A 70,741-nucleotide genomic window follows, 5' to 3' on the forward strand; every position below is an offset into this window, starting at 1 on the left:
GAGTTATCATTTGGATATGAAAATGAAGTATGGTCTATACATGCATATGACTGGCTTAGTATAACAAAAAGGAAATAGTTGGTTTATTCACTTCATTATGATGTATCTTATATATCACCATATTTAGGTTTAAAATTTTTACTTATTGCGCATCACAAAAATAGATTCCATACCAATAACTAAAGTAATTTATTGTTTGCTTACTTATAATTTTTCGAACATTGTTTACAAGTTAGCTTATTAATATATTGACTTTAAAACATTAATAATATTTAGTACGCAAATCATTAACAAATGAAGTGTAAGTTTCTAGAAAATGTAAAGCGGTGAAACTCGTTCTCATTTGATTTATGCTGAACTGGCACTAATTCGCTTTCAATATTACAGTTGAGACTAATGTGTTATTTAATTGTATACGCGAGAATTTATGAAAAGTTTATCATATATATAGAAATATCATTTTTCCTCACTACAAGAAAAAAAGTTTATTTGTGACGAAATTTTTTTTTTATAAATTTTGTCACAAATGATAATTTTTGACATAAATAATCAAATTTCGTCACAAATAAACTTGCAACGCAAGAATTTGTGACAAAATTTACTTGTGACATAGAAATTTGTGACGAAATTTTATAAAACTTTGTCACTAATAAAAAAGTTTCTTGCAGTGCCTATATTTTATTTTTTTTGGTAAGCTTTTTTCCTATACTTTATTGCAGTAGAAAAGTATCACATAGTACAAAACAAACAAGGCACACTTGCCGTCACAAAGTGGATGTTAAGACTTTGGGTCTCCCTTTTCCCCATTTCCCAGCTGGAACAACGTTAGATGGGGCATTCAAGTATCTATAAACAGAAAATAAAAATAATCGTACATATATATTTTTGCTAAGATGAATAATTGTACTTGTAGCTTTTTTCAAATGAAAAAAGTTTTCGCATTAAATTGAATTATCGTTTTAAAGCACAGAGGAACATGTCTCAACAAAAGCCGCCCTAGCGAAAAAGGATATCCGACAATTAATGTCTTCTGCAGATTCCAGAACCAGCAAATTCTTTAGTTTCTGGTTGCTCACCATTATCCAACATCATCTATACGCACTTTGACGACTTAAAATTAAAATATTGTTACAGTACACCTAAAAGCCTAATGAATAATTTAACAATGTCTTTGAAATTAAGTTTGCAATTGACAATAGATAATAAGAATTAAATGAATAAAGATAATGCTTTTCAAATAACTTAATTCAAGTGAAATAAGAATTACTTAATATTATTATGTTTAATACAAAATAAATCATAATATAATAGTTTTTTCTCTGAAATCATAACTTAATAGTGTCGATAGCATAATTAATGATGATAAATCTTATTTTATAGCTAGCATAATAACCGGCATTACGTGTATGTACATTTATATATTTTTTAATAATAACAATAATGTTTGAAGTAAATATTATAACAATAGTATTAAGTTAAAAAATATTTGACGGTAGTTATAATTTTGGAATAAAAGTATTTATCATTTTATTCTTTCTATTTTAAGTTTTAAATATTTAAATTTCAATAAAATTTATATACAGTTATAACTTTTAATAGTTTTAAAATTTATAATTTATATACAATTATAACTTGTAATTATTTTTTAAAAAAAATTAGACAACATAAGAAACAAGGATCCTTCATAATAATATAAATTAGCAGGAAATAGTTCTAATTTCATAAACCAACCAACTCTATAATAATTTATATCTTTTATAAAAACATAATAAGAAGGATATTAATTTACTCTTTATAGAGTAAATACTCTTTTTGATCCTTAACAAAAAAACACGGTCTCCACTTTAGTCCCTTACAAAAATAAATTAGTCAGTTAGTCCCTGACAAATTCAAGGTGGACCCATTTTAGTCCTTTTGAGAAACTAATATGGGTCTTTTTTGAATTTGTGAGGACCATGTTTTCAATGAAATGGGTCCGCTTTAAATTTGTTAGGGACTAACTGACTAATTTATTTTTGTAAGGGACTAAAGTGGGGACCGTATTTTTTGTCAGGGAATAAAAATGGTATTTACTCTTTATATATTATAATTTGATTCAATATATGTATTGTTATTTATTTGTTAAGAAAAGACTAATTCTTAACTTCGTTTTAAAATTTATATCGAACTTGTGATCTTAACTAATTAAAATGTGATTTGGTTATGTCTTAATATAATTATTTTTTAAATTTTATTTGATTCAATGATGAATTAAATTTGAACTATATCATATTTTTTTAATACAACGACAACATTAATTAAAATTTAAATCGATAACCTCGTACAAACTAGTCAAATTTTATCATAACCCACTTTCAATGACTTATTATAGTTCAAAAACTTTGCGAAAATCTCAAGTTGGATTATTAATACAAGACTTTTTTAACTACACGGTCCCAAAAAGGCGTTGGTACAAGCAAACGCCAATTAAAGGGAATAAATCTTTGGTGTTATATATTGTTGCATCTAGATTCAGTGTATTCCATCAATAGGAGTATTACATATTAAAGAAGAGAGAAAAGATTTGGCATAGGAAAGAAAACTTTGACTGAGATGTAATATTTTTATTAATAGTATGTACTGAATTTTTAGTGCAACAGTAGCACCAAAAATTTATTCCAATTAAAGGATATCAAACAGCAACTAATTACAAAACCCGATACAACTGATAGATAGTTTGGTCTCTTAAATATATTGACAATGGGTTCAATTCATGGTCATATGTATGAAAAAAAAAATTGTTGGTAGAAACAAAACTTATTACGATAATCTCCTCTACCAGTTGGCTCCCAACAAGGTCTCAACCTTTTCTCTCTTTTTTTTTTTTGGATACACTCAACCTTTTCTCTTTTCACATGAATTAACTCTTATACGGAAGTTACCATTCTACGGGTAAATAAATTTTCTTTCCAAACTCGATTCGTATTATTTGTGTGGAGGTTACGGGAGAGGGGGGATTTCAGACTTGACAGATCGATCGAGATTCCTTCCTTCTATCAATTAATTCATGCACAACAAAGTAGGGGTGCGCATGAGTGTGGTCGGGTCTGGTTTTTGCGCCGACTTGACCCAATTTAATTTTTATAGGTCAGGTATTTTAACCCGATTCGCTTTAATTTGATCCAAATCAGGTCTGGTTTGGTTTGGATTTTTTTGAACTAGTTCGGAACTGGATCAGATCTGACCTGACTTGATTTCTTAAGTGGGTCTGACTTGGTTTAAGTGAGTCTGACTTGGTTTCTGAAGTGGGTCAAATGTGACCTGACTCGTTTTTGACTTGGTTTCGTCACAAAATTTCGTTGAAATTTTTACGTTGCAAATGACGAAAATTTCGTCACAAAATTATTTTTTCGTCGGAATACTTGACGAAATTTTTTCTCTAATGAAAATTTTTACAAAAATAAATTTTCTATCGAACTTTAGTTTCAATTATTTCCTCCATCAAATGTTTTAAACAAAAAAAGAATTCTGTCAAAAATTTTGACGGAATATTTTTTGTTCAAAATTTCGATGAGAATGTATTCTGACGAAAATTTCGATGGAAATTATTTTGAGGGAAATGTTTCATTCGAAACTTTTGACGAAATTTAGATTCTCTAAAGAATTTGACAGAATATTTTTTCCGTCATAATTTTTTAACGAAATATTTTTTGTCAAACATTTTTACGAAATTTTTTGAACGAAATGTGTTTCGTTGAAAATATTGATGGAAATATTTTTTATCAAAAAACTTAACGAAAATATTTAGTTGAAAATTTTCGATGGAAATGTGTTTCAGTAAAAAGTTCGACGAAATTTTTTATTTTGTCAAAAAGTTTAACGAAAATGTTTCCGTCGAAAACCTTCGCCAAAATTTGAATTCTGTAAAAAATTTCGATGGAAATGTGTTTCGTCAAATTTTTTGATGAATATGTTATGAAATATTTTGACGAAATTTAGATTTCGTAAAAAAATTTGGAACAGTGACCAAAGTGCCACTGTTCACCACCTTTTTTACCTAAATGCCACACGAACAGTCTTATTTCCTAATCTGCCACGGGACAAGTTCGCTACGCGGTGTAGCGAACTCAGTTTGCTGACGTGTCACATTTCTAGTGGATAACAAGTACCAAATTAAAAAAAAAAGGTTTGAAAGTCGCTACATAGCCAAGTTCGCTACCCCGTGTAGCGAACTTGGTGTCCACTAGAAACGTGACACGTCAGCAAATCGAGTTCGCTACAACGGGTAGCGAACTCGCCCCCGTGGCAGATTAGGAAATAAGATTGTTCGCGTGGCATTTAGGTAAAAAAGTTGATGAACAGTGACATTTTGGTCACTGTTCCAAAAAATTTGACAAAAAAATTTTTCGTCAAACTTTTTTGCAGAAATAATTTTAGTCACACATTTGATGAAAAAAATTTTGGTCAAAATTTTTTGCAAAATTTTTTTACGGAAATAATTTCCGTAAAAAAATTTGACGTAATTGTTTTACGTTAAAACTTTTCTTTTAATGTAAGTGTGATTTTTTTTCTTTTTTTCTCACATAATAAGTGTGAGTCTAGTTTTGAGTCAATAAGTCATTATTAAAATAAATCAGGTCCAAAACTGACCCAAATAAAAGTGGGTCAGTATTTAAACCCAATTCAAAAATTATAAATATTTATGGGTCAGGTCAAAGACAGACTAAGTGAACCAATTTTTTTGCACCCTCACGCAACAAAGATTTCAATCCCTTTCCTCTTTGAAGTCCTTTTCTTTCCTTTTCACCCATCTTGGTCTGTCTTGTGTACAAAGTCCACGCCACTTTATATAAACAAAAATATATCGGTTTCTCACTATATAATTGTTAATTAAAAACATCATACCCCATCTTGGTCGTTAACATTTTATAATAATCAATTTGAATCATAACCCTCTCTCCTTTCACCTCATTCTTTCCTCTCCCCTTCCTTATATATAAATGATATATGATGCCACCTTTCTCTAAACAAGACGTACTCTATACCCGTCTAGAGCTCTTGATCCACCAGAATACATATTTCTTCATATATAGATATATATATAGCAATGGTTGTGCCTTCTCCAAGTTCCATCATGATAAGAACCAAGAAAACAAAGGCTATGGGAATCCCTACAATTGACCTATCCATGGAAACGTCAGAGTTGGCGGAACAAGTAGTGAAAGCCTGCGAGGAATACGGTTTCTTCAAGGTGGTAAACCACAGTGTGCCAAAGGAGGTTATTTCAAGATTGGAAGAGGAGGGAACTGAGTTTTTTGCCAAACCCACCATGGAGAAGCGTCAAGCTGGCCCAGCCTCTCCTTTTGGTTATGGCTTCAGAAATATTGGCCTAAATGGTGATATGGGTGACCTCGAATATCTCCTACTTCATACTAATCCTCTTTCCATCTCTGAGAGATCCAAAACCATCGCAAATGACTCTACCAAGTTCAGGTATCACTTCAATATTATAATCTTTCTCCTTAACAATTTACTAGTACTAATCTTAGTTTCCCTTCTATGCTGATCAGTTGCAAAATAAACATGATATTAATTAATGTATACTAGTGACATCATACATACATATACACATTTATTTATTAAATTAAAATACGATAACATGAGTTTAATTTTATATTTTATTCTCTTGTCTATACATGTTATGCTATTCTTCTTCTTTTTTAAAATTTTAATTTCAAATTCCCTTTCAATTTAAGAGACTAATATTTTTCATGTTATATGAAATAATTTTATCTCTAACATATATATAATTGTGTGTAGGACTCGTATTTTATTTTTCTCTTTCTTCTTTTCACATAATCTCACTTGAGATCTATATATTTTTATACATGTGTAAGAAATAAAATTATTTTATTAATCGATTAATTTTAATCTGTATAACTTTCGTTTAAGTTTTAAACATTTTATCTTTTATTATTATTATTATTTGTATTTTGTAGATTCGTTTCAGAGTTTAAAAAACTAATGATAGAATTTCCGTACTAGCAGTTGTTACTTATTTGTAAGCGAGCATAGGGTAGGGAACAGGGCCTTCTGTTTGTGTTTCTTAAGTGACAAGCAGGCTGGCGCGGTCTGCTTTGTGACTGTCAGGTGTTTGACAAATATTTGATTTCCTTCTTCTTCTTTTTTCTTGTGGATCTGAATTTGATTTCTTTATTCCCAGTCGTGAACTCGTGGTAATGACATTCGAATGAGTTGGAATGAAAATAAATAAATAAAAATTGAATCTGGGTGTATGACAGTGGGCCTATGCCCCACGAACAGAATAATTTATACACGGCAATTTTTTCTGATATCAAATGGTGGAAGAATTTATTTATTTTTTTTAGCAAATTTGAACATTATTGTTGATGCTTGGTGTCCTAAACAATAACATCTTCCCTTTATATTCTGAAATCAAACATGCTATTTAATTACCATGTATGCAATTGTTTTCATATATGTGTTTGTTTCGTCAGCACGATTAAGACTACTGCACCTTTGAATTCGTTGGATCCGTCTATGTGTAAGTCATGACAATCATCATGGTGATTTCTTCTATTTGCATAATAATTGTCGGGAACTATATCTCTCATGTATCGTAGGAATATCCTCTCATTTTTATTAAATAAAATATCCTCTCATTTTTTTAATATTATATACTTTATTTTTTTTAACATGATAAAAAATTTAATTTCTTCGACATGAAGAATATAATCCCCGTAGTTTTTATAGGTTCTGTACTTTTGTTTATCATTTGGGGAAAACATTAATTTTATTGTAAAAGTGAGTACTATTTTTGTTTTTGTTCTTCAATAATTTTTTTTAAATGCCATTAAATTAAATATTGAAATTTGAAATTTATTTATGTTATTTAACTTGCATCCTTTATGAATCAATTGAGCTGACTTTCTTTATGAATATTCTTTCAATTTAATAAGAATATTAGACTTGAAAAGATATGCTGCAACACGTGTACCACAAAACTAATGGGCTACACCAAACAACCTTTTAGGTATCTGGTCTCCATGTTAATATAATGAAATGATTCTTATACACCACTTTATATATATGGTTAATATTTTTTTTATGTTACATAAGAAAAATATTATCTCCTACACTTACATTTTTTAAATAGGTCTCATAAGAATTTTTCTCTCTCACTTTCAATTTTTTTTCTCTCTTATTCATTGTTTGAGTAGGAGATAGTACTTTTCTTATACAACATAAGAAAAGTAATACCCTATATATATATATATATATATATATATATATATATATATATATATATATATATAGTGGTGTATAAGAATCATTTCATTATATTAACACCAAAACAACCTTTTAGGTATCTGGTCTCCATGTTAATATAATGAAATGATCCTTATACACCACTTTTTATATATATATATATATATATATATATATTGAAAATTGTTTATCCTTTTAAATGACACAAATTATATCCTTTCACTCTCATAAAGAAGTGGGACCCACACCTTTATTTTTTTGTCAACTCTCTCTCCTTCTTTATCTATCTCTTTCTCTCTCTTAAAATGACACAACTTTACATCCTTTAAAATGACACACACTTTAGCATATATATATATATACATATATATATATAAAATTTAAGGGGAGAGTTATATTTACAAACTTTTTTTTGGGAAAAGTGTTTGTCATTTTAAATGACATAACTCTCTGTCCTTTTAAGAGAGAGACAGACACGGAAAAAAAAATTATTTAAATTTTAAATTAAAAAAAAACCACACACTTTCTCTCTCCCATGATTTCCATTTTCCTGTGTTTATCTCTCTCCTAAAATGACATAACTTATATCATTTAAAATGACAAACACTAAACCCTTTTTTTTTGTAATAATATTTACAAATTTTTTGTTTACAAACTACACTAATGTTCTCTCAGGAGTATATAATATAATTTACAAAAATTTATAAAAAAAATTTATAGATGGATCCTTTTTTTTTTAATATGTAACATCTAAAATAATATTTTAATGTGAGCGGATCTTATTTTACGCCAAACATGTACTGCATTTATGCATACATAATTTGTTAAGTGATATATTATTTGATTACATATCTTATATGCATTTATGATTACATAATTTGGGGGCTTGAATTGCAGCGGTGCTGTGAATGATTATATAGAAGAGGTTAAGGAACTAGCATGTGAGATTCTTGATATGGTGGCGGAGGGTTTGGGGGTCCAAGACAAGCTTGCACTAAGCAGGCTCATCAGAGATGTCCATAGTGATTCAGTTCTGAGGATCAATCACTACCCTCCGTTGAACCTCAAGGTGAAGAGCAACAAGAACAATAATAACATTGGTTTTGGGGAGCATTCTGACCCTCAGATCTTGACCATCCTGCGGTCCAACGAAATCGGTGGCCTTCAGATCTCCACACATGACGGCATGTGGTTACCTGTCCCCCCCGACCCCAATGAATTCTTTGTCATGGTTGGCGATGCCCTCCAGGTTTTTTTCCATCTTATTTACATTTCTAATTTCTAAATAAATAATAACGTGTTTTGCATAATATTTATTTATTTATTTTGATAAATGAATGAAGGTTTTGACAAATGGAAAGTTTATAAGCGCGAGACACAGGGCATTAACCAACCCATTGAAGGCGAGGATGTCAATGATGTACTTTGGAGCGCCACCACCGAATTGGTGGATAACTCCGTTGCCGAATATGGTGTCACAACCGCAAAATCCAAGTATGTACAAGCCCTTCACGTGGGCCCAGTACAAGCAAGCAGCATACTCTCTTCGACTCGGTGATTCTCGGCTTGATCTATTCAAGGCCCAACAAGATACCCATCTCGTAGCTGCCTCTACGTCGCAGATTCAGTGTTGATATTCTTGCCCTCCTTAATTTGTCAGGACTAAGGAGGAGTTAGTATTCGATAGATGTTTCTTCTTCTCTTTTTCTTTTTTTCGTTTTTTTTCGAAGTCCTTTTTGTTTTCGAAGATTTTGATAGTGTCTAAAAAGCTTACGTTAGGGATTGTTTACACTTGAGAAAAAAAAAAAAAAAAAAGGTCCACTTAGTGGTACTTTTGTTAAAGATAAGCAACCATTGAAGTCCAATCTTAATCCACAGGGATCCTGATATGATGTTTATTTTTCACAGAACCCCTAAGGTAAAACATTATGGTCAAATTCAAGATCACTTGATATTTTGTTAAGAAAGTAATGGAGCCATCATATGTGGAAAAAAAAGGCTGAAAATAACCTCTCTCTTTTTGGTACAGAAAAGAACTTTTATTTGTAATTGACATCGGAATTCGTAAGTTTCCCAACTTCTTTGGATATGCTTATTGATGGACATAATGATTAATCAAGGTTTGTTCACTTGATTTGTTTTGAGAAAGTTACAGATCTTGTGGTTAAATAGCACATTTTTTTGCTGTTCGTGTTTGCATTCAACATCACTCTTTCTCTTCTATTATTTTGTAATAACTTTTGTTGCTTTTTGGGGACTACAAATGGCGTGTTGTTTTGATCTCGGCCATTCATTAGTTATAATTAACAAAAGAGGGAAAATGATTTTTAAATAATTTAACTTATGTTCTTTTAACAATTTATAATTATGTACTAAGGATAATACATAGTTATAATATTAAAGTTATACTTTTTTTTCTTTGTTCAAACATTGTTTGCTGACGTGAAAAATAAAAAAAGTATAACTTTACTATTATAATTATGTATTACTCTTCAAATTACATAGTTATAACTTTTTTCACGGATTTTTATTTTATTTTTAGTTTTTGCCATGTTTATACTTTGTGTCCATTTTATTACACGTATTTATTTATTGTCTTTTCACTTGTAAAAATATTGATTAGTCCAACATCAATTGAGCTGGACCTAATAACACACAATTGAAGATAAAGAATATTGATGAGGAGAAGGAAAGATTGAGGAGTTGTTGCCAAGATTCGAGTTGTTGGTTTGAGTTGCGAGGTGGTTAGGCCGTGCTTTTGCTTATCTAGGTAGTATGAGAGCGACTGAGGGTATGTACAAAGACACCCGACTCTCAAGTATTCAAAGATAGATATCATATCTATCAATGACCTCTGTATTTATAGCTCTTGAGCGTCGTCTTTATCACCTTCGTTCATAAGACGATGTTCACGTTAATTGGTGGAGAAGGGTGGCCTCTCTCAGGCTATTCCTTAATGGGCAAGCCTATGTTTTGTAGTAGACTCACTGGGTATAGATAAATTTGATATTTCAACTGTGTGTTTATCTCATTCATTGCTAGCCTTTAAATAGGCGAACATACAATCCTAGTATACACGTTTCCGTATTCCTTTTCAGTGCGAAAGCTGGTTCATTTAACATGGCACCAGGTGGTGGCAGCAAGTCCAAAACAACTGATCCTAGTTCGCCATTTTACTTGGCTGGATCCGACAGTCCAGGTCTCTTGTTAACGATTGTCATGCAGCGTGGTGAGGCCAACTATGACAACTGGGCCAAGCTCATGAAAAACGCATTGAAAGCGAAAAACAAATTGGGTTTTGTGACCGGTTCAGTCAAGAAACCAGGAGAGGATGATGTCGAAGAGTGGCGCGCCTGGGAGATGTGCAATTCGATGCTCAATGGTTGGATTCACAACACCATTGATGCAAAACTTCAACCATTCATCAAGTGCTTTGATGACGTCAAGGACTTATGGAATGACCTAGAGGAAAGGTATGCAGTGCAAAACTTTCCAAGACAGTATCAACTGAAATCCAGTTTAGCCAATATCAAGCAACATGGAGATTGCGTTGGTGATTATTACACCAAACTCAGGGCTGTATGGGACGATCTGGAAGACAGCAAAACTCGCAAGTCTTGCGATTGTGGTGATAAGTGTGCCATTGCCAAAGCAATCGAGGAGGAGCAAGAGCATGATCGCGTTTTTCAATTTTTGATGGGGCTGGATGAATCTACATTTGGAAATCTGAGATCCCATATCCTCAACACTTCTCCTCTTCCTAGTGTCAACAAAGTGTACACAATTGTCACTCAAGAGGAGACCCATCGTAGTATTTCTCGCGTTCAAGATGAGAGGAGTCAGGTAGTGGGATACTCAGCCCAAATCGATTCCATGAAGCAGTCAGACACATCCATGCAGCAGCGGATGGTTCCTAACAAACCACAAGATAGAATACCTTGCCCTCATTGTGGCAGGACCAATCACGACCCTTCCAAATGCTGGAACGTTCATGGTTTTCCACCAAACAAGAGTGCTGGTCGCGGACGAGGAAGGGGGGGACGTTCGGCAGGACGTTATACGCATGCTCATGCGACGTTTGGAATGGATGCCTCACACCCAGTTGCTGCTAACTCTCTTCCTCCAGACGTCTCTCATTCTGCCTCTTCTCAAGTTGCTGCACACTCCGTTTTGACCCCAGAAATTGTGAACAAACTGTTAACATTGGTAGACCAGCCTCAGTCACATGAAAAATTATCTGGTAAGCGTATTCATTCTCAATGGCTCATTGATAGTGGGGCCTCACGTCATATGACAGGCACTTTGGCTTTATTAGCTGACATTACACCTATTCCCCCTCTATCTGTGACTCTACCAAATGGTTCTATTACTTATGCTGCAAAACAAGGCTCTGATACCAAGATAAACTTGATATTTCAACTGTGTGTTTATCTCATTCATTGGTAGCCTTTAAATAGGAGAACATACAATAAATGGTAACAACGTAACAGACTAAAACAAATAAATACTCTATCTAAACAGTCCTACGGTTACAAAGAATTCAAACAATATACGTTACAAAGAATTCAAACCTACGGTTACAAAGAATTGAATTCAAACAATATACGTTACAATGAATTCAAACCTACGGTTACAAAGAATTCAAACAATATACGTTACATATAATCTCCAACAGGTATAGTGGCAAGTTGGAGCTGCCATCCATCCACGGGTTCCTAGTGGAGATCAACTTGTCTAGGCTGCTGATTTGATCAATGATAGTTTCTTCTAAGTTTAGTCACGTTGGCTTAATGGCCACATATTTAACGAGATTCATGTCTCCTTTACGAGATGGTATGCCTTTGTGGTTATATTGCAGGGGTTCTCTGACTTTTTAGGCCTTTAGCAATTGGGTCTGTATTTTGCATGTAGGGAGCTACAAAGCATGGACACGGGAAAAAATTTGAAAGATGCATGTCGGATACGTGTCGAACAACGAAACGTTCCGACACGCGGTCAACTTTTTGGGACACTTTTCGCTTTACTATGCATTTTTTTATTTTTAAATTACATCTTATTCATACGTTAAGCTCCAACAAAAAATAATTAAAATTAATTGTAGTAACAATAATATATTAGCTTTCTAAAAGTTAGAGAACAAATTTTTTTTTTGGTTTGATTAAGTATGCTAGTAAGTACATTTTTATAATAATTTTAGTTCATTGGTGTTGGAATAAGAATATTCCCCATATTGTTACAGATTTGTTGTATATAGTTGTTAGGATTAATAGCCTATCTATTTTGTTAGTTTGTTAGATTCTTAGGATCAGATTTGTTATGGTTGTTACGAAGAATAACAACCGTGCCTTCAGCATTGTGTATTTAATGGCTAGCCAATTGTAAAGTTAAACAGAATGAATGCAATACAAAGTTACAATTTAACATGGTATCAGTGGTACGATCCAAACACTTCCGCATATCCTTTTTCTGAATTCATTGGCTAGCTTTGCCATGGTGATCGAAGGGGTTAGTGGCTCCAAACCTTCTGACCCAAATTCACCTTACTATCTTGCGGGATTCGATAATCCTGGAATTATTTTGACAACAGTAATGCTGAAAGGTGATACCAACTATGATAATTGGGCCAAATTGATGAAAAATGCGCTCAAATCCAAGAATAAGATGGGGTTCATCGATGGTTCCATAAAGAAACTAGCACAAACAGACCCAGTTGAATGGAGAGCGTGGGAGATGAACAACTCTATGATCAATGGGTGGATTCATAACACCATTGATCCGAAGCTTCAGCCTTTTATTAAGTGTTTCGATGAGGTAAAACTTCTGTGGGACGACTTGAAGGAAAGGTATGCTGTTGAAAATTTCTCAAAGCAGTACCAATTGAAAGTCAATCTTACCAACATCAGGCAACGTGGAAGCAGCATCGGAGAATACTACATGCAACTGCGCGCTGTGTGGGATGAACTTCAAAGCAGCCAAACCCACCGTTCATGTGTGTGTGCTGGTGACTGTGTATATGCGAAAGACGTCGAAGATGCAAGGGAGCATGATCAAGTGTACACTTTTCTTATGGGATTGGATGACTCTGTCTATGGGAATCTGCGTTCCCAAATCCTTAATACCTCTCCTTTACCCACATTGAATAAGGTTTATGCTATTGTCACCCAGGAGGAAACTCACCGTGCTATTGCTCGACAACAAACCCCAGCTCCTAATGCAGTGGGATTTGCGGCTCAAAGCCGTGACAACTATGTTGAACGTCCGCCATGCATTCATTGTGGAAAAACAAACCATGAGGCTTCTCGCTGTTGGCAGAAATTTGGCTATCCTCCTGATCGTGACAGGAACTTTGGAGGCGATCGTGGCAGGGGGAGAGGCCGCGGTGGTCGTTCTGGAATATAGATATTTTTCCAGAGACCGAAATTCATCACACGGAGCTTCGCAGACCAAGTCACTAGTTGCAAATGCAGCGCAACTATCTGAACCAATAGCTCAAGCGAATGCATTCTCAGTCTTAACGCCAGAGGTGGTAACTCAATTACTTTCCTTGGTTGACAAATCTCAGCCGACAACGGACAAGCTCACTGGTAAAAATGCTTTTTCTACTTGGCTCATTGATAGTGGGGCATCCAAACATATGACAGGAAGCCTGGAATTGCTCCATAATGTTACAGATATTTCACCATTGGCTGTTGGTTTACCTAATGGCAATGTTACTTACGCCGTTAAGAAAGGCTCCATTTTACTTGCTCCTTTGGTGTTATTATCTGACGTATTATTTGTCCCACATTTAACCTGCAATCTTATATCTGTGTCTCAGTTGTCGCAACATCATAATATCCAAGTTATATTTAATGATGAAAAATGCATTTTGCAGGACCGCAAGTTGAGGATGGAGATTGGATTGGGTGATCTTCAAGGTGGTGTGTATGTGTTTCGACCAAATCAAGCTGTTGCTCTTGCTGTTCGTTCTTCTGACTCACCAGAATTGTGGCATCAACGCTTCGGCCATGCATCTCATGACGCTATTTCTTTGCTTTCTAGTTACATTAATTTTCGTGTTGATCATTTAAGTAATAATGCTTGTGACGTTTGTTATCGCGCAAAGCAGACACGTTCAATATTTCCACTTCATGACCACAAAAGTAATAAAGTTTTTGATCTGATCCATTGTGATATATGGGGTCCTTACAGTGTTTCCTCTTTGAATGGTTCTCATTATTTTCTTACGATTGTTGATGACTACAGCCGTGTTACATGGGTTCATTTGATGCGTGACAAAAGCGAAACATTTTCTTATTTCTCTAAATTTGTTAACATGGTTAATACTCAGTTTGAAGCAAAAATTAAAATTGTTCGTTCTGATAATGGTACTGAGTTTAAATCCAAACAGATGTGTCAACTATTTTCTGACAGTAGTATGATTCATCAGACCTCTTGTGTCTATACACCGCAGCAAAACGGATGCGTCGAAAGAAAGCATAGACATATCCTCAATGTGTCTCGTGCCCTCTTATTTCAAGCAAATTTGCCTACACGGTTTTGGGGGGACTGTGTTATGACCGCAACACATATAATAAATAGAACTCCTACAAGGCTTCTTCAAGGCAAAACTCCTCATGAGTTGCTATTCGGGTGTGTTCCTCATTTTGATCATTTTAGGGTCTTTGGTTGTCTATGTTATGCTTCCGTGCAACCAAAGCCCCAAGATAAATTCAGCTCTCGTTCCAGGAAGTGCATCTTCATTGGATACCCGTATGGTGTTAAAGGATGGAAGGTATTTGATATTGAAACTGAAGAATGCTTTGTCTCACGTGATGTCAGTTTTCATGAAACCATTTTTCCATTTGCTGATCTTAATATCATTCCTCCTGCTCCGGTATTGCCTCGTTTTCTGCATGATGATGAAACTACAGTCCCTGCACGATGTGATACTCCATTACCAGTTGAACCTTCTTCGGATTCTTTACTTATTGTTGATCAGACACAGGTCCAAGGCATTGACTCTTCAGCCGAACCAGTTGAAATTCGTTCTGATGACTCTTCAGCCGAACCAGTTGCAACTCGTTCTGATCCAACACAGGTCCAAGGTGTCATTTCTTCAGCAAGTGACAATCCAGCTGCTGAGTCCCATCTATCGGGTGTGTCTCGATCCTCTAGAACAAGAAAGCCACCTTCATACCTCAGTGACTATAAGTGCAATACGGTGAAGTCCTTACCAACAGATACACTCACTTCTCAGATCGCCTCTTCCACTCTTCCCTCAGGTATGCAATATCCAATTGCTAATTATGTGACAACTAACAGATTTTGTCGAAAACATCGCGAGTTTGTTGCAGCGATTGATGCAGGTAAGGAACCAAGATCGTTTAAAGAGGCAGTGGCTCAAAGTGAATGGCGCAAAGCTATGGCAGATGAAATTCACGCCCTTGAAGAGAATAATACTTGGCGTATTACAGACCTGCCTCCAGGAAAACATGCTCTACCGTGCAAATGGGTATACAAAATTAAATATCTTTCCGATGGTACTGTGGAACGCTACAAGGCACGTTTAGTCATAGCAGGCAATCATCAAGTTGCGGGCGAAGATTTCACTGAGACATATGCTCCCGTTGCCAAAATGGTCAGTGTTCGTGTTTTTCTTTCAGTAGCGGCTGCTAAAGGGTGGCATCTTCATCAAATGGATGTCCACAATGCTTTTCTTAACGGTGACTTGCATGAAGAAGTTTATATGCGTATTCCTTAAGGCTTTGATAAAGCTCATGAACACAAGGTATGCCGCTTGCAACGTTCATTGTATGGCCTTCGTCAATCTCCTCGCAACTGGTTTGCTAAGTTGAGTGTTTCCCTCTTACAATATGGCTTTGTTCAATCTCAAGCCGATCATACTTTATTCACTTTTAGCAGTGGGACCACGTTCCTCGCCTTGTTAGTTTATGTGGATGATATTGTTTTAGCAGGAAACGATTCTGATACTTGTGCCTAAGTGAAAGCTTATCTTAACAGTTGTTTCAAAATTAAAGATTTGGGGCTTCTGATATATTTCTTAGGCATTGAAATTGCCCGTAACAAAGATGGAATTTTCTTGTGTCAACGGAAATATGCATTGGATATACTTCAGGATACCGGTTTGTCAAATTGTAAACCGGTCTCTTTCCCCATGGAACAAAATCATCGTTTGGCTCTGGATGATAGCCCTGCTTATATTGATCCAGCTCGATATAGGAGGATAGTTGGCAAATTGGACTACCTCACTATCACTCGACCTGATCTGACTTATATTGTTCATATACTTTCTCAATTTCTGCAAGCACCAAAAGAGGCTCATTATGAAGCTGCCATTCGAGTTCTCAGGTACATTAAGACAAATCCAGGACAAGGCATTCTTCTCTCCTCTCATAGTGATCTTCAGATACACGCTTTTTGTGATTCTGATTGGGCGAGTTGTCCTTTAACTCGACGCTCTATTTCTGGTTTTTTTATTATGCTTGGTTCCTCCCCTATATCGTGGAAGACGAAGAAACAATTAACTGTATCTCGCTCTTCCGCCGAAGCTGAGTATCGTTCTATGGCTGCTGCAACAGCTGAAATGGTCTGGTTGAAATCTTTCCTTGCTTCGTTACAAATACAGCACAATGCACCTATGGAACTATGCTGTGATAATCAATCAGCCATGCACATTGCGGCAAATCCGGTTTTTCATGAACGAACCAAGCACATCGAAATTGATTGTCATTTTGTGCGCGAACAATTACTGGCCAAAACTATTCGAACTACTTTTGTTCGTTCTCACATGCAGCTAGCAGATATCTTTACAAAGGCTCTTGGTCAAGCCTCCTTTCTTGCTTTTCTTCCCAAGTTGGGCATTTCGAATCTCCATGCTCAAACTTGAGAGGGAGTGTTGGAATAAGAATATTCCCTATATTGTTACAGATTTGCTGTATATAGTTGTTAGGATTAATAGCCTATCTATTTTGTTAGTTTGTTAGATTCTTAGGATCAGATTTGTTTTGGTTGTTACGAAGAATAACAACCGTGCCTTCAGCATTGTGTATTTAATGGCTAGCCAATTGTAAAGTTAAACAGAATGAATGCAATACAAAGTTACAATTTAATAATTGGGAAGGAGAGTTAGGAAACAATTGGAAAATGCAGTAAATTTTCTATGATTTTTTATAATTAAATAGTAAAGTTAGTTTAGGTTAGGTGTAAATAAAAAAATATGTTAGCGATCTTGGCCGGCTGGCGAGTTGAAAAAATCAGCTCGACCTGCCCCGTTTGGTAAGGGGGCGGGTCGGGTCACACCCATGTGTGTGATTAATATTTTTTAAAAATGTTAATTAATTTAAATTAATAAGTAAAAAATAAACTATTTTTAACGAAAAAAGTGTTTCTCCTATTAAAATATCTCAAACTATTCTAAAATGACGTTATTTTGATTCTAGAAAAAAAATATAAGATATTTAGTAATTTTACTTTCCTTTGGTATCATGTATTTTATTAAAATATTCTGTTTTTTTTTCTTAAACTCCAAAATAATATTATTTTGAAATTGTAAGAGATAATTTTATCTCAAAAAATGTTCTTTGTTTTTAACAAAAAAAAATATAAGTGACTTTTTAAAACCATATTAAGGCAAAAACAGTAATATTGTATCGGATTAAATCTTTGGTCAAACTATTTACCCAAGGACAAAAAGCCAATATAAGTTCTTAAAATATTTTTAATCCAACTGATTTTTGACTTCCATTCGAGTTTTAAATCGTGCTTCATTTGAAATGGGTGTGGGGTAGCTGTGACCTGACCATTATAGGACAGGAAAAGAAAAGAAAAGAAAGTTGACTATCCAATCACGTGTCCACAACTCAAGAACGAAGAATAAAATTGTTTTGGTTTCAAAGGTTGCGGCCCTTAGTGCCCAAGCTTCGACGAGAAAGACTTTGAATTTAAATCATATTATACTGAATACTTAACCCAGCCTCATACTGAATTAATTAATGTCAAACCTCTGTCACATTTTCATTCAGTTGTTCTTCTAGATAGCGCGAAACACAAATTTACAAGTCTGCAACTCGTAAGCTCCTCTTAGTGTCCTGATTAATTTTTCTATTTATTTCCTTAATATCAAACCCGACTTTTCGTTCCCCAAAATTTGCGAAACCCGATTAAAAAGAGGCATACCTCACACATAATGAATCTGAACCCTAAAGAAGCGAACTATATTGTTGGTAAAGGTAATTTAGATTTAGAAAAAAAAGCACTATACAGTCTCTTATTTCACATAATATCATGTGGCAGGATTATATATATGACTATAGCAATTAATTAATCAATCATCAGGAGCTCTACATTGCCATTTCAACTTAGCAATATAATGTCACATAAATTTAGAGGTTTTGGAACTTGCTAAAAGTGTTGTAAGAAAACATAACCACAATTAATCATCAGCTAGCTGCTGTTGCAAGAAGCATATATTTTCATCCGTCCACAAGTCCACACCACCGAAACCATAGCCTGGTATATCCGAGTAGTTTCTCATCTGCCATGGATTGTAACCTTTCTCTGCACTGTATCTAGATACGCATACGCTAGAATCAGAGAGAGAAGGGACATGAACATCAACCTCTGACAACAAACAGGGGTTTTCTTCAAAAGGGTCGCTGTGTGCTTCAGTGTTGGATCCAGTACTCACGGATGAGGCCTGAGCCTGGATCCGCTCCTGCATGCGTGGCATCCATACAAAACGTAACGTGTCTCTGAATTGTTTGCTGTTGATATCACATTTGAGTCGGTTAGCCTGTTTCACCACTCTGGTTCTCCAATAATTTTTTATCTCGTTGTCTGTTCTGCCCGGTAACTGCTCAGCTATTTTTGACCACCTTCAATGGTTCCATTAACATAATTATATGTTACAAACAAACATTATAATAAAATCTAGCACCGGTAAATATACTCCATAATAATAATAATACCTATTGCCCCAGCGGGAATGGAGGTCAAGAATCAAGAGCTGTTCTTGGAGGGTTATATTCCCACGTCGAACACTTGGATGCAAATAGTTCAACCATCTTAATCTGCAGCTTTTGCCTGTTCGTTTTAGACCTGTAGTTGAAAATATGAGTTACTAGGATTAAGCACAACAGTCAATAATCATGAGAAAGGACTCATATATATATATATATATATAGTGCATAATAAAAACATGAATGCTTGCTTGCCTGCAGAACGAGCGACAGAATTCCATTGTCCTTCGCCGTGGACAGTGATGTAGTTGAAGAGAACAGAATCCTCTTCCTCTGTCCATGGACCTTTGGTTATTAACATCTCTTCTTCACTTCGATATGCTCCTGATAAACTTCTCATCATGTGGACATACTCCGTCTCCATGTTACAATCAATAAACTTAATTGTAGACTAGAGTGGCTTTGCTTTTCTGTTTTTGGAGTGAGAGAAAGAGGTAGTTTTGGTGATATGATATGGCTGATGCTAGAGAAGGTGATTATATAAAGAGGTTCGAGATCAACGTAGCTGTCAATGAATTTAGGACGATCTATACTTCTAGATTCAAAGTATTTTTATAAACCTGTGCTTGGTGGGCTGCTAAATAGTTTTACAACTAAGAATTGTTACTTAATTATTGGATATTAAATTATTATTCGTACGCTTTGTTTGTTTTTTAACTTTGACCTTCGATATAGAGTTGACCCTTTGACTTCTTCCACGCTTGTAGAACAAGCGTAAAAAATAAAAAATAAAAATAAAAATTCTAATGATGATATAGACTCAAACAGCAGTGGGATGGCTGCGACTCTCGGTCAGCATTCTGATTCCAAAATGGAAAAATCAGAATGGGTCTTGTATCTGGACAACTTGGTTGCGACCAGAAATTTTATTCATGAGTTTAAGTAATTTATTTACTTTGGGTCTTACATACTTTGTTTTAGACGAAAGACCAACAAGTTTCTTTACTAAATAATTTTGTGCGTGTTTATTTTCTTTTTTAGACGAAATACTTAATTTTTTCAAAACCCTTATTGGAAGATATAAAAGTTTTTTAAAATAAAATAATCTATAAACACATTGGTTTTAGGGTATTTTAGTAATTTAATATTATTTAATTTGATACAAAAAATCAGTGTTTTAAAACCCGGCTCGGACCAGCCGGTTCGATCCGGGACTCGGTGACCCGGTGGGTTCCCCAGTCCGAGCGGGTAGTTAGACCGGTTATGCCTTCTTTTTTTTTTTGGTAAAATTTTTTTGTTGTTGATAAAAACTCTTGAATTAAATCATATTCATATTTTATGATGAATATGATTAAAAGTAAGTTGAAAATAATAAGGTATTTTAGATTAGTGTAGTTCGTTTATGTAATTTAGTTGTATCTTATAATGATCTCATGAAGTTAAGTGGTGATAAACATTGATGGTCTCATGTTCTCATCTCAACGGTCTAGAGCTAGAAGCGTAGAAGTATATAATATTTGCTATCATTGAAAACCAATTTATTTTTTGAAGTTCATAGATAGTTTTCTTATGTGAATTTTTATTAATACAAGTAATATTTTTATATTTTTCATATGTGAACAGTAAAACCGGTTCAACCCGGTTGAACCAATTATCCAGTGACCCAGTACCTCGACCGGTTCGATGACCGATCCGAGTTTTAAAACACTGCAAAAAATGATGAAGATTAACTGTCATGAGGAGAGAATCTAATTTGATTTTTAATTATATTTTTCAATTTTGAAATGTTAAAATATGATAAATATAAATAATATTAAAATATAATATAATATTATATAAATAGGATATGATTCTTTGACACGGGTGTCAACCCAAACAAAAAGTTTGACATCAAATCCTAACCGTTGATTTTCATAAATCTAACAGTTATAATTTATTGGGTTACATTTATTTATTAATTATTAATTATTAATTCTCAATAAATTATAACCGTTAGATTGATGAAAATCAAAGGTTAAAATTTGATATCAAATTTTTTGTTTTGACATCAATGTCGAATGATCATTTCCCTATATAAGTAAATACAAAAAAATAAAATTTAAAAAATACCTTTTAAATAATGAAGAATTGAATGTGTTAAACATAAACATATTCTTATTATATTAAGTAAATTAGTTTGTATTTTATGAAACTGTTTTCTCAGCATAAGCTAATAGTTTAATTAAGGAATATATATATATAATTAATTTTATTAAGTTATTTATATACTTAAAGAATAAGTTATTTGTTAAAATTATATTTTTAAATAAAAAATATAAAAAGCTAATATCTGTATAAAAGATAATTAACTCTAAGCATACCCAAAAAAAAAAAGATAATTATCGCTAGAAATTCCAAAACGTCATTTTGGGATTTGGAAATAATAAATCAGGATATTTCAAAAAAAAATTATATTGCAAGAGAAACAAAAACTCATCCCCCTCTCTGAAACCATTATTTTATAAGATATATATATATATATATTTTAAAAGAAAGTATGTGTTCGATTCTCCCCAATAAAGTGTAAGAAAGGTGTATCTTAAGTCTGTCACGTCCTGTTAATTTTCTATAGACTTCAATTCAAAAGCCTGGTTCCAATAACTAATTTCAGAGCCAAAGGCCCCTATAAGACCTCTGGTTTGTTTACGACCCTGGTTACAACGATATACGGACTGGCGAGCTTAGGAAGGACTAAGGATGGAGTATAATTTAATCTAGTTTAAAAAATATGTGGTATCCTCTTGATCAGTCAGCAGCAACTAATCATCTTGTCGTTTGTTTGTAGGAACTAATCATCTCATGTCTCATTATCATCTGATGCGATCTCGACAAATCAACGGTTATCTCATAAACAGGCCAGGAAATTTTGTTATGCTTTGTTTCTATTCTATTATGCATCGTATGAGATCGGGGTCACGAAATTCAAGTTCAACAGACCGGAATGCAGGGCTTTCTCTTTTTCGGGAGATTGCTTTGCGCTTTGACCACCCTGCTGAACAGAGTGATCTCTTCCATTTTTATAAGATTGCTTTGCTTTTCTAATACTAGGATTCAATGTTTTTTTTTCAGATCCCTTTTGAAGTGTATTCTTCCTTAATTAATGAAACGTTTGCATCGAGAACAAAATTATCTAAACCAACCATAATCAAAATCATAGTAATCCCAACACAAGTAAGCCAATCATGGTATTTAATTCATAATGAGAAAGCTACAAACTCCAGCAAATTGGTGCCTTCCATTTCATAAAGTTAAAAACATCTTCGCCATTATCATCAATTATTTATTTATTTTCTTGAATTGTCTGAACCAAATGGTAAATGCAATTTCAGATTAAGGATTCGATTAAAATGAAGAACAAAGCTTATGAGAAGGTTCCTAGAATACATCAGATTCAATACTAATCTACACATCTAAATTTCGGTAAAATTCTCCAACTGCAACCAACATGGTTGCAGGTCTCAGATTATTAGGACACATCATAATCTAAAACTAAATAATCAGACAATGTAGGCAGCATTCCGAACTCCACACACAGACCTCACCCATATAAAATTAGGATACGATTTTTTCAAAAAACAAATTCATAAACAGAAATAGTTTGATTGGTTATGACAAGATGCAAGGGAAAATAGCAAAGATTTAAATGGGAAAGAGATCACTCAGAGATGGCTAAATGTTTTATGGTTCGATTCTGCCAGCAATGTTCCTCAACTTGAAGTATCAGAAGAGGGAGCTTTTATATCCTCATTGTGAAAACTCTTTCCCAAGACAAACACATACCTCTACGAAACAATTAGAAGAAGATTGAAAGAAAACAGGATCACATACAAATGTTTTCCACGAAGCCAAACAGATGGTCAAACAAAATATAAAAATAAAAAACCAAAGGATGAAGAAAAATAAAAATAGAAGAGATCACTCAGTTCAGCGGGGTATCGACACGCAAAGCGATCTCCCTAAAGAGAGAAAGCCCTGCATTCCGGTCTGTTGAGCTTGAATTTCATGGAGTCATCACCGTGATCTCAAACGATTATTAACAAAATTCGGAATAAGAAATAGCGCAAACACAACAGAAACGAAAGACAACATGAATTACAAACGAAATCAGACGAACACCTAGCCCAATAAGGAAGCGTCGATGCTGCTTCAGAATCAGCCCACGAGGACGGTGCTCTCATATTCTGAATTTATAGGAAGCGTATTAGGGTTTCTGAGAGGACGAGAGCATCAGGGAAGACGACGTCGTTTTTAAAAAAAAAAAAAATCAAAAACATCAGCTTTGTCAGCTAGCAATCTATCAATCAACTTGTAATCTAAAGAATAAAACACTAGTTTGGTTCTGGAAATAATTTTTATATTCTACTCGTTTTATAATAATTTTTAAGTTCTTCAAATTTTATTAAGGGGAAGGATAGTGTGACAATCAAGTTGTGTTATTACCAAGTGACTACCAATCAATCTCATCGTTATATCGATTATGTTGATCCAACGATTATATTTATTTTCATCTTTGTATGGTCATGATTCTCCAAATTTAATACTTTATATTTATTTTCACCTTTGTATGATCATGATTTTTCATATTTAATGATTTCTAATATTTAAATCCTAAAATATTAGTTTTGGCTATTAGAAAAATTTACTAATTTCACATTATTTCTTAAATTCTTAAAAGCTAAATTAAATATATGAAATATTAGTGATAAGCAAATATTGAAAATTTATGGTTAAACAAATAGTGTCGCATCGTTTATAACTTTCGCTAAAGACAATCTACGTTTAAAATCTCAATATTCAAAATAAAATTGAAAAAAAAAAGAAAAAGGAATTCATTGTGTGATATTTCAAGATATTCCCATAACGTAATGATGAATAAAACACGTGTGTTATCATTTCAAGGCTTTTATTTTCTACCATTTCACTTTAGAGAAGAAAAAACTGTCATGAGATATTTTCTACTATTATGCACCGCACAGAACATTAAATTCATTGGAGCTCATGGAAAGAGCTGATTTTTTGATTTTATTTTTATTTATTTTTTTGTATTTTTTTCCATGAATGTATATAACCTTAATTATAAAGTCCGTCGCTATTTGATATTACAACTGATATAGTTTATACTCAATAGAATAACCAAAGACATTTGCTCCCGAAACACAAAACAATCTCTCAATGATTATTCATTATTCTATATACTCGAATTCTAAAACATGTGTGTCAAATTAGGATACAAACTTCTAGGTTTTATTATTCATTTATTTTTCAATGAGGAAACATATACTAGTTTACGACTTTAATTTATCCTCCGAACTTTATTCTTTTTAACGTTTCATAAGCTGTCTAATATTAGATATGTGCAACTTACAACTTACAAGCACAAAAACAACGTTGAAAAGCAAAGCAAAACAAGTCAACTTTCGAAATAGAACATAAAAACGTTCATTCTTTTGTTATTGGAAGGAACCCGGGTACCTTCTTATCTTAGAACACATTCTTCTTGCTTCCTTTCCAAAAACTATACTTTTCCATGTTAAAAAGCATAACTTTAACAAGCGTAGAAGCAACAAACGAAGGTCGTAGTGATTGGCTTCGATCTTTGGATTAGCCGCTAAATGAACTGGCTTAAGATTCTCCGTAGAATTAAATATATCCTTATTCTTTTTTGAAATAAGGTTAGTGTTAAGTTGTAATCTGAAACACTTACCTGCTGCTATGCCTAAAAATTAAGACAACACTTTTGAGTTTTAACGAATAGGTAGAGGCTTGTTCCTGTCCTAAGTTACCACCATGGGATCCTATTGTTATGTGAAAAAAAAAGAAAAAAAACGTACCCCTCTTTCTCTCTTTCTCATGGCGAAAACACAAAAGGAGCACAGACAAAAGCTAAAAATCAGCAAGAAGCTTACCATTAAAGGCTTTATTGGTTAAAGGGAAAGACAAAGCGCATGCAATGTTTAAGCATTTTGTACTTTGCTGCAATAACTAGAAAACTATTCCACTCGACCTTTACTTGATTTACCTATGATCTGTGTACATCAAAGTCACCAAATTAGCATACGCTAGCTCTGCTTTCTTTCATATAGTCCTGCGCCATGATGCGTCACGCAAGGAAACTGTCTTTTATAATTTCGTGTTCATCACAAAGTTCTCGCATAAGCCATATATTCTCATCGTTCCACAAAATCTCCAGTAAGTCCCCGTCACCACCATTCCCCTGTTCAAACATTTGGTTATTGAAACCTGGGCATAGACCCGAAACATTATTATTACTATTATGACCCAATTGTTCAGAAGACACACTCTGTAACTCCACGCCTGAAGAGTCCAAGTAAATATCATTTAGCCACTCTGTTCCAGAACCAGAACCTGAACCTGAACCGTGTAACCCGTGTTGGTGATGGACAGGGACTCCATCAGCACATGCACTTGGGTTTGGGCCCAGTTGCGAGGGGGAGATACGGGTCGGGCAGTAAGTTTCGGATGGTGGATGAATCCGCTCGATCAAACGGGGCATCCATACATAACGCAAGGCATCTTTGAACTCTTTGCTGTTGACGTCACACTTGAGTTGCTTTGCTTGCTTAATGACTCTAGTCCTCCAATAATTCTTGATTTCGTTATCTGTTCTCCCAGGCAAGTGCTGAGCAATTTTGGACCACCTATAATATATTTTATTATTCACATCTTTCCTTTATGCACGCAAAGGATTCACTAATAGTGTGGATTTTTGCCACTTTTTTATTCAAAGTCATCTGACTTACAAAATAAAAATAATATTATTAACAGGGAAAGAGGTTCCAACTTTCAATTACCTATTGCCCCACCGAGAATGGAGGTCTAGAATCATTATCTGTTCTTGGAGTGTGATGTTCCCACGCCGAACATCAGGACGCAAGTAGTTTAGCCATCTTAACCTGCAACTTTTCCCCGTTCTCTTCAGGCCTGCATGTTTAATTTTGAATTATTATTATTATTAAAAAAAAAATGAAATTATTTCTTCTGAGAATTGAACGATATGGATACTCTGTCACCAACACTTGAAAATTGTGTTCACACGACTAAGGTAACTTTGTAGAATTAGAACAGAGTACACGTGCCTGTACAGCGAGCGACGGAATTCCAGCGACGATCACCGTGGGTGGTGACGTGATTTACGAGAATGGTGTCTTCTTCAGCGCTCCATGGACCTTTCCTCAGGCCCATCTCGTCTTCACCCTGCTGTATAGACCGTCCTTTCTTTACCTTTACATCCATTACTCTTATTTATACAAACTCGATATTTAGCTTGTGACTGTGGGAGTGCGGGTTTGATTTTGGGAGAGGACGAGTTAGTGCTGTGATCTATTGACGAGAGAATACGAAATATGAATGAAGGAGACGAAGAAAATAGGGTGGATTTTTAGCTTGGGCGTCTGGAAATATATAGTGTTGGAAGTTAGATAAGAATAAGCACATTCCAAAAATAATCCAAAGGGTCACGTGCCAAGCAAATATACAAGTCGTATTAAAGGCTTTATTTGTAGGCCAAGTTTGACTCATTTTTTAAAATAAGAAAGCTTGACATGGCCTACAGGCCTGGTAGGCCTCTCACTGTAGATACTAAGCAAAAAAAATAATTGTATAGAGCAAAGAAAGTTCCATTCATACATGCACTAGTACTTCTCATAAGAAAAAAATGATAAACAAGAAAGAGTCAACATAATACCTCAGCTCTAGAATGTATATCATAGAGGAATAGAGTCAAAGAAATGGAGAAAATAAGTAAAATACAATTACCGGATGCTGAAATAAAGTCTACAAGAGAATGTCATTTATCTAAAAATCTTTAAACCACCATCAAGACAAGGGAAAGAAGAGTATTATTGAAAGATCTTCATTAGTAACATCATAATCCAGCAAGGTACCCATTACTCTATGGTATTAAGCTCCAACAGCATGTAAAATTTGGAGACATTAAACAAGTTTTCCTTTCATAAAATAAAATAGCGCAAAAAGTAAGAGATATTGGTATTTAGTACTTTGCGTCTTTGCCACATAAAATAAATAATATTTTAATATTTTATTTTAATAAATTAAATATGCCAGCCTACAAGGCTGTAAGCCGGGCTTGACAAAATTGATTTATGGCCTATTTGTTAAAGAAACTTTTTTATTAGCCTAAGTCTACTCTACTTTTCTGAAAGGTCGGGTCTGAGCCGGACTGAAAATAGGCCGGGCTGAGCCAGTCACCCATGATAGTCAGGTCATAATAAGTTAAGAAACAAATTATAATAATACTTTCAAAACGTTTACGAGAAATTAAGCATGCTTCCTTTAGCTAAAGATACATTAAATAAATAGAAAAGGGAGAAAGAGGCGAAGAGTAAAGAGATTTAGGGTATGTTTGAATTATGTTTCCAAAAATGATTTTTTAATTTTCAGAATAGAAAAACAAAAAAACTGTTTGATAATGTCTATTTTATAAAAATAGTTCTAAAAATTATATCTCTTTTATAATTTTTAAAATTAAATTTAGAGAACATATTTAAGTTGTTTCTGTTTTATGTTTTGAGTTTTATAAAATAGTTTAAAAAAGAAGAAGCAAAACACAATCAAACAAAAAGCACCGCTTTTGGACAGTGTTACATGGCTTAATTAACATAGTAACATAGTCATCAAATATTTAATTGCATATAGGCCTTAACCATAAAAAAAATGCAGGGAAAGATAATTTGATAGAAAATTATGGAAATAGTAAGTCTTTATTTTATGATCCTTACAATTTTCATTTTATTGTTTACTCTGGACTAAAATTAAATGCCAAAATGTGAAAGGCCTAATTCTTACCCCTCAATTCAATTTATGCTTGTAGCTCACAATATGTATCCCAACCATGATAGTTAAAATCGGAATTTTACCTAAAATCGAAAGGAGGATCAAAAATCATAAAACGTAAAATCCTAACGTAAAAAAAAATCATAAAAAATTGTAAAATCATAAAAGCGTTTGGAGTTTTGATGAAATCATTTTGATAAAAAAAATCGTAAAATCGTAGATTTAAATCAGGATTTTAACTACCATGATCTCAACCACAACAACATCATCACAACCACAGCTTACTTCAGAATGGTTCTGGGCTAACCATGATTGAAGAAACTCTCTTTGTTAGTGATTTAATGTAGTTCTATCCATGGGTCTTCCATGGAACAAGGTAAGAGGTGTAGCTGCAAGAACTAGCGGACCTACATGGTTGCCCATGTGTGCAAGTGCAAACTCAAAAAAAAAAAAAAATCGTTTGAAATAGCACATCTTGATATATGTGAATAGTTGGTGAGCCATCTCTACTACCGTAGGATTTGCTATGTGAATAGCTTGAAATAACATTTAATTTTTTTTTAATAACTTGATGAGTAAACTATCTTTTGGGTCCTCAACAAAAATTACGGGGCCCATTTTAATACCTTAGAAAAAAAGTTGACTTGTGGTCCCTTAAAAATTCAAAATAAAAACAGCTCATCGAAATCATGGTTCCTTTGCAATTCAAAGAAGACTCATGTTAGTCCTTCAAAAGAACTAACATAGGTCTATTTTGAATTTCAAAGAAGACTCCGAGTCGATTTTTTTCCCTAAGGGATAAATTGGGTCCTGTGATATTTATTAAGAATCATGTTAGTCCTTCAAAAGAACTAACATAGGTCTATTTTGAATTTCAAAGAAGACTCCGAGTCGATTTTTTTCCCTAAGGGATAAAATTGGGTCCTGTGATATTTATTAAGAATCCAAAAGGTACTTTACTCTAACTTGAAATAGTATTTAAAAAAATAAAATACGCGTGAAATAGTAAAGCTAGATATATGTGAATAATTTTCTTTTCTCTTCTTGTTTATATTTTTTATTTTTAATGTATTTAAAAAAAAATTCAGGAGCAAAATATAGACATGAATAAAATTTTCACTGTATGTAGGAGACTTTGATGCTCAATTCTGATTTTATGCAAACAAATTTAAGTATATATAAAAAAAAAATTGTATATTTTGTGTTTACAACAGTGATATTTATAATGAGGGATGACTGAATTTTGGGAAATGTCCGTGATTGTTCTCAACAAGTGATGAGGCAATGAAGTCTTTCCGTTGGCTATAGATAGAGGTGGCTTATTGATATGTTTTTTTAGAAGAGTTGCAGAAGAAGCCTCATAGAGGTATAAGGTAGCCTGGATTGACTGAGAAGCCCTTTTGAAGATACTTTTTTTATGATAAAAATGTGAGAATATGGCTATATTGGATCTCTTTAAGTATGAGACTTAACATATCACTCCAGCACAACCACCGTATAAGGAATCAATAAGAGATTAAATTTCGCAAATATCTCATCACCCACTCACAAAAAGATAGTGACACGAATATCAGTAAGTCCTAAGCATGATATAAATATTAATGCTTCCATGAAAGGTATACAACTCATTTTATAACATTTAAACCTGTTAGTGTCTCGCAGGCAAATTCCCATTTGTTTCTATGAGAACGGTGAAGGAGCACCACGATCAGCATCATTGGAAGAGTTTTTCAACCATTTTTAGTCCAGACAAAACTTACCAACAGATCGTCTTCAACCGTACGTGGTTAGCTAGTTATTCAGAGCTGATCATTGTTTAAAAACATAGTACTTTCTTTGTTCAATCTCGCATGTTCTCAATATTCCATTCATTTCTGTTGAAATGTTCCTTCCAAATGTTTTAATTTATATGTATTAGAAAATTGGGTTCTTCGGATAATGGTCAAAAGTCCGAGTAAAAAAAAAAAATCAACCCGCGAATGGATGAGCTTCAAGTTCTTCGAGAATAAATGCCAAAGACTTGCAATAAAAATTGATACTACTGGTTTGTAGTAGTCGTAATATTCTACTGATCTGGTCAAAAGTGAAGAAACTTTTTGTGGATCACGATCATTTTGCAGCGTATTGGTTATTGATTGTAATTACACATATAATGAAATATTGGAAGACGTTAATCCTTAGTAGTAATATTTTATAATTGCTGGACAGTTCTATTATTCTATGTATGATGCAAATGTAAGTAAAATATCGAATTGATTCTTTTATCTTTCTACGTCGGGTAAAAAATCTTCATTTAAAAACATTAGTAATCAAAATAACAATTTTATTTATTTATTTATTTATAAATTTTATTATTAAAATTATAATGGTTAATATATCAATAAATAATTGAAAGTTTTCATATGATCTGACGATATTAAAAAATCCGGGAGATAATTTATAGGTAAAGTGTGCATTATTTTAAAGGATATAAAATTGTGTGAGAGAATGAGATAAATCATGGGAGGGAGAGAGTGAACATAAAAAAATAAAGTTATTGGTTTCACCTCTTTATGAGAGTGAAAGGACACAAGTTATGTCTAGGGTTGGCAAAACGGGTCAACTCGGCTTAACCCGACCCAACTCGCGTTCAACCCGAAAAAAATGAGTCGGGTTAGGGTTGGCTCGAAAAATAAACGAGCCAAAAAACTCAACCCAACCCGACCCGAGGTTGGCTCGAAAAAATGGAAAAATAAAATAAAATTTCATTGATGCTATAACTTCTAATTTTTTTCACTAAATTATTAATTCATTCAATACAAAGACATTATATAGATAAACCATACAAAATTTTGTATTTGGACTTGGACTTATCGACATGGCACCACATTCACACTGTCACACATACTATAAAAAGGTCCTTAATGTACGATTTTGGACTTATTGGTAGTTGCAGGGTATTTTTGTTTGGGTATTCGGAATTGAGATTTTAGGTTTTATCTTTCCACTTTATCTTCATTAATTTTTATACTTTTATATTAAAAATATCATAACCCACGAGCCAACCCGTTTGACCCGTGGGTTGGCTCGATTTTTTTCGAGCTGAAACGAGTCGGGCTGACTCGAGTTAGTAACTCATTTTCCTAACCCAATCCGGCTCATTTTAGCCGTGTTACGAGCCAACCCGATGGGTTGGCTCATTTTTGCCAAGCTTATGTCATTCAAAAAGACAAATAATTTTCCCATAATTTATTCCCAAAATAATGTAATGTAATATTGTTCTCCCTTTTTGCCACGAATCCTATTTTGATATGTTAGGATTTAAAATAGAAGTAGGATATTCTTATTACCACATGTTTATACAATCAATCTACTTACCAATTTTTAGCCGTTGGATCTGACATTTTATTTGACAATTTCTGAAAAATTTCTTAAGAGAGAGAGAAAAAATAGCTTCTAATATATTCTCGAAATTACATAATTATATTGGAGTGGTAGTAGATTGATAATAAGAATATTTGGTAGTAAGAATATCATACCTTTTTAAAATATTATATGAGAGAATCCAATATTTAAAAAAGGGAAATATTAAAATTTCAACAAATATGAAAAAAATTTAAGAAAATAAACGAATATATATATATAGAGGTATTTTTTGACTCAAGAGTTAGACTTTGAAGTCTTGCTCCTCATCTTCATCATTGATTTCTGTCCATCTAACCGTTGTCGTTTATTTGAAACTAATAATTAATTAATTAGTATGACTTCATAAACTATAACTGTTAGAATGACAGAAATCAACAGTAAAAACGAAGAGTAAGAAGTCTTACTCTTGAGTCAAAAAATGTTCCCCTTTATATTATATATATATATATATATATATATATATATATATATATATATATATATTAAATTCACCCTTAAGCTTACGAGTTCTCCTAATTAAGCTTATATATTGTTGATATTATTAATTTGTGAGGCCTATAGCTCTCGAAATTAAATTTTGTTATATTCCTTTAAGTAGGCAGTTAATTTAAGGGGAAATGATTTATTCTTTTAAAGGATGTAATTTATATCTTTTTAGTAATTTTATAACTATATACTAAGGGAAAAACTATTCTCATGTTACATGAGATAAGTTTTCTTTCCTACTCACTCTTCGATAATTGTGCCATCTTTTTCTTTTTTTCTTTTCTTTTTTAGATGGTGGGGCTCACAAATTTATCTCTATGACATAAGATAACTATCTCTTTTAACATGAGATTAATAAAATCCATATACTAAATACTAAGAGTAATATATAATTATAATATTAAAGTTATATATTTTTCTCTCTTTTCAGAGGTTGTTTGCTGATGTGAAAAGTGAAAAAATATAACTTTAATATTATAACTATGTATTACTTTTAATACATAGTTATAAATTATTAAAAGTACATAAGTTAAATCCTTTAAAAAATAAACTTTTAACCCTTGTGGAGCGTTTGATAAAAGAGAAAATTTGTTTTACCAAGGAATCATAATTACTGGGAATATAATGGGAAAATAAAATTTTTGGAAAAGTTAAAAATAAGTTATTTGGTAGGCCAATATATTACAGAAAAATTTGATTTAAGTTTATTGAATCTATATTTGGGGTGTCCAAATTTTCGCTCCTCAAATTTTTGTTTTCTACCTAAATCAAAATACCACGCTTGCTTTGGGTGATATACTGATATTCTCAAGTGATAATTTGGATAAAATTTTACACATAATATCACATTTCTATTCAAATTAGAATCCTTGACAAATTTTTTGAAAACCTCTACCATATATAATCAGCTTTGAATTCCATATGAATTTTCCTAGACAACAAGATAAAACTCTTCTACCAAATACACACTTAATTTAAACAGTGAAAAGGTACCAAACCGTACTATTTATGAATTCGTACGAAAGAACCTTAACCGACGTAGGTTTTTTTCCAAGCCCCCCTTATCTGCTTTCTCTTCATGTCGCTTCTCTGGTTTGATATGCTATTTATTCTGATTTCCCATTACTGTGTTATTCAATTGGGTGCAAATCGCAATTCTCTCTTGGATTCGTTGGGAGCGTCTGCGCTTGTTGACCACATCTTTGTATTCTAAAGAGAATAAATGGGTTTGAAACATTCTACGCGAGGGAATCTGCTCCCACCCCACCCTGCCATATGTGGCTCGCATAATGATAATAACCTTTTATTTAAATGAGGGATTCACCCATCGAAAATTACTATGATCGGAATTGTGGCTCTGACGAATATATGAGAGAGAAAATGATGGTTTCTTTCTGTTTTTTTTATCGGAAAAATGTTTTTTTTTTGCTTTTGGCGCATAATTTTTTTTTCTATCAGGTTGATATAAAAGTGAATACAAATTCTTTTTTTATTGGTATAAAATATAAAGAAAAAATGTATATCATTTTAAATGATATAAAATTGTGTCATTTTAAGTGAAAAAAGAAGAAGATAAATCATGAAAGAGAGAGAATGGACAAAAAAAAATGTGAGTCTCACCTATTTGTGAGAGTAAAATGATACAAGTTATGTCATTTAAAATGACAAACATTTTTCCTAAAAAATAAACAGGTTATATTTATAAATTCTTATAAATTACACTATATATTTTAGAAAGTACAAATACTCAAATATATGCTTTCCATAATAGTTATGTAGTTTATAAATAAAAAATTATAAATATAACATGTCACATAAAAAATGGTGATTTCTTTATTGGTTTGAAAATTGGCAGCATTGCATACTGGAATAAAAGCAATTAGTTGCTTGGTCATTTTAGAGAAAACGAACCATTATATGATATTCACAGCACATTCCAACAAGTGGCCCTATGTTCAGAAATAAATCCTCTCATAATTTATTTAACATTATTATATTATTATATAGAGAAATTTTAATTATTTAAAAATGAATTAATGATGATAATTATATAATTATTTATCCTAATATTGTTTTTCTCTTTCTTCTTTTATTATTACTAATTAGGGGTGTTCATCAACCGATCCAAACCGATTCAAACCGCAAAAACCGAACCGAAAAATCGATAACCGAAAAAACCGAAAAATCGGAAACCGAAAGAAAACCGCAAATTTTAATTGGATTGGATCGGTTTTCGGATGGGTTGATGAAAACCAATCCAATCCAAACCGATCCAATATATTAATTATTCTCTACCCACTTGTCCTTTCTCCAATCATAGCCCAAAAATTTCTAAACTCAAGACTCATTAACTCATCAACTAAACACAAAAAAAAACTTAGTCACGTCTCATCAACTATAGTATTGTTTACTGATATTTTTGTATTTCAATTTTTTTTTTTTTTACAAAGCCAATATATACAAAAGATGTTATTTGCACAAGAATCATGAAACTAATTTTAGGATATTCAAAAAACCGAAAACCGATCAAATCCAAACCGGAAAAAATTGGATTGGATCGGATCGGATCGGATTTGAAAAAAAATCTAAACCGAATGGATGATTACATGATCAAACCGAAGGGATCGGATCGGATGAATTTTGCTTCCAAAACCGATCCAATCCAGACCGCGAATATTAATTCCAGTTGCGGAGCCATATTAAGTGAAAGGAATGCATTGACCCTAACTTATTTTTAAAAATTAGTTATATTTTAAACGTGATTAAATAACTTTTCATGACACCAACGAAATTTTTTTTAACCCTAACTAAGTTGCGAAGATTTCCCAACATATCATGGTCATGTTGAAGAGGTTTCACACCTGTAAGTTTTGCGGTTGGTTACGACGTATTACTTCAGTTGTTTGCTGTCATCTTGTACATGGTTATGATTGCTTTATGTTTTGTATGAACTGTCATGTCCCCTGTTTGTTCTTAGCAAAGAGACCACGATGAATAAAAAGTAGTAGTACTCTTCTTTTTGAATATTCATTGCAAGTGGTTGCACAAATGACACGTCAATCAACGTGAGACACTTAGGGAGCGTTTGGCAGAGGATAATTTTTTTTTATCTGAGAATCTCGATTTTTCAAAAATATAATTTTTATTTACGATAATATTCACAAATTAAAAATTTAGAAAAATTCAGTTTACCAAAATTTTTGAAAAATACCGTGTACCAAATACTTTCTAAATTCATGTGAGTATAACTCTCTTTTATTTTTTTTAACAAAAGCAACACCTTTGTGTGTGCAAACAATTTTAAGAGCGAAGATATGGAGCTTGAGCACTGCTTGGTGGCATTTGAGCTCCCCAATTGGGGAAATGGTGCTGCTAGTGGTAGGGCCTTTGCTCACGAGAATGCGAAAAGTGTCCATGGAACAATATTACTTGGGAATTCGTATTCATTGGCATTATTGCATCGTCGGTCGTGTTCATGTATTTAGAGAGAAATTAGGTGGGCTAGAGACTATAGGCCATTTTGCATATAAGTCGTAGGTTTAGCCAGTTAGGTACAGCAGGCACACGTACACGATCTAAATTCTAACGAGTGAAAACTTCATTTTCATATTGTGATTACAATCATTCCTTAGGTATGCTATGATTTCAAACATATCACATAAATTTATCTGATTATAAATTATATTACTTAACTCTTGAATGTTAAAAATATTCTTATTATATATTAAATTTTAAAAATATATTTGATAAATAAAATATTTAATTACAATATATATATATATATATATATATATATAAATGAAATAGGATCCTTTGACACCAGTGTTAAATTTAAAATTTGACACCTCATTTCATATTTAGATCAAAAAATATCAACGACTCTGATTTGTAAGCATGTGACACCATTGATCTTTTTTTATCTGACGGCTCTCAGATGGTGTCAAATTTCAAATTTGACACTGATGTCAAAAGATGCTACCTCTATATATATATATATATATATATATATATATATATATATATCCCTAATTAAAAACAACACCTCAATAAAAAACCAAACTCAATAGACAAATCAAACAGAATTTCCGAAAGCTTTTCTACAATCGAAGTAAAATCCAATCAATTTAAAATTTTGCAATATTTGCGTTACACAGTATAATAATATATGAAATTCAAATATAAGAATATTTGAAAAACCTATCGCGACGCCTATTAATTAAGTACTCTTACTTATTTTAAAAATAATTTGATGTATTGTTTGTAAACGGATCAAAATTCATTTTATTCGCAGTAGAAATTATTTATCAATCATTGGTGTTGGATTATACTTATTGATACGAATAAATTATTAAAGTTAATCACCTTGGAAAGAATATATTTATTATTGAAAAGAATATCGGCATTATTTATAAATATTTATTTTCTTATTTCGTTAGGATTTGAATTAGGTCTCGGCTAACACCATTAATTTTACTATATATATTGTATCTCTTGTATCAATTGAATGTACAAATTCATTGTAATGTTTCTTTCGCCTCTTGTTATTGAACATGGTATGTAGAGTCTAACAAGAAGAACTTTAAAATGACTTGACTCCAAAAAAAAAAATTAAGATTACTTGACTCCTTTTTATTTCACTTTTTTCTCTGTCTATTTTTTTTTTTAAATAACGTAAGTTTGTATCCTTTAAAATAACACACACTTTTCACTGTAAGTAATGTGATAACTTTCGATCTATAAAACAATTTATGAGATATTATCCAAAAATAAATAAATTATAAGATGACTTGACTCCTTTTGTATTTCAGTTATTAAATGTTAAATTTATTGAAGGGAAAAAAATTTGTGCGACACAAGCTTGTGTCCTTTTAGTGTTCAACATTATGTCTTACTGGTAAGATATAGTTATAATATGAAAAAATTGTTATTTTCTCTCTCTACGTTAGCTGAAGTGACCAAGTAGAGAGAAAAAAATAACTTTTTATATTATAACTATGTCTTACATATAAAATATAGTGTTAAACACTAAAATGACACAAGACATTCACTAAACCCTTTATTTAATTTAATGTTTTTTGTTATAACTCAAAGAAAATTTTATATTACAAAATTTATTTTTTGTGTTCAATTTAAAAATAACGAAAGAAATCAGAGAAGTTATTTGTAATTTTTTTTTTCAAAATAGTGCTATTTATATTATTAAAATTTATCTCAATATTTATTATATAAAGTTACCTCAATTTTTTTTTTCATGTATTAATTGTACCAATTTTAAACACATAAAAAAGGAAGGTTATTAACAAAGTTTGGCACAATTAGTAGATAGTTGAGTCCTTAAATATGATGATAGAAGTTTGATTCCTGACCCTGTATGAAAAAAAATTTATTGATAAAAACAAAACTCACTTCAATGATCTTTATGCTTTTAGTATCGATTGAGGAATATCATGAGTTATACTATAAAAAAAAATGAAGGTCAGGAGGAGCAACAATCTATCATCTAAAGGGTGCAAGTGCAACCATACTCGCACAAAGAAGATCATTTCGTTTTTTATTTAATATGATTATATTAGTGAAAAAAGTTTTAACTATATACAAAAATGAATCAATAGTGAATGATTCTAAATATAAAAGTGATAATTTTAAAACTATCTATTTCGATATATTTCTTTTTCTTTTTCTTTTTCATCATCAATTCACCTTTATACTATTATAATTTTTTAACATAATAAAATTATATTAATTAATACACGAAAGAATCCAATAATCACAACCCACCTCAAATGCAAAAGCTCACGAAGAAGTGTAACTAGTGTCAGTGCGTAAGCCTTGACGCGATCACCTTGACCTCATATGCTTGGAATTAATCTGTTGAGTTCAGTCGTGCTCCACTCGGAGTTGTACCTTCGACCACTACCAATTATTTTTATCTTATGTTCGAGTCCATCTTAACTAGCCTGCTAGAGCATAAACACCTGCCTATACTAAATTCTATACTATATATATGTATGAGAATATATTCCCACTATCGACTACAACGTTTATGTTATAATTTTAATACCGTTTTAACCTAAGGCGGAGAGCACAATCACGCTATTGAATAACTTAATTAAATAGACGAATTACATTCCATGTCACTTTGAACCAAAAAAATAAATATTTACACTTCTCTACATAAGAAAGTAGAGAATTTTGAAAAATAATAATTACGAAATTAGAGAATATAAAAATATAAAAAAAATATTTATTTATTAAAACAAATAATAAATAATATATTTGAGTTTTAATTTTAAAATCATTTAAAAAGAATTAGACGAAAAATTAAAACCTAGTTGTAATCAGTCTCTGGCCTACATGTGTACAATTGAAGGCCTGCTCCTTAATAATGTTCCGTCAGTATGGATATTAATAGGCCCAAATCCCACAAGATTTGATTGATTTTTTGGGTCAAACAACCCTAGGAGATCAAGATGGGCCAAGTTTAGTTAGACTACTCCACTGATCAATTACAAGCAAAATAAGTTAATTTAACTTAATTGAATTTCATTGATATATTCAAAATAATATTATCAGTTTATTAATATTCTCTATCACATAATAATATTAAGAGTAAGCATAGAAAAACAATAGTTAATGTTCTATTAATTTTTTAAGAAAAAAATAGAAAGGAGAAAAACACTTTTTTAAAATGGTAGATAAAATAAGGAAAGATTATTTTTATTTTTTAAAGCAGCAAAACAATGAATGACAACAACATCATCAAATTTCGATTTACCGATGATGAGGGTATCTCTGGTTATTTATTTTAAGAACAAAAGTATTTTAATTAAAAATATATTCAAAATCTATTATAATAATTAGATAATTTTTAACAAATAAAAAATGGAAAAAATGTGTATCGTTTTAAAAGACACAAAGTTGTGTAATTTTAAGTGAGAAATAGATAAATAATGGAGGAGAGAGTGAGGGAATTTTTTTTTTAAAGATGTGGGTCTACCTCTTTATGATAGTGAAATGATATAAGATGTGTCATTTAAAATAACACACATTTTTCCTATAAAAAAATCAATATTAGATGGATATAGAGCTATCGAAGAAAAAAAACTCGAAGCTCGTTCTAATTTTTTTTTTATATTTAAGAAATTTTATATCCGTCCTTTAATACGTGCTACTAGGGGTGGCAATATGGGTTGAGCCCGGCGGGTCAACCCGTCAACCCGCCAAAACGGGGCGGGTTGGGTTGAGATTTTCAACCCACCAACCCACCTCAACCCGCCCCGCCTAGAAGTGGGTCAAAACGGGTTCAACCCGCTGCGGGGCGGGTTGACCTGCCGGGCTTTAAATTTATTTTTTTATTTTTTTACAATTAGGTAGTATTTCATTAGTACTTAAATTTTTGTGATATTCAATTTTTTTTATCTTAGTACTTTCTAGAAAAAATAAAGAATAACAATTTTATTTATGACAAATGTTATCTATTTATAAATTCCTAAAGAATGTTTGACAAATATTAGTATACATTTAAGATTGAGACTAAAAAAAATATAGAGAAGTGTGAAATAAAATATAATTTATTTTTAAATTTTAATTAAATTTTTTACCATAAAACGGGGTGGGTTCAATTTTACAACCTATACTTTTGGCGGGTCAACCCGCCCCGTCCCGTTTTTGGCAGGTTGGTGGCGAGGCGGGTCAATCCAAATTACCACTGCTACATTCGGATGATATTAGCCTTATACAAAATTAACACCGTTCATTTGCAGCTTTCTACATGTACTAGTCTATAACCCGTAATATGCGATGGTATCAAAAAGAGAGAAAGGATCTTAACAAAAGAGAACAAAATGGGTTTTCAACTTTTCATATTCAGATGAATGGAATTGTACATGCTTATTTACTTTTATATTAGTTCATACTCGTTGCTTTTGAATCCAAAAAATTGATAATGACCCAAGTCATTTTCATACACACGAGGCATATTTGGGTTTTTCTTACCTTGGCATCTATGAGCTTGAAGTTTTTTTTCTTCGGTAGCTCTATATCAATCTAAAATCTTTTAGGGAGTGTTTGGTTGAGGAGAAATTTTTTGAATACTAGGAAAATGTAATTGATAGGAAAATGGTTGGAAAGTGAGTTTGGTAGGAAAATGTAAAAAAAATTGTTTGGTTGAAAAAAATTTACCGGGTAAATGAGATAAGATTTATAAAATCTATGTTTGGTTTGAGGTAAAATATAGATGGAAAAATAAGTAGCAATTACAAAAATATCCCTAGGTTTGGCGTCTGTAATGATTTTGTTTATGAAAACATGCTTTGGGTCTTGGCTTCTCTGCGGGTTTTCTTCACAAACTAGTTTTCTTCACAAACTACGTGTTTTACTCCTTGTGGTTGATGCTCAGATACATCTTCAAGTTTGGTGATTTTTCTCATCTGGGTTATTGGTATTTATTTTTTTTATTTTTTTTGGGTAAATGCAGAGAAAATGAGTGATGATTCCTTTATTTGATGTTTCATATTTCATGTAGAAGACAACAAAAACGATCACCTTGTTCCAGTAGTTGTAGCTGATCAAGCCAAGAGGAATCATTTTGAAGATTCTGAGATTAAAGGGTTTACAGAAGAGTTGGCTAATTTGATATTTCAGAGCTCTGAAGATTTTCATGTAGCCAGTGAAGAAAGAGAAGGAGAAACAGAGAGCTCTGTTTTAAAGGAAAAGGACCCTGATATTTAAATAATAGGAGCTTCATTCACAGAACCATCGCCTCTTGGCGGATCCAATACCAATCTCGGTCGATCCCGCTCCGGCGTTCCCCTCGTCCAGCGATCAGGCTCCACAAAATAACAAGGGTAGTAGGTTAAGCAAAGGGTAGTTTAGGCAGCAGCTATTTCCATGGTTTTCATTTCCCTAGCTATCCGTCGAATACCACAGTCAAAATAGGATTTCAATGCTGTAGTTTTGGTCCAATTTTACATGCAAACCTCAATTGCTATGCAAATCATTTACATAGGAAAATTTTTGGATTCCCTCTCCCAAAGGTTGACAACTAACTTACCCATTTTGAGATGCCTATCAAAATTTTGAGATTCCCTCTACCAAACACAACCTTAGAAAATCCTAGGAAATTACAGCGTAACGTTATTGTTTGAGAGAGAGAGAGAGAGAGTGTCTTGAATTTTCTAAAGATCTCTTTCTCTTCTTGACTAATGCAAATTATTCAATGGATGTCGGCAGCCGTACACAAATTTGAGACCATTCATTTTCAGTTTTCTATATGTATATGTATTCTCACTCTTTGGATCATCACCGTTGCTTTTGAATCCAGAAATATTGATAATGACCCCAGTCATTTTTATATACGAGATGTATATATTGTTAACGTTGTAATTTAAATCTTCTCAAGGGTGTTTACTACGGAATTTCGTCGTTTGTATTACCTTTTTTAGGCACCAAACAGATATTGAATGTTAAATTCAACACATAACATACCAAGATATATAAAATAAATATTAAATGAATATAGAGCTGCCGAAGAAAAAACTCGAAGCTCGTAGATGCCAAGGTAAGAAATAACCCAAACCTAACTTATATATAATGATGAGTGGGGTCATAATCAATTTTTTTGGATTCAAAAGCAACGAGTATGACCCATAGAGTGAGAATACTTACTTATAGGAAACTAAAAAGGAATGGTCTCAAATTTTTATAAGGTCAGATACATATGGAACACTGACAATGAATGGTCTTAAATTTGTATAAGACCACATACATATAGAAAACTGAAAATGACTGGTCTCAAATTTGTATACGCACACTATTGTATATTTATAAAAAAAATAAGAAAGAGAATTTTACAAAATTTAATCCTCCAAAGTCCAGGTGGCTGGATCCACATGACCTTACCTGAAGTGACGTTGACACTATGATCATGACATAGCGCATCGACATGAATTTTTTTTATAATACTATCGTCATATATATAACTCATTAGTTCATATGTTTTCTTAAAAGAGAGAATAAAAAAAAAAGTAATATTATAATTGAAAATGTTTTTTGAAATATATCATTTATAATTGAAAATGTTTTTTGAATTATATCATTTATAATACCTGAAGTTCATATATGTTTTTTGAAATATATCATTTATAATTTTTTTTAATTGAAAATGTTTTAAGTGACCATGTGAAGTAGTCGTGAACCACGAATTAGACGCCTTGATCCTATGAATCCTTAGCATTCCAAGTTGGCCTAACTACCAGGTTTTATTATGTCATCTGCAGCTCTGCCCAGTGAAGTCGTAGATCGCTTGCACAATTTTGTTGTCATTTTGGTGTTTGTGTTCTACCCTCTTCCTTCTTCTATATTCATCTATGCTCATCAAACTCATCCACTCTATTTGTCGTCCTCATAAATAAAATATTACATTGTTTGGTCTGTGGTGTATCAACATTTTTAATTTGTTTCTTTTCATGATTACATTTCCGGCCAAGAACACGTGTTTTGTGAAATTATTGTTGGCTTATTAATTAACTCTGAATTAAGCAATAATCAAGCAGCCGAATGTATTTTTCTTACTTAACTGAACCAATCCCCCCCCCCCCCCCACACCACACACCCCTCCCCTTTTTATTTGGTAAATGAACCAATCCCTTTTACTTTCGTTGCTGTTAAATAAAATTTTCATGTTTATTAAGTTCAGCCAATCAAAATCTGGAGATAACATTAAAATAGCTTCAGCAAAGGGTTTTGTTCTCCTTTTATTATTGTTATTCTGGTGCATCTTTAGTTCTTTGAACTTGAAAAAGGGTATTCTAATATATTATAGAATTGTGTAAATAATCTGTACAAAGGGTTCTCTATTTATAGAGAATATTTGACCTACTTTTAACCTAATGGGCTTGGCCCAATACAACAAAGGGCTTGGCCCAATACAACAATAAATGACTAAATAAAAACTAAATAATAACTAAATCAATATTATTTACTACACTCCCCCTCAAGCTGAGGAATAAATATTTATCATTCCCAGCTTGCTAGTAAGTTCTTGAAATCTGTCTGAAGGAAGCCCCTTTGTTAATAGATCAGCCAATTGACGCCCAGTGGGAATGTATGGAGTGGTAATCAACCCGCTATCAAGTTTCTCTTTGATGAAATGGCGGTTAACCTCAATATGTTTAGTCCGATCATGTTGAACTGGATTATGAGCTATACAAATAGCGGACTTATTATCACATAGCAGCTTCATAGGTCCCTCACATTTTATTTTGAGATCATCAAGAACAATTTTCAGCCATAGTAACTCACAAATGCCTTGAGCCATAGCTCGAAATTCAGCTTCTGCACTTGATCTGGCAACCACATCTTGTTTCTTACTTCTCCATGTCACCAAGTTACCGCAAAGAAACATGCAATAACCAGTGGTAGAACGACGGTCAGTCACGGATCCAGCATAATCAGCATCTGTGTAGACTTCTAAAGATAGATTGCCATCACGTCGGAATAACAATCCTTTACCAGGAGTACCTTTAAGATACTGAAGAATTCTCTCTACTGCCTGCATGTGTTTTTCTTTTGGATCGTGCATAAACTGACTGACAACACTAACAGCATAAGCTAGGTCTGGTCTAGTATGGGCCAGATATATCAATTTCCCAACTAGCCGTTGATATTGTCCTTTATCAACTGGAGGACTCTCTTCTTCATAGCCCATCTTGTGATTCTGCTCAATAGGAGTATTAGAGGGTTTACACCCGAGCTTTCCTGCTTCTTTGAGAAGATCAAGAACATATTTCCTCTGGCTGATAAAAATTCCTTTGCTTGAATGAGCTACTTCTATCCCTAGGAAATATCTCAGTTTCCCAAGGTCTTTGATTTCAAACTCAGAGGCAAGCCGTGTTTGCAGAATCTGTCTCTCCACAAAATCATCACCTGTGATAATAATATCATCAACATATACAAGGAGCACAGTAAGCTTCCCATTTTGGGAGTGCTTGAAGAAAAGAGTGTGATCTCCTTGGCTCTGTCTGTATCCTAAGGTCATCATAACCTTAGTAAATCTTCCAAACCAAGCACGAGGTGACTGCTTCAATCCATACAAGGCCTTTTTTAATCTACAAACTTTATTTTCCCCCTTCACAGAATCAAAACCAGGCAGGATTTCCATGTAGACTTCTTCTTCTAACTCACCATTGAGGAAAGCATTTTTCACATCAAATTGATTTATATCCCAATTGTAATGGGCAGCAAGGGATAACAAGATTCTCACTGTATTCATCTTTGCAACTGGAGCAAAGGTTTCTTCATAATCAATGCCATAGGTTTGAGTGTAATCTTTGGCCACTAATCGAGCCTTGTATCTCTCAAGAGTGCCATCAGAATTATATTTCAGGGTATAAACTCATCTGCACCCTACTGCTTTCTTTCCGTTGGGTCTATCAATAACTTCCCATGTTTTATTTTTCTCCAAAGCATTCATCTCCTCTTGCATGGCTTGAGCCCAATTCCTATCTTTCAAGGCTTCATGTACTGATTTTGAGATTGCAATAGAATCTAGTGCTGAAACAAAGCTTTTGTGCTGCACAGAAAGATTAGCAGAGGAAACAAAGTGGGAGATAGGGTATTGAGTACAAGAGGGACAAGAGGAACAAGTTTTCTTGTGACAAGATCTTTTTCCTTTTCTAAGAGCAATAGGTAAGTCATCAGAAGTAGAAGCAATGGGTAAGTCATTAGAGATATCAGAAGAAATAGACAAATCATGAGAGGAAATAATATTAGAATCAGAAACAGGAGATTCAGAAGAAATAGGAGATTCAGGACTTACCAGTGGTTCAGACGATTGAGGTTGCTGGTGAGACAGTATGGGTTGTATCTCAGGTGTATTTGAAGGTTCTGACACACCAGGAGCAGACACACTAGGAAGAGAGAAGATTGATCCAGACTCAAAGAAGGAAGGGGATGAGTCTTCTGAAGAACTATTCTCCCCCTGACGATGAGGACCCAGGAAATAAGATTCAGATTCTTGAAAGGTGACATCCATAGAAACAAAAAATTTCCGACTTGGTGGATGATAACACTTGTACCCTTTTTTATAAGGGTTATAACCAAGGAAGACACACTTAAGAGCCCTAGGATCCAACTTACTCCGATGTTGTTTATGAACATGGACAAAGGCAACACATCCAAACACTCTTGGTGGAAGGCTCTGCAATATGGGAACAGAAGGAAAGAAGGAAGTCATGGAATGAATAAGACTGATATTGTTAAGGACCCGTGAAGGTAAACGGTTGATCAAAAAAGTTGCAGCTAATACTGCTTCTCCCCAATAAGAACTAGGAACAGATGTCTGAAAAAGTAGTGCTCTAGCAACTTCAAGAAGGTGACGATTTTTCCTTTCAGCAACCCCGTTTTGTTGAGGGGTATCAACACATGTGAGCTCATGAATCATACCTCTGTCTGAAATGAATTGTGACAGGCGTTGATTGACGTACTCAGTACCATTATCAGATCTGAGTCTTTTAATACCCTTACCAAACTGAGTCTCAACCATGTGATGAAACCGAATAAATATCTCTGGTACTTCAGACTTGTCTTTCATCAAGTATATCCATGTTATCCGAGTACAATCGTCAATAAAAGAAACAAACCACCTAGCACCTGAAACACTGTGCACTTTAGAAGGGCCCCAAACATCAAAATGGATAAGAGAAAAAGGTTCTCTGCTTTTAATAGTGCTAGAAGGAAATGACACTCGATGGTGTTTTGCAAATTCACAAACATCACAATGAAAGGTCTCAACCGACTAATTGAGAAACAGAGAGGGGAACATAGACTTCAAAAGACTAAATGGTGGATGCCTGAGACGCTTGTGATGGAGCCAAATCATAGACTCTGCAGTAGAAGGATGACGTGTCATTAATAACTGATTTTTGCTAGCATGGTCTGGAAGGAGATGATACAACCCATCCTGTTCATTAGCAACTCCAATTGTCTTCTTCGTGGTAAGATCCTGAATAAGACAATGAGAAGGAAAAAATGTGATAGAACAATTCAAATCAGTTGTAAGTTTTTGAGTGGAGATAAGATTAGTAGAAAGCTGAGGAACATAAAGAACATTTTTAAGAAACAAGGAAGGTTGAATTTGAATGTTACCAGAACCAATAACTGATTTATGGGATCCATCAGCTACGGATATAGTATGACTACCAACAGTAGGATGATAAGAACAAAATAACTCAGTACGACAAGCCATATGATCAGTTGCACCAGAATCCAAAATCCATGAGGTTTTAAAATCAGTGCAAGAAGCAAGAAGAGATATAGAACGTGTGCTCTTACCAGATAAGATCAAAGAACTATCATGCTCAGCCATTCTTTAACAAAAAAAGTTAACAACCAGCGATAAAATCAACCAAACAGAATATCAAATGACCTCTGATCAGAAAAATAATTATAGATCCAGACAGAAGACAAGAAGACGAGAAGAATGGTGGTGGTCCGGTCCAAAAACACGGCCGCACGCGCCTCCACGCGCCGGAGAAAGGAGCTGCGCGTGGGATTCACTCGCCGGGAAATGGGCGGCGCGTGAGAGCGCGTGGATGGGCTTCGCCGGCTGAGATTTTTCTGGTGTGGTCGTCCGGTGAGCGCACACCTGTCTGTGGGTGGTCGCGGTTGAAAAGTCGCCGGAAAGTGGTCCAAACGGTGAAGACAGATCTGATTGGAGGCGATCGGAGGTGTTTCGGTCGTTTGTGGCGGAGGAACACTGCGTAGAATGATAGATCGGAGGAAAAATAAGGTCAACAATGGTCCCCTTGGTCCAAAAGGTCTCCGGAAAAATTTTCCGGTGGCGGCTAATGGCGGCAAGAGGCAAAGAAATTTGGGTTTTGTTAAAAAAGAAGATAATATGTGCGGAAGCAAAGCCCTCAGATCGAGAGCTCTGATACCAACTTGAAAAAGGGTATTCTAATATATTATAGAATTGTGTAAATAATCTGTACAAAGGGTTCTCTATTTATAGAGAATATTTGACCTACTTTTAACCTAATGGGCTTGGCCCAATACAACAAAGGGCTTGGCCCAATACAACAATAAATGACTAAATAAAAACTAAATAATAACTAAATCAATATTATTTACAACAGATTGGTTGTGCCTAATTAGCCGAAAAAACTGAAATACTACGGGTGTGGGTATAATGAATGAATAGAAATGTACCACGCCGGATGCTATTATTATGGAGAGAGAAAAAAATAATTTTTGTACTGTATACTATGTACTATTGATAATATATAGTATGAAATAAACCTTCGCATCTAATTTTTAATGTGACAGTTGTACCAAAAATGATCTCGTAATAATCATAGTGGTCAAGCAGGAAAAATTATATCTATCTACATATACTAAACAGAAAAATGTAGTTACAGCATATAAGTTATCTGCATTACTTTTAAAACGGCGTCGTTTTGGAATTGAAAGAATAAAAAATTATAATTATAAAAACTATAATAACCCTAAAATAAATCAAAATTATAAAAACACAATGATTTCTGTCCAAAACGACGTCATATTGGGCTTACTGTAAAATAACTTATCTGCAGTGACTGCATAAAAAGCGAACCTTGTATTATATTAACATTCATTTTATAGGACATAATATACTTACCACCAATTAAGTTTATCATTTTTTACCACCAAATTTTAATCGTTGATTTCCGCGAATTTAACAGTTATAATTTTTTGAAAATTAATAATTAATTATTAAGTGTCATATGATAAATTATAAACATGTCGTATTGAAAAAAAATCAATAGTTAAGATTTAATTACAAGAAGTGGTAAATTTAATTGGTGGCAAGGGATCCTTCCTCTCAATTTATAGTATATAAAAATAAGAAAATTAAAAAAAAAAACTGACAAGTGTGGATGAGAGCATATATTCAATCCTCTCTAATACTGTTTTAGAGAGGATTTTAAAGCATTAATCTTGAGACTCATCTCGAATTAAACTTATCACAAAGGAATGAATCGATTGAAATATTTCTAAAAATAAAATAAAAATCATAGTGATTAAAAGTCGTAGTATAATTTCATTTAAAGAATAGCATAAATCATTCTTCATGTTTTCCTTTTAAATTTTAAATAAAAAATTATTAATCAACTTTTCCACGGTCGGGCTGCTGTTTCTAGACAACAATCTTAAATTTTAAAATCAATTGACTTTAATGAATAAATTAAAACGGTATATATTATATTAATTAATTAAATTTTAACTGATACTAATCAGAATCAATTAATGTCGACGGTTATGATTAACTCGTTATGATTTGTTGGTATTGATTAACATTCACTAGAATTTGATTAGAAAACTAGGAAATTTTTTAATATGGTCTATAATCACTATGGTCCTTCTACTAAAAAATTAATATCTGAACTCATTTTTTTTCTTCCTTTTGTCTTCTCAACTTTTCCTCTTACTTCAGTTTCACCAATTTTTTTTTTTTTTTCTCCCGGAATGCACAAACTTCGCTCGCAAACTAGACAACAATCCTAAAGGTTAAAACCAATTTACTTTAATTAATAAATTATAATGGTATATATCATATTAATTAAATTTTAACATATACTAAATTACTAACATCAATTAATGTCCACCGTTATAATTAACTCGTTATGATTTGTTGACATTGATTAACATTCACTATAATTTGATTACAATAATCAATTGAATTTAATTAATAAATTATAACTGTATATGTTATATTAATTAAATTTTTATTGATATTAATCAATAGCAATCAATGTCGACCGTTATGATTTGTTGATATTGATTAACATTCACTAGAATTTGATTAGCAAACTAGACAACAATCCTAAAGGTTAAAATGGATTGACTTTAATTAATAAATTATAACGGTATATATTACATTAATTAATTAAATTTTAACAGATACTAATCAATATCAGTTAATGTCGACCGTTATGATTTACTCTTTATGATTTGTTGATATTGATTAACATTCACTAAAATCTGATTAGTAAATTATAATAGTAGTTGTTATCTAATACAAGGAGGCACGTACACTTGTAAAAACAGGGAGAGTCGTGTCCGACACGCTCCGACACGGTGTCGGACACGCGGTCAACTTTTTCTGACACGTTGACCGTTCCAACACGCGAATTTGACCGTATCCGACACGATCAAATGACATTTTTGTAATTTTTTTATTTTTGTTTTAAATTTTTTAAAAATAAATAAATAAAATATATTAATAAAGCTTCCACCTGATCATATCAATTTTATTTTTTTGTCTTTTTTCCTTTAAGTAGATAAGAGATCATCTCAGCATCATTGTTGCAATTTCTATCACGCTCTTGTTGTATCTCCTTGTCTCTGATCTCTCTCTAATATGATTTGATCTCTCTATCTGATATTATATCTCTCTCATCTCAGTTCTTATTTTTTTATTAAAGCTTCCATCTTTATAACGTGTTGATGGGTATTATTAATTTAGTTTCATTTTTTTGTTAAATTATTAAATATTAAATGAAATATACACTATACAAATTAAAAATATTATTTAATATTAAAACGTGTCCCAACGTGTCGAAATCCATAATTTTTTAAGATTGACTTGTCGGAGTGTCGTGTCGTGTTACGTGTCGTATCGGTGCTACATAGATCTAATATTTGCTATTTGTGTTCCGTCTATCATCTTTGAGATTTGAAACTTAGTTTTAAAAAAATATAAACACTAGTCATGACAACCTGATAATTTAATCTGAATTGGATTGGGTCAGTTACGAAGAATTTTGTCCATACAGAAGTATAACTCAAATGAAAGTATTTTAATAAGTTTGAACTCATTTAACCAACTGTTACATTTTACCACTACACTCCTGGAAGGAATTGTGGTTTAATCATTATTTTATAATTCGATTTTAATATAAAAAAATTTATACTATTAATTGTTTATATATTAACAAATCTTCTAATCAAGTTAGATGTTAAAATTCATTAACTTAGATAATATGAAATTATTTTCAGTGTTTTCAAATTATTATTATTTTTAATTGTCATCAACAGTATGTTGACTTATTATTATCTTTTCATTTCCTTGATTGCTCGTTACGAGGTGATCTCAATTCCACGAGAACTTTCATCAAATATTGGGAGCCCCAGACCGTTCCAGTGTCTTCCGCCAAAATGCATCTATTTCTGTGGGACACCCTTTCCAGAACGTTCCCATTAGACGTCCCTCACCGTTGGATCATTCCACGGTACACGTGCCTGACACACAGCCCCAATATCCTCCCAACTTGAATAATGAAATGTAACAACAAATTCGTAAAATCACAATGTCCCTACCACCTCATCCTCCTCTTTATATATGCACACCACCATCCTTTCACTTCTCACCTAAAAACCAAGTTTCCAACATTCAAGTATCCTCTGCATATATTCTCATACTTGTTCTCAGTTCTCTTCGAGTTTAACTCACAAACACCGTTTCTCTACCTTAGTCCCTCAGAAACACGAGACATGGCCCCCGAGCTTGTTCCAACCGTTGCTAAGTCTTCTGTCGGGTTCACCAAGCCAGCGAATACAAAAAGACGTGCCTACGTGACATTTCTCGCTGGAAACGGTGACTACGTGAAAGGAGTTGTTGGCCTCGCCAAAGGGTTGCGGAAGGTGAAGACGGCGTACCCGTTAGTGGTGGCCGTGCTCCCTGACGTGCCGGAGGAGCACCGTCGGATCTTGGAGTCTCAGGGCTGCATCGTCCGTGAGATCGAACCGGTTTATCCACCGGAAAACCAGACTCAGTTTGCCATGGCTTATTACGTCATCAACTACTCCAAGCTCCGTATATGGGAGGTACGTCATTTTTTCTCTCTCTCTCCAATGTTTTCTCGTTACACGTAGAACTTTAAGTCGGTCGGTTACTTACGCGTGGACGCTTAGGATACTAATGACGTGGCTTTTTCTATTTCCGCACTGTGACTAAATTTTACTCTCATCTCGTGTATATTCTTTTCTCTTATTTTGTCTTTTTCTTTGACGGATATACACATGCACTAATTATATTTCTTGCGTACACTAAAGGTCAGAAGGGTATTTTATTACGATTTCGGGATAGATCTTGAAGAGTTTAACCTTGTTAATTTTCAATATTGTTTTATATATTTTATTAAGAAATAATACACATAAAAATATGTTCACGTATTTTTTTCTCTTATAATAAGAAATATTAATCCCTTTTAGGAAAATGGTTAATTGAATTTGGATTTGGATTTGATGCAGTTTGTAGAATACAGCAAGATGATATACTTGGACGGAGACATTCAAGTTTATGAAAACATAGATCACCTATTTGATCTACCTGATGGTCATTTGTACGCTGTAATGGATTGCTTCTGTGAGAAGACTTGGAGTCACACCCCACAATACAAAGTTGGGTACTGTCAGCAATGCCCTGAGAAGGTGCAATGGCCCACCGAATTAGGTCAACCTCCTTCGCTTTACTTCAATGCTGGCATGTTTTTGTTCGAGCCCAGCATGGCCACCTACCATGACCTGCTAAGGACAGTGCAAGTCACTACTCCTACCTCGTTTGCGGAACAGGATTTCTTGAACATGTACTTTAAGGACATGTACAAGCCTATCCCTCTGGTGTACAATCTCGTCCTTGCCATGTTGTGGCGTCACCCGGAGAATGTTGACCTTGATAAAGTCAAGGTTGTTCACTACTGTGCAGCGGTATGGGACTCGAACTCATTAACTAACTAATTAAAAGGTTTATTTATTCTGTTTGTGAGCGCTTGAATTGAATTTGTTATTTTTTGTTCCTGTTTAGGGTTCGAAGCCATGGAGATATACCGGTAAGGAAGAGAATATGCAGAGGGAAGACATAAGGATGCTGGTGCAAAAATGGTGGGAAATTTACAAAGACCCTTCACTTGATTACACTAATACTTTGAGTGGAACTGAAGGTTCAGTAGATGGTGTTGGCATTGAGCCATTCGTGCATGCTCTATCAGAAGTTGGTCAAGTTCAGTATGTCACAGCGCCCTCAGCAGCTTAGATGGGGCTGCAGGTGTTGCTCGTATTCATTTGATGAGCTAGAATGATGTTAATAAAAATAAAGAAAAGCTATGGAAAAAAAAAAAAAGGTTAGAAACAAGGACGGGTAGGTGTAGGACTTTGCGGTCAAAAGAAGGGAGGTTTCATTCTGCAAACACGGGAACGGTCGGTTGTCATAAACAGATTGAAGGGAGCCCTCCAGCTTTTTATAGTTGTATTTTTTATTTTATTTTTGGTATTTTTCTTATCTTTTTTCCTCTGTTTTAGGGTCTGTTAAGGTTGATGGGTCTGTTATCTGGTCTTTTTTTCAACGTATAGTGTGATTTCTGTCTTCGCCTTTCTTTTTTGGACTTTGCAATTGTAATATTTCGTGGCAATACTTAATGATAAAGCAAAAGTTGAACGAAATGACGTGTCCATTTAATGGTGTAACGGGTGGCTTGTCTGTTTCCTGTGGAATTGTAGGGGGTGGAATGAATTTAGCTAATGACATCACGTTGCATCTGTCCTCCACATTAAAGCAAATCTTTGATTGAACAAGACGCTGGATAGATTGCTTTCGCAAGTTGGTATTCCGTAGCATAACATTATGTGTGTATTATTTCCTCATTCTTTTTAGGGTTTTATAAGAATTATTTTGTAGGAAAAGTGATTCTCTAATGTTATAGAGATTCGTTTTGCGTGCTTTAATTTTTTATTTATTTTTTTGTTTTAAAAAGTGTGGGCTCCATAAAATGTTGTGAGAGTAAGAAAGTTTATTGTGTTATTTTAAAGGATAAAATGAAAACCCTTCTTTTTATAAGGTAATATTACAATACAGCATATGAAATTTCCATAACTGTCAATTTTCGTAATCATTTATATTCCGAAAATAGTTTACACTATTTGTTTTACTAGGATATTTTTATTATTAATTTTTTTTACTACCACTCTACTATCACTTTAATTATTATTGGATTCAAAAGTTATTTTTCTTTTCTCTCTTTTCAATGGTGATTAGAGTGTAATAGAGTGATAGTAAAAAAATTGGTACTAAAAAAATTAGTAGTAAAAATATCCTAACTGTTGTTTTACATTGTTTTGTTTCGTACAGGGAAAAATATTTTGTCTCTAAAAAGTGGATGATCCCTCAAAAAAAATTAAAATAAAAAGTGGATGAAATTTTTGTTTCTTACTTCTCTTTAATGAGTTTTTTTTTTTTTATGAAATAAAGTGTTTTGTTGTATCAGAACATATTCCTTTTTCATATAAAATCTATATTTATCATCAATATAAAATCTCAATAGTTGTCTCTCTCTCTCTCGAATAATGGAACCTATAGTGTTGGTGTGTATGCAACATAGATTTATAGTTGAGAGGCAAAATAAAGTGAGATTATCTTTATTCTCTATTAACTCAAAGTTCTTGCAAACTCTTGAGGACTTGCGATCAGTGTTATTGTTGGAGTAGTAGTCTCATCTCTTGTTTCATCCTTGGTTGCTTCATCTCGTCTGCCTCCATAAGATAAGAAAAGAAGTTGTAGTCTTCATCGTGTAGACCTCAATTCTATTATTCTTCTTAAATCCACATCTTGAATAACTATCGTGTTTCCATTATTTGGATTGTATAGTTTTTATAACCTTTAGAATCAAAATCATACCTCTTATGGATCCATATAAGAGGTTCATACTAGATAAAAGGTTCATACTCTTTTGCATCATTTTCTCTACTTCACTCGTATATTTTTTGTGGAATTAAATAAACACAAGATAAATTAAAAAAAAAAGAGATGTGTGTTTCGCTTTATTTTTTTTTGTTAAATTATTGAATATTAAATAAAATATACACTATATTATTAAAAATATTATTTAATATCAAAATGTACGTGTCCTAACATCGAAATCTAACGTTTTTTTTTTATAATTAACGTATCGGATATATCTCGTGTTTCGTAATGGTACAATACAAAATGTTATTTTGTTTTTTATTTTCTACATGCATTTTTTGTACCTTGCTTTCATGGAAAAATGCAAAGAGATAAATTCATTTCATTTTTCTATCTCCTTTTTATAAAAGGGAATGCAAAAGAAGGAGAATGATATTGTGACAACCAAGTTGTGTTACTACCAATTGACTACCAATCAATCTTACCGTTAGATCGATTATATTGATCTAACGGTTATATTTATTTCCATCTTTGTATGGTCACGATTCCCCAAATTTAATACTTTATATTTATTTCCACTTCCTTCCCCGCAAAAGAATGCCATATGTAGAAAAACAAGTATAAAAATAAAAAAATTTGTTTGATATATACAATACGTGATTAATATATTTTAGTTTGCTCGATTGTATTGCTATACCTGATCGATACACCTACATTATCGAAGCAAAAGGAAAAGTCCATCGCATTACAATTCCATCTTAAAAAAATAGAGCATAATAAATTACCTCAATTTTCAGTTTCTAGAATCAATACTAAAAGCGAAATGTTATGATTGATCATTAAGAACCTGAAATCAACGTGGAGAAATTAATTTTTGTATCACGGTGAGATCCAAAAAGATGCCAAAATCCAGAATATAGGTGATTCAAAATTAAAACTTAATATTTTCCAACATGAGGAAGTGGAAACAAAAGGAAGTCTTAACAAAACAGAAAAACTCGAAGAAAATAAAAGAAAAGAAAAGAACTAAGAGACCAAAAAAGACCAAATGAACATTGATCTAAATCATCACATGATGTTGCAAGAAGGATCATTTGGGTTATACTTGTTCTGTGGGGGTGCACTTGGCGGTGGGAGTAACGGAACATGACGTGGCCCTGCTGTTAGTGCAAGACGACCATTGAACCGGTTGGGTTCATATCCTCCATTGTATGGTTCATAGCACAGTGCAGCTGGTTCACTTGGTGGTGGCAGTAAATGAACATGACTTGGCTTTGCATTGAACCCATAATGGGGTTGGGACTCATAATACGGGTAGGAATATTGGGGCTCCATTTTTTCATATCCGCCATTATAACCATACCCGGATCCATAGTTGTAGCGAGAGTGTTCACCACATTCAGCATATATGAGTTCTGCATGTTTCCCAGCCCTTTTTATGTCAGTTAATAGCTTGTTCGGATCTATTTTCCCAGAAATGCGAATAATCCCACTTTCCGTATCAATGGTGAAAGATACATCTACAATTCCAATTCCGAAAATTATAAAAATAATGATGAAAATTAAGTAAATTCCAATTACTAAATATTGATGAGAAAGTAAAAAGCTGTAACCTTTGACACGCTTAAGCAGTTTTGTGATAGAATTCTCCCACCCACGAGATCGGGTATCCACTCTCAGTACGCAGTTCTAAAAAAAAACATGAATAGATGTACATATTCATCAATTGACCAAAGTGAAAGTGACATATATGTACAAACTGTTTGAATGAGACCAAAAAATAAAATAAAAAATGAAAGCTGTGTACCATGTGTCGATTGATTTCCATGAAGGCTGAGGTATACAAACACCTTTAGAAGATTGAGAGAACAAACTAGTCAGAGACGGCTGAATGTTGGAGTGAAATGAATTGAGAAAATGTTCTGTTTATAGGCCTCTCGCCCTATTCACTATATATCCGGAAAGTATTAATGCAATCAGATTTGCTAGCCCAGATTAGAAAACAACATTGATTGAAATGCAATAAAATATCGTATTTAATAACAGATAAAATATCTTTAAAAAAAAAAAACGAATTTTTATCAGGGTTATTCAAATATGCACATATCCGGGATAATTTGCTAGGCCAGATTAGAAAACAACATTGATTGAAATGCAATAAAATATCGTATTTAATAACAGATAAAATATCTTTAAAAAAAAACGAATTTTTATCAGGGTTATTCAAATGTGCACATATCCGGGATAATTTGCTAGCCCAGATTAGAAAACAACATTGATTGAAATGCAATAAAATATCGTATTTAATAACAGATAAAATATCTTTAAAAAAAAAAACGAATTTTTATCAGGGTTATTCAAATGTGCACATATCCGGGATAATTTGCTAGCCCAGATTAGAAAACAACATTTATTGAAATGCAATAAAATATCGTATTTAATAACAGATAAAATATCTTTAAAAAAAAAAACGAATTTTTATCAGGGTTATTCAAATGTGCACATATCCGGGATAATTTGCTAGCCCAGATTAGAAAACAACATTTATTGAAATGCAATAAAATATCGTATTTAATAACAGATAAAATATCTTTAAAAAAAAACGAATTTTTATCAGGGTTATTCAAATGTGCACATATCCGGGATAATTTGCTAGCCCAGATTAGAAAACAACATTGATTGAAATGCAATTAAATATCGTATTTAATAACAGATAAAATATCTTTAAAAAAAAACGAATTTTTATCAGGGTTATTCAAATGTGCACATATCCGGGATAATTTGCTAGCCCAGATTAGAAAACAACATTGATTGAAATGCAATAAAATATCGTATTTAATAACAGATAAAATATCTTTAAAAAAAAACGAATTTTTATCAGGGTTATTCAAATGTGCACATATCCGGGATAATTTGCTAACCCAGGTTAGAAAACAACATTGATTGAAATGCAATAAAATATCGTATTTAATAACAGATAAAATATCTTAAAAAAAAAACGAATTTTTATCAGGGTTATTCAAATGTGCACATATCCGGGATAATTTGCTAGCCCAGATTAGAAAACAACATTGATTGAAATGCAATTAAATATCGTATTTAATAACAGATAAAATATCTTTAAAAAAAAAAAACGAATCTTAGTCAAAAAACATAAAGCAATAAATAAAAATTCCATTGTAGAAATTGATTTATTAGACATGATTTCTCGTATCTACACGGGAAACTTCATCTATGTAAATTAAGCAAATAAATATTAAAACGGTTTAATGATACTTTATCACAACTATGACATAAGAGTATAATAGAATACAATAAAAAAGAAATACAAGAAAGAAGAATTATAAAAAGTTACTTAGAAAAAAATTGAGAGAAATAAAAACTAGTTAGAATGATCAATAGTTTGTAAAATTTTGGATCAATGATTTGTGTAACCAAACACAATAAAAGTAAAGTATATATGTCACTGGACAGGTAATTAATTGGAAAACATGCTTTCTTGAAAATACGAGTACTAGATAATAAAATAGCACATATTACTTTACCAAAAAAGAAACTTTACAAAAAAAAATAGCACATATTTATTTATTAATTACTGAAAATACACTAGACAAATTTTTTAAATCATAATTTATCTTAATTAAATGCTTTGAAAATGTTTACAGGGTTAAAGTAAATTTTAGTCTTTAGTATTTTTACCAATTTGATTTTTTTTTAGTTTTGCTCTCCATATTTTTATTTGTTTGTTTTTTAGTCTTTTTTTTTTCAGAAAAATATTTCTGCAGTTAATGCAGATAAATTATCTGCATTTACTTCTAAAACGATATTGTTTTGGGATTGAAAGATTAGAAAATTATAATTATAAAGACTATAATAAGCCTGAAATAAATTAAAATTACAAAAATATCATGATTTTCGTCCTAAAACGACGTCATATTGGACTTATTGCATTATTTGCAGTAACTGCAGAAAAAACAGACTTTTTTTATAGCCATTTGTTTCTTAGTCCTTACCACTGAGTATTTAGTTCCTATATTTTTAAGTTTTTAAGTGCTTGTTCTTTCTATAATTTTTATTTATCAAAAGTAAATATCATAATTTTTTTTCGAAAGAAAGACCGACATCTAGATATGATCTTAGACAATATTTTGGGTTGTCGTTTCAGCTATTGTACAAAGTAATGAAAAAACAAGAATGTAGATGTATATACCACTGGTAAGTCAAATGATCGATATGTTATTTTTTTAATGAAAATTTTGTAAAGAAATAAAATTTGACAATCGGATAAAAGAAAAGAGCAAGAATTATGAAGAATAATTCTTCCTATTAGCTTTGAAGATATCCACTAACTAACTTATCTAAGAATTCTCAAACAAAAAACAATTAAATAAATAAAGAGAAACAGGTAAAAATAAATAAATCACATACATAAACACATGCTTAACAAATAAGAACAAAACACGTAAATGCATACAATAGTTATAAGTCAAATAAAATGTTATTTTGGAAAAGAGACAATTTTGTCAATGAGACAAAAAAGAGAGCAAAAATATAAAGCATGAAGACTTATTATCAAATGTTAAAGTCTTGAAAGTCGACGATGAACTATGGATGGTTTGGAAGGGATAAGAAGTTGAGAAAGGAGGCAGAAGAGTAATGCAATTTGGCGGAGGAGGGAAGAGCCACGTAAAGGAATTTAGGATTAAAAAAAATGTATTTGCCAAGTGAGAAGAGGTTAAATTACAAAAAATTAAAAAAATAAAAAGATATTATTTTATAAAAAATATTATAAATGCTATTTATTAAAAAAAATACGAATTGGGCCTAGAAAGTTAGAGACCAAGCCTTCTAAATTAGGCTTGTGGACTTATGACCTGATTTCTAAATATGCATTTTAATGAGTTCAAACCTATACTATTTTAAAATAGGTCAAGGCAAGTCGGACTAGGTACTAGACTCGTGACAAACGATCTGACCTATTTACACCCCCTATTTATTATATTTTTATTTTAGGCAAACGGTATATATTATGTTTTTTTATGTGACTTTCGTGGAGACTTTGTGGGAGATTCTCATGCATAATTCTATATTTTATGAGAAATATTAAATATAATTAATTTTAATATTTCATCAATTAAAATTAAAAAAATGCAATTATTACATTGATGAATTTCGTATTAATGATCAATAAACATTGTTCATTATACAATGAACGGGTATTTTAGTCGATTATCAATACGCTCACTTTATGATAACATTTCTCTTAATCATCAATATAAAAATAGTCTTGGATAATTATATCTGCGTATCGGTGTTCATTGTGGAATTGTTGGTCAATCTTTTAGGATGGAATGATCGCATAGCAATATCATTTTTTTATTTTTTTAGTTTATTTTTTTATTTTTTTATTTTTTTTGCAAAGCAATATCATTTTAATTTGTTATAACATCATTGTTGAGGGAATTTTGGTTTTAACTAGTTTCCCAAAAATGTGAAATGAAGAGGACAAATTACATGATATGCGTGATCTATTAAAAAAGATAAATTTGAAACAAAGTTGAATAGTGGATAATTTGATCGTACATGTAGGTTTTCCATTCATTTTGTTTACTTGGTTCCAGCAATAACGTTTTATTGTTTTGGGGGTTTTGTTTGGGTTGGGGGGGGGGGGGGGGGGGGGGGGGGGGGGGGGGGGGGGGGGGGGGGGGGGGTGGGTTTGGGGTTTAATCATAACGTTTTATTTTGCTTCTCATGTGTTTTGTACTAATCTTATAAAAGCTGATTCATGTGAATCAGAGCTGCCAAAACGGGCCAGCTCGGCCCATTTAGCCCTAGCCCAAATGGGTTAGGGCCAAAAAGCCCACAATAATATAGATCCACACGGGCCAAAGCTCTATGGGTTAGGGCCAGCCCACGGGCTTTCTAAAAAAACTATGTATTTTTTTAAAAAATATTTATAATAAAATGGTGCATAGAAATTATTAGAAAAAATAAAAATAAATAGTTTTTAGAAAATTGTCACTTTTTAAAAAATTTATTGCATAGAAATTTTTTCGTAAAAAGTTTTGACACAAAATGTTTCTGTAAAAAAATTGACAAAAAAAAAATTCGTCAAAAATCTTTACCGAATCTAAATTCCGTAAAAGTTTTTGACGAATAAATTTATGTCCAAATTTTTGACAAAAAATCTTCCGTCGAAATTTTTGATGAAAAAAGTTTTTGTCGAAATTTTTGAGGAAAAAAATTTTCGTCAAAATTTTTGACGAAACACATTTCCGTCAAAAAATTTTGACGCAAAATATTTTTGACAAAATTTTCGATAAAAAATATTTCTATCAAAATTTTAAACGGACACATTTTCGTCAAAAATTTTTCACGAAAATTATTTCTGTAAAAAACTTTGACAAAGATATTTTTGTAAAAAATTTCAACGAAAAAAATATTTTGTTAAAAATCTTTACGAAATCTAAATTCCGTAGAAAGTTTCACAGATAGATTTCCCTCAAAAATCTTGAAAAAAAAAAAGGTTGGGGTTTAATCATAACGTTTTATTTTGCTTCTCATGTGTTTTGTACCAATCTTATAAAAGCTGATTCATGTGAATTAGAGCTGTCAAAACGGGCCAGCCCGGCCCATTTAGCCCTAGCCCAAATGGGTTAGGGCCAAAAAGCCCACAATGATATAGATCCACACGGGCCAAAGCTCTATGGGTTAGGGCCCGCCCACGGGCCTTCTAAAAAAACAATATGTATTTTTTTAAAAAAATATTTATATTAAAATGGTGCACATAAATTATTAGAAAAAATAAAACTAAATAGTTTTTAGAAAATTGTCACTTTTTAAAAAAATTATTGCATAGAAATTTTTTCGTAATAAGTTTTGACACAAAACGTTTCTGTAAAAAAATTGACAAAAAAAAAATTCGTCAAAAATCTGTAGTGAATCTAAATTTCGTAAAAGTTTTTGACGAAAAAATTTCTGTCGAAATTTTTGACGAAAATATTTCAGTCGAAATTCTTGACGAAAAAATTTCTGCCGAAATTTTTGACGAAAAAATTTCTGCCGAAATTTTTGACGAAAAAATTTCTGCCGAAATTTTTGACGAAAAAAGATTTTGTTGAAATTTTTGACGAAAAAATTTCCGTCAAAATTTTTGACGAATAAATTTCCGTCGAAATTTTTGATGAAAAAAGTTTTTGTCGAAATTTTTGACGAAAAAAATTTCCGTCAAAATTTTTGACGAAACACATTTCCGTAAAAAAGTTTTGACGAAAAATATTTTTGACAAAATTTTCGATAAAAAATATGTCTATCAAAATTTTAAACGGACACATTTTCGTCAAAAAATTTTCACGAAAATTATTTCTGTAAAAATCTTTGACGAAAATATTTTTGTAAAAAATTTCAACGAAAAAAATATTTTGTTAAAAATCTTTACGAAATCTAAATTCCGTAGAAAGTTTCACAGATACATTTCCCTCAAAAATTTTGAAAAAAAAAAATTTCCGTTGTAATTTTCATTGGTTCACATTTTCATCAAAAATTTTGGACGAAAAATATTCCGTCAAAATTTTTGAAGGAATTCTTTTGTCCGTCAAAATTTTTGATGAAATTTTTTTCGTTGTAAATTGGGTTGAATATTGTAGCCCGCGAGCCAGCCCCAACCTAACCCTATAATGAGAAGGCTTTAAAAGAATGGGCTTAAAATGGCCCCATTACATAGAGAGCTAAAATTTTATAGGACTGACCCTAGGACTTGATGGGCTGGCCCTAGGGCTTGAACCCTTTTTGACAGTTCTACATGTGATGAGAAATACTTCTGTATAGTGCCAAAATTTTAAATAATGAAGTTTACAATTAATATTCACCAGATTTTGAGAGAAATTTTCTTTTCTGGTGATGAAACAAAAACCTTTTGATTGAAAAGCATATATATAATTTTTGGAATTATAAAAAATTAAAATTATTTAAGTATAGTTTGTTTGTCATAGAAGTTTGAATATTATGCTTCAAACTTATTTAAGAATTTGAATTATTTTGAAAACAGTTTCTTATATTTGAAGTGAACTAAACAGAATGTGATTTGATTTGACTTTATTTTTTAACATTTTACCCGGCCTTATGAAGTAACTTAGGTTATTAAGTGTAAGAAATAAAACAAAAAAGTTGATAATGAAAAAATAATCTATCAATTTAAAATTGAATCGAACCCTTACATTCTTGGCAAGATTTCTAAATGTGAACTATTTAAACTACAAAAATTTAGTAGTTAACCGATTTCATATTTTCTAAAGGTGTCAATTAACTAAATAAAGCCATTTACAGGTAATTCCGATGGCATGAAATGAAAACCTGCCTTGGTGTCCACTCTAATAAGATTACAAGCTAATTAAGTGTGATTACCTAAGTGTTTCTTGTGGGTAGCTAGGCATGGCAGATTGTCTATAAAGGATAGGACGACGAGCTGGTCTCACGGAAGTGGTCACTGTCATCACTGTTCAGGTTTCCAAGAGAACAGTTTACATGTTATGAGGAATCGCCCCAAAGCCAGAATAGTGTGGGATAGTTGGCTCAAAAGCACAGCAAAGACGTAGTTTTACTCAACCTACTAGAGTATTTTTTTTTTTTTTTTGATAACACAACCTACTAGAGTATTGGTTTGATATAAACTTTACTCAACAATTAGGCCAGTTTAATTTGAACTAGAAGGATATCTTTTGTTAGTTGCTGGTGTCTATGGAACTCGGGATAGTGGTGTTCATGACATTCAGTTCTCCTATCTAGGCCATCCCAACCAAATTATTCTTAACCATATTACTATATCAGAACTTTCCGTACAACTTTTGTTTTGCAACGTTCTGTCGAAGGGGAGTGCTAACGAGGCACCTATCAACAATTTCTCTGTGGAACAGTGGAAATGTCCTAACATACATTGGACCAAGCTCAACTACGACGGAGCAGTAAGGTAACGAGCAGTACGCACTGGTTTGAGAAAGATTGGCAGGTCCGTCTTTCTTTCATTCCTCGTCAGGCCAATCGTTGTGCTGACTGGATAACAAATCAAGCTTTCAACACCACTGGAGGCTTCCAGAGTTATGACTGACATCTTGCCCCATTAGATTCATCAGCTTTTAGTATCTAATCTTTTGAATATAGTTACCTCTTGCTCAGACATTTCGTTGTAGTTTTCATTTTTTTTTTTGTGGCCCCCACTTAAAAAGACAAAAAAAAGGCTCAACAAAGAGTGTAGTCCGAGATTGATTTTGTTAGGGGATACGGATGCCATTAATCTCTTACATTTGTCCAAATTTTCATTCCAAAAACAAGTGAAAATTCTCATTCTTATAAGAGAAGGTCGCATTTGAGTATGAATGCAGATAATCATGATCCGAAGTTGGAAGAATAAAAGATGTTCATGGTCATCAAACGTTCCATACTGCTATCGCTTTGTTGAATACACGGTTGTTTATTTAATAGTTAATATATTATGTATAAATGTAAAAAGCTTTGAATGATTTAATGAAATTCTGTAATAAGATTCTCTTTGGTTATACACGGAAAAAAAAAATGGCAAATTATTTTGAAACTAGGTAGTAGCCGTCTGTTCTTTTAAGAAAAATAATACATGCTAGAGCAGATAAAATTCTAACCAGGGTAAGGTAACCACATCAAACATCTGACGGTAAACTCAACTGAACTTCGTGCAACCCATAACTATAATCATTACGCCTGCACTCACAAATTAGAAAAGAAAAGAAAAAAGTTAAACGCCTACACGTGAAATCTGTCAGCCAGTAATTTAAATTGCCGAGTCCCTGAAAATAATTATTCTGTATTAAACCTTGTTTGCAATGTTGTTTGAGAGCCAATCAAGTCCTTCATAAAGTCCTTCACCAGATGTGGCACATGTGCTCTGGATATACCTGCACGAGAAGAACATGTAGATATGACAATGTGTTCGGGTGGAAGCAGTGAGACAGGAGATTAAGGAGAGAACCAAACTGTTTGACAGCAAGCAATAGTTTAGATTACCAGTGACGCTGACGCAGCGAATGAAGACCAAGCTTATCAGTAATTTCAGCTGCATTCATAGCATTTGGAAGATCTTGCTTGTTTGCGAAAACTAGAAGAACAGCATCTCTCAACTCATCCTGACATGATTATAAAATACATAAACAATCACAAAATTAAGCTAGGAAAAATTAATTCATCTAAAATAAGCCAAATTATCATATATTCATTCATTGATTTGAGGATTACCTCATTCAACATCCTGTGCAGCTCATCTCTAGCTTCAACAACACGATCTCGGTCATTGCTATCAACCACAAAAATAAGTCCTTGTGTATTTTGGAAGTAATGTCTCCACAAAGGACGGATCTAGAAGGAAAAAACATTTCAATAAAAAAAATTCAGTTCAGAGATAAAAATAAATAGCAAGAGGCTAAAGATAAAAGCCAATCTGCATTGGTAAGAGGATGAATCTAGCAACGGTATTGAATCCAAGCAACAGACATGAAAAAACAAAAAAAAAAGTAGAAAAAAAGAAAAGAGAAACCTTGTCCTGGCCACCAACATCCCAGACAGTGAAGCTAATGTTCTTATATTCCACAGTTTCCACATTAAACCCTACACGAAATGAAATATATTAGCAAAAAATTGCACTCGTTTTATTGTTTAAGAGAGATATGAAAAAAATAAAATAATGAAACTTACCAATGGTGGGAATGGTGGTAACAATCTCTCCAAGCTTGAGCTTGTAAAGAATGGTGGTCTTACCGGCTGCATCGAGGCCCACCATAAGAATACGCATCTCCCTCTTGGCAAACAACCGGCTGAATAGCTTCGTAAACGACAGACCCATTTTTAACTATTCTGAATCAATCCGTAACACAAACATCAGTGCCTTTTACCCTAATTTCAATGTAAAAAAATTATATCAAATTGAAAAAAAAGCGAGAGAGAATGGAGGTTGAAATCAATATCTGAAGAAACGGAACACAGATCAAGCAAGGCCAAAACTAAATCGTAAATTACAATTCAGATCAGGGAAATCGGGATGGAGAAAGAAAAAAAAATGAATAGAAATGAAACAGAGATAGAGAAGATAAGCATTCCAAAGATGATGAAGGAAGGAGAATAGAGAAGGACTTGCCTTCGAGATTTGAGAAAGAAAGTAATTTCTGTGTGCGATATGGAGATGAGATCTCTTCTCTCTTCTCCTCCTTCTGTTTGGTTTTGGTGTTTAGAGTGTCCGTTTCGCAGATTTGTACAACACCACATACCACACGCACCCAATTTCGCCTTTCGCCGTCATAACGTCTTTGGTGTTTTTAGATATTTCTTTTTAATATAGGTTATTTTACCTTCTTTTTTCTGTCTATTTTTGTTTACTACTCTAAAATAATATTAGATCAGAATTTTCACTAACATTTATCTTTTTCTCTTTTATTAAGATTTTAATATAACGGTATTAGAAGATGGTAGGCAAAAGTAAGAAAAAAAAAAAATCTATCTATTTTTTAGGGACATATTACGTTTATAATTTTTTTTTGTTTACAACTCTTACAACATGTTCTCCCGAGAGAACAACAACCGGGAGAACATAGTTGAGGTTGCAAGAGTTGTAAACAAAAAAAAGTTATAAACGTAACCCTCCTCTTTTTTTATATATAAAATAGGGAAGTTATAGTTACAACATCTTTTTTTACTACCTTTTACTACTAAATCTTAACTGTTGATTTTCGTCAATCTAACAGTTATAATTAATTATGTCATACATATTAATTAATTATTAATTTTCAATAAATTATAACTATTAGATTAACAAAAATCAACGGTTAAAATTTAATAACAAGATATAATAACAAAAAAGCAGTAACTACAACCTTTCTCGTATAAAATTAATTTATAATACATAATTCTTAAATTATGATGAAAAGTATAATTATGTATTTTCTCTCCCATAGTAAAGGTTTCTTATGTGATTTTGTTTGCAAATTATCACGACTAGATATGACAGAAAATAAAATTGAAGTATGAAAAATAAAAATGAGTTAAATCATGTGAAGATAATGTATAAATTGTTTATTTAAAAAAAATACTAAAATAGAAAATTTATTATTTGAGACTAATAATCAAAATAATTAAAAATTTCAAAATATTGTGAGACAATAACCAAATTTAAAAAATCATTAATTTTACGGAAAATAGTTTCTCGTTTAATAGGAGAGTTGTTTTCTCATGTTAGTGAGAGTTCGTTTTGCGTGCAATATTTTTTTATTTTTTGTTTTTTGTTTATGGTAAGATCCATTAAAATTATGTGTGTGTAGGAAATTTTCTAACCTCATGTTAGATGAGAGATGTAAAGCTCTTAATTTTATCACATAACTATTTTTATTTTTATCATTTATCTAGCGAGGTAATCACAGAAAAATCTACACATTTTGTTTGTTAGCTTCTTATAAAACTGAATCGCAAAGAGGAATTTCAAATGACTACTCTCTTTCTTTTATTTATGGACCTTTGAAACTTACCATTAGGCTTTTATTTAGTTTAAAAATGTTTTTGGTGGAATTAAAAAAATTAAAAATTAAAAAAATAAGTTCTCACAGAGTTATGATTAGACTGATTTTCCATCAGTTCTTCGTTCATTCGATTTTCTGAGTTGAATGAACCAGACTTGACCAGTTTTCAAGTTGAACTGGTAGGTTCGATTTGGTCCTATTTTTTCATCATTCACAACAGCTACACAACACTATCCTATCAATACTGCTGTCATACATTTCTGACAGCAAAGTGCAAAACACATAAAGCATATATCACTGTGATCGATTCACAACGGAAGAGGAGAATGGGGACGTAAAAGATGGTAATAAGAGGATGACAAATGCTGATCTTTTTGTTCCAACCAATCATACAGCAGATAAAATGTCAGTTCGCCCCCCAGTCATCCTCTCTGCCTGTTCCCCACGCTCACCTGAAAAATTAATATTCAAAACTTGTGTAGATAACTTGATTACAAAAAATTATAATTTTTTGTATCAATTTATTTTTAATATAAATTTTCACAATTCGAGGAAGCAAATGGTTACCTGTGCGAACTCTTATAACATCAGAAACAGGGATCACTGCACAATATAAAATCTATTAGAAATATGATTCTGAATTGAGGCCATCATATTTACTCGTTGAATCTAGAAATTGCAGTTTAATTCTTATTCCATCAAAGTCTTCCATCACGATAACTTAGGCAAGTTAGTAGAGACATGATACAGGAAATGTGCATCAAGATCCAGGTACTTAGGTTTTGAACATTCCAAGTTTCTAGGCAATCTAATAAATTAAAGATTCTGATGAGTGCAGCATAGAGGATTAAAAGTGAAAGCTGAGAATATATTAAGAAGTTTCTAGTCCTATGTAACTCTGAAGGCCATTTGAGGAAACAAGCATTTTCTGGATTGTATACTCCAAACAGTATCATCTCGCATCGGGTAGTGTTTTCCATCTGGAAGAAGGATTTTCACAATAACCAGAAAGAAAGATTAAAATTATTTGCCTTGAAAACAAAATTCATAACTTTCTTGGATATGTAACCACTAGGGTTAGCCTAGTGATGTGGAGTGTGTGTAGTGTGTACAGTGTTCGATTCCCATTGTAATCCAAAAAAAAATAAACATTTCTTGGTTATGTCAAACTGCACAATTCATTTTAATTTTTTCTTTCTGTTGAAAAGCTTTTTTATTCCTGCCTATCTGCAAGAAGAAATTACAAATCATTATTGAAAATGGAATTAGTTATTTAGCTCTACATTTCGACTCAAGATAATCTGTTCTCCCTGGACGCCAAGAAGAATGCTAGCCGTACGAGAGAGAAAACATAACTGACTAAAAATGACAGATTAATATCCCTAGAATAGCACATAACATAATGATCCAAATACATACAAAATAAAGAAAGATGCAAATGGACCATGTTAGAAGGTAGAAACATAAGAAAAATTGAATAACAGAATTCATTCAATCACACTCTCACGCACAGGTTTTGTACAAATGAAATACACCTATATATCTATTAATAAGCAAAACGGTTATAATTTATAACAACCTATTAGGTGGCATTACATTATGTGAAAGTAGAAAAAAATAAAATAAAAATAAAGATGTAAATTTATATACAAAATATAAGTCTAATAGACCACAATGTATAATTCAGATAAAGTAGGTTTAGGCCTTACAGAAAATTTTGCCATCACCAATCTCCCCAGTCCTTGCCTCCTCAATAATTTTGTCTATCACTGCTTCAACCTACAAAAGTGTGTGACATGCATCAGAGATGCTGCAGAAATTAACATTATTTTTTGCCCTTAACGTAGGCTGAAATTTCATTTCAGGGATATCCCAAAATCATTAATATGACAAAACTTCAAACCCCACCAAGAGTGCTTTTTGCAACTTCTCCTACCATATCCATTGCCGCCACAAGGAAATTTTCTGTTTCTTTAATCTTTTTAAAATCCAAACACTTGCAGAGAATGAACAGTTCTGTAAGAATGTAAGAGTGACAGAACAAAGTAGACCCAATGGTAATGGAATTATCATATCCATTAAAAAAAAATTAGAAGCTTTTCTCCGTCCAATAGGTATGGTGATGAAACTTGAGAAGATCCCAATCCATAGACAATGGATTTAAAACCCATGAAAACTTTGGAACATCAGATCCAAGGGATATGGACATTATTATATTTATTTCTAATAATATTAAGCTTTTTAGAAATGAAGTTTTAGAAAGTCTAAGGCATAAAAAGTAAAGCATGAAGGAAAGCGTTTAACAATTAACAACAGGCTTTGTTGATTTTCACTAAGAAAAGGCTTTTATAGAGATTAAGGGCGTGCTGACAGGATCTGAGAACTCTTTCTTTCCCCACCTTACGATATTACATTAACACAAAAAGTACATGATCAGTTACAGTGTCGGCATGCCACTGAAATTACTACCAAATATCTACATACCTGGTCCTTTGCCACCACTATTTCCATCTTAACTTTGGCGACAAAATTGTCTTCAGAAAATTCAGACCCTGTGAAGAATAAACTATTAATAGAAGATAATAATGTACATGAGCATGTGACCCATATGCATAAAGTATCTATATAACTAAAACCTAAAAATATCTTCAGTTTTAAACTTCTTCTGGTCAGCGTTGGACTTACCTCCCTGCCTCTCTTTTGAACCACCCTGAGAACCAAAGCCCCTGACATCAGATACAGTGACACCACGAATTCCCATTTTCAACAAAGCCTTCAAATTAAGAAAAACAAAATTTAGTACCAACACCAGTCAATAAGATTAGTAAATCCGATAGCACAAGGCCAACCAATATGAAAAGAATAAGAGCAATACTGGCCAAACCAATTATTTTAAAGAGGTGAATGTAGTTGCCTTTCTCTAGCATCTGGCAATTAGGTCATAAGCAAGTAACCTACTAATGAAACGCCACGACTCTCATCCCAAAGAAGATGGCACCATAATTTTAGGTACTCAGTGAGAAATCAAAGCTGTATTTTCGTTTCTTTTGGCAAAAAATCATTAGTAGTAACATCAACTAACAAGCAACCTTGAACTTGAATCAATTACCAACTGCTGGAACACTACTGCTTAGCTCAACTTTAAGAAAGCATTGGTTTTAATATGCGTCGATATTGTGACAATGCATCCAATCCAATGAAATAAACAAGATTCGTCTCGCATTTTACATACCAAAAAACAAAAACAAAAAATACTAATGAAAAGGTCATGTCTTACCGAAGAAACCTGAGGGATTCGCCAGGGCCTGTTCCATAAGAAAGTTAACAGCATAAAAGCAGCGAAGATATCAATAGGAAGCTAGAAAAACTCATTTCAACTGATTACACAGTAAACTTCCCCCCGGCCATAAAAGAAAAGGGTTGTAACCTGAGAATCGCTTCCACTTTGTAAAAGTTGGAATCTGGAACATAGTCTGGGAGGAAGCAAGTAGCAACCAACAAATTTAGGAAACACAATTCGAGAATTAGTGAATATGAAGTAGGCATTCTCACCAGGAGTATTCTGGGCTCTGATTTTGGGAAGAATCATAGCATTTCCTTTGCATCTAAAAGCAATATTGCGATGAGGACAATCACCGAGAAGCTTGTGGATTGCGCGGGAACCTGCAAAAGGCATTTCCGCTTCTTTGAGCTGAAAACTCGCAACACTGAACAGGTGCGTTCTCGCGATCGCTGCCATCACTTCTCCACTGAATAACCCACAGTACACACTTACAAGCACAGAGTTAACCCCTGGAGGCTTTATAACGTTCTCCAGCCAAGAAATATCAGTTATTTTATTTTATTTTTCCTTTATTTTTCGGGTAAAATGTTAATATTTGTTTTTGAACCTCGAGTTTTCATTTTTTAATGTTTAGTCCTTGCCACTCGATCCATCTCTGTTTCTCGTTTCAGCCTTGTTCATCGTGTTAAATACAGTTCACTGAGTTAGATCAGCTACTAGAACTAGGGTAGTCCATGCTTATTCAGGGATCAGGTAAGTCTGTTCGCAAACAGATTCTAACAACCCTGTAACAGCTGTAATAGCTGTTATATCAGTTATAACTGCCTCCAACAGATTTTTTTTTAGATTCAGTTCAGTTTCAGTTCAGATCACATAGATCTTAGCCTAACTTATACAAACTATTCAGATTGGAAATACAGGTTTCGGATTCAGTTCAGTTTCTCTCCGTTCTCTCTCTCTTTCACTTCCTCACTCTTCTCTCTCCTATCGGGTTCGAATTTTCATTCAGATCCTTCACTTTGCTCTCTGATGCTTCACATTGCATCAACCTACAATTTCTACAAATCTCCTTCAGATATAGATATGGAACAATCATCAAAAAAAATTTGAAGAGAAGGGTTCTGCCTCAGGGATATGAATTCAGGGGCAATTTTGCAAAACCCTAACATTAATTTTAAAAAAATGAAGGACATATGTTGAAAGTTGCAACTCTGTTATACGTAACCAGTACTGCAAGTCACAG

General features: G+C 32.8%; 8 protein-coding genes and 3 non-coding genes across 11 annotated transcripts; 4 read left to right on the top strand and 7 right to left on the bottom strand.

Moving 5' to 3' along the window:
- The first annotated feature begins 5,086 nt into the window (after window positions 1-5,086).
- On the top strand, window positions 5,087-8,903 carry LOC133309466 (gibberellin 2-beta-dioxygenase 2-like). The gene is made up of 3 exons (XM_061510249.1): window positions 5,087-5,472; window positions 8,167-8,518; window positions 8,613-8,903. Exons 1-3 carry the CDS (start codon window positions 5,087-5,089, stop codon window positions 8,901-8,903), a joined length of 1,029 nt encoding a protein of 342 aa, XP_061366233.1.
- A 1,486-nt stretch (window positions 8,904-10,389) lies between these two features.
- LOC133309467 (uncharacterized) lies at window positions 10,390-12,138 on the top strand. The gene is made up of 2 exons (XM_061510250.1): window positions 10,390-11,656; window positions 12,128-12,138. Exons 1-2 carry the CDS (start codon window positions 10,390-10,392, stop codon window positions 12,136-12,138), a joined length of 1,278 nt encoding a protein of 425 aa, XP_061366234.1.
- A 6,565-nt stretch (window positions 12,139-18,703) lies between these two features.
- Window positions 18,704-19,653, bottom strand: LOC133309494 (transcription factor MYB78-like). Its single transcript, XM_061510276.1, has 3 exons — window positions 19,485-19,653; window positions 19,239-19,368; window positions 18,704-19,145 (listed from the first exon to the last, which is right to left on the bottom strand). Exons 1-3 carry the CDS (start codon window positions 19,651-19,653, stop codon window positions 18,704-18,706), a joined length of 741 nt encoding a protein of 246 aa, XP_061366260.1.
- A 2,520-nt stretch (window positions 19,654-22,173) lies between these two features.
- LOC133309533 (small nucleolar RNA Z107/R87) lies at window positions 22,174-22,275 on the top strand. The gene has a single exon (XR_009751339.1). It is a non-coding gene; the product is annotated as a small nucleolar RNA Z107/R87 (small nucleolar RNA).
- A 648-nt stretch (window positions 22,276-22,923) lies between these two features.
- On the bottom strand, window positions 22,924-23,026 carry LOC133309531 (small nucleolar RNA R30/Z108). Its single transcript, XR_009751337.1, has one exon. It is a non-coding gene; the product is annotated as a small nucleolar RNA R30/Z108 (small nucleolar RNA).
- Window positions 23,027-23,181: 155 nt separating this feature from the next.
- Window positions 23,182-23,290, bottom strand: LOC133309532 (small nucleolar RNA Z107/R87). The gene has a single exon (XR_009751338.1). It is a non-coding gene; the product is annotated as a small nucleolar RNA Z107/R87 (small nucleolar RNA).
- A 2,078-nt stretch (window positions 23,291-25,368) lies between these two features.
- LOC133309468 (transcription factor MYB108-like) lies at window positions 25,369-26,525 on the bottom strand. The gene is made up of 3 exons (XM_061510251.1): window positions 26,366-26,525; window positions 26,081-26,210; window positions 25,369-25,927 (listed from the first exon to the last, which is right to left on the bottom strand). Exons 1-3 carry the CDS (start codon window positions 26,520-26,522, stop codon window positions 25,369-25,371), a joined length of 846 nt encoding a protein of 281 aa, XP_061366235.1. The 5' UTR covers window positions 26,523-26,525.
- A 23,836-nt stretch (window positions 26,526-50,361) lies between these two features.
- LOC133309424 (galactinol synthase 1) lies at window positions 50,362-52,612 on the top strand. Its single transcript, XM_061510189.1, has 3 exons — window positions 50,362-50,837; window positions 51,264-51,719; window positions 51,817-52,612. Exons 1-3 carry the CDS (start codon window positions 50,505-50,507, stop codon window positions 52,042-52,044), a joined length of 1,017 nt encoding a protein of 338 aa, XP_061366173.1. The 5' UTR covers window positions 50,362-50,504; the 3' UTR covers window positions 52,045-52,612.
- Window positions 52,613-54,756: 2,144 nt separating this feature from the next.
- On the bottom strand, window positions 54,757-55,516 carry LOC133309469 (heavy metal-associated isoprenylated plant protein 34-like). Its single transcript, XM_061510252.1, has 3 exons — window positions 55,496-55,516; window positions 55,302-55,377; window positions 54,757-55,208 (listed from the first exon to the last, which is right to left on the bottom strand). The coding sequence occupies exons 1-3, from the start codon at window positions 55,514-55,516 to the stop codon at window positions 54,757-54,759; spliced, it is 549 nt and encodes a 182-aa protein (XP_061366236.1).
- A 7,664-nt stretch (window positions 55,517-63,180) lies between these two features.
- LOC133309499 (ADP-ribosylation factor-like) lies at window positions 63,181-64,988 on the bottom strand. Its single transcript, XM_061510280.1, has 7 exons — window positions 64,844-64,988; window positions 64,405-64,563; window positions 64,247-64,317; window positions 63,949-64,068; window positions 63,721-63,839; window positions 63,530-63,611; window positions 63,181-63,417 (listed from the first exon to the last, which is right to left on the bottom strand). The coding sequence occupies exons 2-7, from the start codon at window positions 64,550-64,552 to the stop codon at window positions 63,412-63,414; spliced, it is 546 nt and encodes a 181-aa protein (XP_061366264.1). The 5' UTR covers window positions 64,553-64,563; window positions 64,844-64,988; the 3' UTR covers window positions 63,181-63,411.
- A 1,305-nt stretch (window positions 64,989-66,293) lies between these two features.
- On the bottom strand, window positions 66,294-70,580 carry LOC133309498 (nitrogen regulatory protein P-II homolog). The gene is made up of 8 exons (XM_061510279.1): window positions 69,768-70,580; window positions 69,643-69,688; window positions 69,493-69,520; window positions 68,901-68,988; window positions 68,700-68,767; window positions 67,925-67,994; window positions 66,783-66,818; window positions 66,294-66,667 (listed from the first exon to the last, which is right to left on the bottom strand). Exons 1-8 carry the CDS (start codon window positions 69,952-69,954, stop codon window positions 66,603-66,605), a joined length of 588 nt encoding a protein of 195 aa, XP_061366263.1. The 5' UTR covers window positions 69,955-70,580; the 3' UTR covers window positions 66,294-66,602.
- Between the last annotated feature and the right edge of the window lie 161 nt (window positions 70,581-70,741).

This window comes from Gastrolobium bilobum, unplaced genomic scaffold (genome assembly GCF_033153095.1).
Source record: "Gastrolobium bilobum isolate Gb01-03AN ecotype WA unplaced genomic scaffold, APGP_CSIRO_Gbil_v1 utg2122, whole genome shotgun sequence".
In the NCBI taxonomy this organism is placed as follows: Eukaryota; Viridiplantae; Streptophyta; class Magnoliopsida; order Fabales; family Fabaceae; genus Gastrolobium; species Gastrolobium bilobum.

Coding starts and splice junctions, on each gene's coding strand:
- LOC133309494 (XM_061510276.1), bottom strand. CDS start 19,653: ATGGAGACGGAGTATGTCCACATGATGAGAAGTTTATCAGGAGCATAT. Junction 19,369..19,484: donor TTCTGTCGCTCGTTCTGCAG/GCAAGCAAGCAT, acceptor TTTCAACTACAG/GTCTAAAACGAACAGGCAAA. Junction 19,146..19,238: donor CATTCCCGCTGGGGCAATAG/GTATTATTATTA, acceptor GAACCATTGAAG/GTGGTCAAAAATAGCTGAGC.
- LOC133309499 (XM_061510280.1), bottom strand. CDS start 64,552: ATGGGTCTGTCGTTTACGAAGCTATTCAGCCGGTTGTTTGCCAAGAGG. Junction 64,069..64,246: donor ATGTTGGTGGCCAGGACAAG/GTTTCTCTTTTC, acceptor TTTTCCTTCTAG/ATCCGTCCTTTGTGGAGACA. Junction 63,840..63,948: donor TGCACAGGATGTTGAATGAG/GTAATCCTCAAA, acceptor TAATCATGTCAG/GATGAGTTGAGAGATGCTGT.
- LOC133309468 (XM_061510251.1), bottom strand. CDS start 26,522: ATGGATGTAAAGGTAAAGAAAGGACGGTCTATACAGCAGGGTGAAGAC. Junction 26,211..26,365: donor TTCCGTCGCTCGCTGTACAG/GCACGTGTACTC, acceptor TTAAACATGCAG/GCCTGAAGAGAACGGGGAAA. Junction 25,928..26,080: donor CATTCTCGGTGGGGCAATAG/GTAATTGAAAGT, acceptor AATATATTATAG/GTGGTCCAAAATTGCTCAGC.
- LOC133309498 (XM_061510279.1), bottom strand. CDS start 69,954: ATGGCAGCGATCGCGAGAACGCACCTGTTCAGTGTTGCGAGTTTTCAG. Junction 69,689..69,767: donor CAGAGCCCAGAATACTCCTG/GTGAGAATGCCT, acceptor GCTTCCTCCCAG/ACTATGTTCCAGATTCCAAC. Junction 68,989..69,492: donor GAATCCCTCAGGTTTCTTCG/GTAAGACATGAC, acceptor CTTAATTTGAAG/GCTTTGTTGAAAATGGGAAT.
- LOC133309424 (XM_061510189.1), top strand. CDS start 50,505: ATGGCCCCCGAGCTTGTTCCAACCGTTGCTAAGTCTTCTGTCGGGTTC. Junction 50,838..51,263: donor CCAAGCTCCGTATATGGGAG/GTACGTCATTTT, acceptor GATTTGATGCAG/TTTGTAGAATACAGCAAGAT. Junction 51,720..51,816: donor TTGTTCACTACTGTGCAGCG/GTATGGGACTCG, acceptor GTTCCTGTTTAG/GGTTCGAAGCCATGGAGATA.
- LOC133309469 (XM_061510252.1), bottom strand. CDS start 55,516: ATGGAAATCAATCGACACATG. Junction 55,378..55,495: donor TGGAAATCAATCGACACATG/GTACACAGCTTT, acceptor GTTTTTTTTTAG/AACTGCGTACTGAGAGTGGA. Junction 55,209..55,301: donor ACTGCTTAAGCGTGTCAAAG/GTTACAGCTTTT, acceptor TTGGAATTGTAG/ATGTATCTTTCACCATTGAT.
- LOC133309466 (XM_061510249.1), top strand. CDS start 5,087: ATGGTTGTGCCTTCTCCAAGTTCCATCATGATAAGAACCAAGAAAACA. Junction 5,473..8,166: donor AATGACTCTACCAAGTTCAG/GTATCACTTCAA, acceptor CTTGAATTGCAG/CGGTGCTGTGAATGATTATA. Junction 8,519..8,612: donor TGGTTGGCGATGCCCTCCAG/GTTTTTTTCCAT, acceptor AAATGAATGAAG/GTTTTGACAAATGGAAAGTT.
- LOC133309467 (XM_061510250.1), top strand. CDS start 10,390: ATGGCACCAGGTGGTGGCAGCAAGTCCAAAACAACTGATCCTAGTTCG.